General features: G+C 40.2%; 1 protein-coding gene across 1 annotated transcript; it reads left to right on the forward strand.

Moving 5' to 3' along the window:
- Window positions 1-3,116: 3,116 nt before the first annotated feature.
- On the forward strand, window positions 3,117-57,167 carry KPNA1 (karyopherin subunit alpha 1). The gene is made up of 14 exons (XM_074593174.1): window positions 3,117-3,273; window positions 15,615-15,748; window positions 18,081-18,188; window positions 19,967-20,066; window positions 20,639-20,733; window positions 23,952-24,083; window positions 32,176-32,264; window positions 34,090-34,189; window positions 34,738-34,901; window positions 36,090-36,168; window positions 39,131-39,256; window positions 51,928-52,055; window positions 52,807-52,985; window positions 54,141-57,167. The coding sequence occupies exons 2-14, from the start codon at window positions 15,620-15,622 to the stop codon at window positions 54,326-54,328; spliced, it is 1,617 nt and encodes a 538-aa protein (XP_074449275.1). The 5' UTR covers window positions 3,117-3,273; window positions 15,615-15,619; the 3' UTR covers window positions 54,329-57,167.
- The last annotated feature ends 4,061 nt before the right edge of the window (window positions 57,168-61,228 follow it).

Below are 61,228 nucleotides of genomic sequence, written 5' to 3' on the forward strand. Positions count from 1 at the left end.
GTGCCAATCGTAGTTTAGTAGTGCTAAATATGGTTAGCAGTCTGGCTGCGTGGCCTTTTTTAGAAAGGGCTGTATTATTGTGATACCATTTTCTGTCATCCCATTGCACTGGGGAAAACAGGGGCCAGTGGTAACATGCCTAAACCCAAATTTCACCTGATCACAACATGATCGCTGATCTGTTTACCCCATCCACTTCCACCTCTCACCCTGCAGTTCAGTCCAATTCTGTATTACTGGTTTAGGAGTAAAATCCCTCCAGCTGAATCATCCCAGATTACTAAAATACTTAGGGATTCACAATTAGCTGTTATCAGAAATGAAGCTACCTTCTATCTTAATTTTACTGGCACCTGATCTCAGCCTGGTTTTAGATCCCCATGTTTCTGAACTCTGGTGGTGCTTTTTACTGCTTCCATGTGTTGCTTGGTGACCACGCAGACCCCAAAAGCCTGCCCTGGGCCTTCTTCACTCTGTTTGGTGTTCTGCCTCGCAGCCTCACGTAATACAAGCCGCCAGGTTTTGCAAATCCTTGTCTGCAAGTGATGGCTATACTCCTAAAAGGCATCATCTGTGGTGGCCTTTTAGGGCAGGGTATCACAAGATGTGCAGAATGGATGTAGTTCACCATCCCTGAAAATATGTACGTGGTGGAGAGAAGGGAGCAGAAGAGCAAAGGTGATGGGAAACAGGACTTCATCTTTGTACCTGCAGCACACCACTGTATTAGCTCAGCTGCATCTGAAACCAGACTCTCAGCAAAAACAGGAGAGCTTGCAGATCTCTACTGCCGCCCTTACCTGTGCTAATTTGATTCAAGGTATCTCAGGAATGCCAACCAATACTGTAACCAGACCTCCTGCTGCAGTATAGATGTGCTTAACGGCAAGGTGTAAGAAACCTCAAATCTCTGAAAGAAAAGTGTAACAGTCATGTATTTTTCAGAGAAAGCTGTTGCCTGTCTGCTTTAATCTCTCTTATCTCAATTTTGTGGGTAGAAATACTGTGCTATATAGAAGCCCTATGAAATATACCTGTCTATATGTATATGATATGTATGTTGTATATGTATACAAATATACATATCTATTGATATGGGAAAATCGGACCAGATCCGGTAGCCTGAGAGAGGCAAGGCTGCTGCAGCTCCATACCCCCGCATCCAAGCAGTAGCCAGGTTGAGCTTGTATTCCCAGCAGGCACATGAACAAACACACATATACACCCCCGAAACATATATACACAGATGGCCACACAAGTAACACAGCCAGCCACACAGACCACTCACACAAACACAGGCCGAGCCAGCAGCCTCATCCCACCCCCTTGTCTGGCAGAGCAGGATGGAGGTGCACTATTGAGCGCATATATATACACACATACACACACAATGTGGCTCCCTCCAGCAGCTGGGCTCAGGCAGTCTCCCCAGTAGCAGCACCTCAGTCCCAGTCTCTCCAGTCCCCCTGGTCCCCCAGTAGCCAGCTCCCCTGTGATGCTCTGGCACTCAAGGTCCCTCAGACTCTTCATCAGCTGCTGGGACTCCCTGGTCCCCCTGGCAGCCAGCTCCTCCCTTGCAGCACCCCTGTCCCCCAGGCCGCCTCTCCAGTGGGTCCAGCTGCACCCTCGCTGCCACTCGCCCACACCGGATGCTGCCCCATGGCTCGAGTCCCAGCCCAGCTGCTGGCACCCAAACCCCCGCACACACGTAGCAATGAGAATCTGTCACCCAGGGCAAATCGAGGAAGGAGGTTAATGAGAAGAAGGGACGGGCTGTGCTGATCAGGCGCAGGCCATGGCCAGACAAACCATCTCAAATCATTTAGACACTTACCGGCCCATTTATTTCCATAACTCTCTGTTCTCCCACAGTTGTTCCTCCATGAATCACCTAGATCCCTCCCTTTCCCACCTTTGGTTCCTCCCTGAAGCATCCCCCTGATGAGTCCTGTGCAATCCCCAAATGCTTTTCCCCTGCATCCCATTGTCCGTCCCACAGCCCTGATCATGGTGACCCCCTCAGCCCTAAAGGTGCTCTGGGGCTGAGGGTCCCCTGGGAGGGGCCTGGACAGGATGTCCCTTCCTGAGTCCTTAATTTGGGTTCCCAACTGCCACTGTGTTGCTGCTCTCCCCAAGATGGGCCTTTGGTGGGCTGATGGCTCCTGGGATGGGCCTGGGAGCAGCCCAGCAAGGTGCTGTTTGGGCTCCCCCGCCTGCTGTCCTGTCCCTGCTCTCCTTTGTGGGTGTGCAGATGAGCTTTTGTCACACAACCTAACATTATGTACACATCTCCACATATATCACTGTTGACTAGCAGCTGTTGTGGCTTTTCGTGCTCACTATGGGACCGGTGACCATCACCTGTACCTATTACTGCCACTCGTCTGCATTCAGTCTTACTACCGTACAGCCGCCTGTGAAATGGTTTCAGCTGTCACCCCTACCCTTGGCGTGCGCAGAGGACGGCAGTGCTTTGCTTGCAGTGACGTGGTTTGTGGCGACACCGAGGCCACCGCTAGGTAACCTGCAACGCGGGAAGCATTAATTACAGTGGAAATATCATCTCGTCAGGTTATCCTGGGCCCCTGGGGGTGTGCGCGTGTCCCTGTCCCTTTTACCGCTGCCTGTCACGAAGCTCCCTTGCGGCGGCCCTGACAGGAGGCACGCTACGGCCCGCGGCCTCCAGAGGCCTATCACCCCCCGGCCACCCGCGGCTGCAGCGCCCGCTACCGCCACGCTCCTCAGGGCAGCACCCGGCCGCCACAGGCCCCCTCCACCTCCGGCCCTGCCACCCGCCCGGCTGCCGCTGCCGCTGCCGCCGCTGCTGCCGCCACCGCCCCTCAGGCGGGGAGGCGGTGCCTCCTCCCCCGTCCCTCCCGCCTGCGGCCCCACCGCACTACAGCTCCCGGCATGCCCTGCGGCGCACTGCGACGGGAGCGGCGCGCCCGGCATGCCGGGAGCCGTAGTCTTCCGCGGGGGAGGCGGCCCGCCGGCGCCATCGCTGCCGTCCTGAGGAGGGCGCCGCCGCTGCGTGAGGGGTGGCCGCCGCCGCCGGTCGGGCCGGGCTTGGACAGCCGACGCCCGGCCTGGCGGAAAGGTTCTCCCTCCCAGAGTGCGCTGCGGCAAGAGCCGGAAGTTACGGAGTGCGCTGCGCGCGTGCGCACTGCCGTCGCCAGCCAGCGCTGGGCAGGCAGGGAGGGAGGGAGCGGCGCTCGCGCGCCTCGGGCCCGAGAGGAGACAGCGCCGGGCCGGGCCGGGCCGCGCCGGCAGCAGGTACGAGGCGGGGCGGGGGAGGGTTGTGTTGGGGAAACAGGGAGAGCGCCGTCCTCTGTGGCACCGGGACTGGGGGGAGCCCCGCTCTCGGGCCCGCGCCGCGCCGAGCCGGCGGAGCGGGGGATAACGGCAGCCGGGCGCGAGAGGAGGGAACGGGTCGTCGGGGGCCGCCTCAGGCCGGGCTGCGGGGGGAGGCCCCGACTTGAGGGTGCCGGCGGCGGCTGTGGCGGGAGCCCCAGGCCTGCGCGCGTGCAACAGGCGGGGGCCGCGCGGGCGGGGCGGGGCGGGGCGGGGTGGGGCCGGCGCGGCGGGAGCCGCGCGCGTGGGCCGGGGCCGGTCGCCGCCCGCCCGAGGGGAGCGGGAGGAGAGGGGGCTCCGGGCGAGCGGCCCGGCCGGGCCGGTGCTGCCCCGGCAGCCCCCCTCCAGTATGGTTGGTGGTGCGGCGGGGCTTGTGGCCGGTGGCGGGCTGGGCTCCGCGGAGGAGCCGCGCTCGGGGTTTGGAAGTCGGCGGCGCGGCAGCGGGGAGTCGGAGAGATCTGTGGCGCCAGGACGGGCTTCCCCGGTGCTGCTGGGTGCCGGCGGGACCGGCCGTGTAGGTCCTCTGGCGGGACGGGGCGTGAGGAGCGGCTCGAGGGAGAGGGAAATTTTCTCCCGGACCTTTTAAGCTTGTCCGGTTTTTTTTATCCCTTATGATCTTAGTTGATCTTAGAAAAGCTGTACCTTCTCCCTGCAAATGTCACCTCGTATCCTCACACTGTCCCAGCAACAACATTATCTCTTTGACTGCCAGTTTGTGATGAAGGGTTTGCGCTTTCTCTGCAGCCGTGGTGGCCGTGTCTCCTGAGACCTTATAACCAGCAGAAACTCGTCCCATTCATAATCTTTAAATTTGTATTGCTCACTCAAGAATACACGTAGCGATGATTTGAAGCTTTGCCTCTTGAGGGCGTTTCATGAAAACTGAAACTCCAGGCTGAAAAGATATGTCATGAGCTGTGAAAATACTGGGCTGCTGTTTCTGCAGAATTCCCAAATGGTGCTGAATGGTTGTGTTTAATAGTCCCTTTATCCTTTATTCAAGCTGCTGTTACTCTGGATTTTTTTGTTTGCTGGCATATTTTCTGCTCTGACTGCTTAATGTTAATGAAAGACTTCACAGAGTTGGGATATGTCTATGGGCTATCCAGAAATGGGATCACAACTTTATTTCTAGAAACTAGTTATTGTAAAGCTATTTTGTATATACCCATGCCAGTTAACAATTAGATTAGAATGTTTAATAGAACACTGTGTAAATTAATAATTTGGATCAGTCTAATCTTTGGTGTATCTGTCCTTGTTTTTATTGTAACTTCATTATGCCGTTCTCCCTGCAACATGACCACGTGCATGGACATGTGAACTAGCTCGTTCAAAACAAGTTTGTTTCTACTTGAACTGTGGTTGCACCTTTTAATTACCCTTTAGACATACCCGTGGGCACAGGGAAAAGGAAGAGTAGCTTGAGGCATGGTAGGATAAGATGACATTCGAGGTAGTGGTTTTTCTCAGAATGGGTTCCCTTGTCAAAATCTTTCAAACAGATGCAATGATGCTTCACTTCCAAGAAATATGGCTGTTCTGGGGGCTTGGGATTTTTCCCCCCTCTCTCTACAACTTCTGAACTGAATCTTTGTCACATCCCATTTCTCATTCCAACACCGTACTGGGATATTTACTGTTTTTCTCTCAGTGTGCAATCCATTGATTTTTTTTTTTCTGATGTTCTCTGTGTTGATGTCTTCAGTACTGGCTTGCAGATGTGGTCCTGTGTATTCAGCTGAGTGCTGGTTCCTGGAGAAGTCATAGTTTAGTCCATTTAGAAAGGGAAAGGCAGCAACAGCCCACGTCAGCAGCGCTTACCAAAGACACTATGAGAACTAAAAGTACTACAGTCAGATGTTGTAGCAGCTTCAGAAAAGTTCTTTATAGAGACTTTTAAGCATAAATGTTTATTTAAGCAGATTGTTTAATAGTCTTATTTCAACTTCAGTGTTTCAATACAGTGCTCTTCTCTGTTGAATAAGCTAAAATGAACAGAACGGTACATTTTGTTTTAGACTGTCCTGTATCTAGCAGGCTTGCTTTGATATCTTTGTTTATCTCTTTCTCCATGAGATTGTGGAGTTTTTCTTCTGAAGTGTTTTACAAGTCATGGAGGGGGCAAAATGAGGAGCTTAACTGATATCCTTAGGAACGCAAAAGGAAACTATACCTTGAAAGGCAATAGTAAAGAAGTTGCTAGGTTGGAAAACATAACTTTGTGGCAAGAGGTTAAGATGTTAATGGGTATAAAACAGTGCCCTCCAGAAAACTGGAAAACAAGTCTATTTGGAAAAGCATAAAATATAGATTAAAAAAGCGATGTGAACTAGAGTTAGGGATTTTAATGTAAATTGGAAACATAAGGGGAAATAGAAGAGCAGCAGCAAATACCTACACTTAATGGGTTCGTTTACATGCCTCTGAAAGCCAAAGGGAATAGGGGTGTGAGCGTGCCTAGTAGGCTGATGTTAAAGCCTATGTTAAAGGGATTACTCACTTGATGTTAAAGGAATTAGTCACTTGATGAAATGTTGTGAGTGGCTGAAATACCTAACCGGGAGGTTCTGGAATGATGTAATGAACAAGCAAGTTAGAAAGCCGAGATCACCTCTTTTTTCAGAGAACAAGAGTGGAAGTTGAACTGATATGAAAATTATCCGGCTTCATACTATGGGGCTAAAGCCTAATGGAAATCCTTATTTAAATAATATAATAATACTAATGAAAAAATGTTGATGTAAATTGCAGACATAAGGGGCAGCAATACGATAGCAAGTCAGGGTTTTTTCTGCTCTGAAGAAAAAAATCCATCCTTGGTCTGCTACAGTTTTTGAATTGTGTCAAGCAAGTAGTGGATTAAACTGCTTGTGTTCCAAGAACAAACGTGGGGTTTTCAAGGCACAAAATGCCAGCAGTAGGATGCAAGGCCCATAGAAATATCAGTACTTTAAAATTATTTTGAAGAAGGTAAGGAAACTCTGGAAAACCAGCAAAAATAAGTTTAAACAAAACACTCAGTAAAAACCTCTGCTAAATATAAAATCTGTAGAACAATAGGGCTGGAAATTATCTTGTGCCACCTCATGAACGTCTTGAACTGCATTAAACATTGTGCAGGCTTAATAATTCATTATGAGGATAAAAAGTAGAGGTAGTCTAAGGCAGGTGACAAGACAGTAGATTACCTTTCACCATAACTGTTTTAAGAAGGATGTTAGTAGTAGAAGCGTATTAAAAAGTGGTAGGAAGTTATGGTAGGTTGGACATTGCATTATCACTTCTGTTGATCCATTCATGTAAGACAGGAGTAAATGGAGTTTAGTGACATAGAAGAAATTTTAAGTTGGGATAAAGTGGATACTTTCTTGAAACGTAATTAGTGCTTAGTGTCATGAGGAGGCAGAAGCTAAAAAGCATTAGAATTGAAAGAAATATGACTGTGTTCCTGGATGTATATAGGGAGTAATAGACCCTGAGTTTTCAGAGTATACCGTAAGACTTAAGATTTAGCTAGTCACCAGCTGCTGAAAGCTTCCTTATGATATAATTATTTTCTCTTTTTCTATTTTTATTTGATAGTTCAGACTGCTTGCCAGGCTCAGCAGGAGGATTCATATGTTCAGTGATAAACTAACCAGTTTGACACACAGATCTTTATTTTATTTTTTTTACAGTCTGGGCATAAAGTTGAGATTATACTTAAGTGATATGCTGGTTTTAGAAATAAGTATCCTTTGGCTAAAGATCCTGAATATATTTGTCTCCAAAGAAGGTATTGTAAGCCTACCAAATCTATTGCTAAGGTTATACTTAGAAGACAATTCACTTGTTGATATATGGAAATGTAATTTTGGCAAACGAACTACCTTTTGGTGGCACACAATCTAAGTAAAGTCAGATAATAATGTTGTGATGAGTGTTAGATTGTTCTAATGTGTGTTTTGTCTGAAGCAGGATGAGACTGCCTCTTAAAAGATGCTGGACTCCTTTGTGTAGCTTCCACATGGTGACCTCTTTAACTGCCTATGTTTTCTTGTTTTACCTCTTTTTTTTTTTTCTTTTTTCTTTTGTATTGTGAAATGCTCAGAAAGGAAAAGAGTTGTTTTTGTGAATGTGCTGTGTTGGATTCCAGAGCTTTTGGTAGGAGGGGTACTAGGTGTAAATGGGGTGGGGGAGGCAGAGTGAGTGTCATCAGGCTTTAAAGTTCTTGTGGTTTTTGGCTTGATGTGGCAGATACATCAGTATTATGTGACTCTCTTGGTTGCTGATGCCTAAAGCTAGTATGAAGTCAGTTGCATTTTGACTTGCTGTTATTTTGCGCTTTTGCACACATATCTTTATAATGCTGAGTCACAGAGACCAGTAAGTTTGTTGAAGGCAAATTTGCCATCAGGGAGGCATGAGGTAGGTTTGGTTTCAGTGCCTTCTGGCATTCACAACTCCAAACAAAAGTTGCTTGAAACTACGAAGTCAACTTAATTAATATTTAGGGGTTTTTTAACCTAATTTTTTTAAAGTGTCTGGGATTTCTTATTTTCATGATATGAAATGCTGAAAGTTGCACTCTCATTCTCTTGTAAAGAATGTTTAGGGTATGTTAGGATGTTAGAAATGTTAGGATGATTTTTTTTCCCTGACAGATGATGATTGTCGAATGACAGAGAGAACTGTTGTTTTTCAAATGATCCGAATTTTAGGTATGACCTTACAAAACATACATTGTGGGCCAGGTCATTCTGTAAGCGCAGGGAAGATGTGCTGTAATCATAGTCAAAATACAAATTAATCTCTGCTTTAAAAGAAAACCAGATTACATTTTAGGTTGGCACACAGGAGTGATTGCTTCTCTTATTTTGTGTAGCTGGACGCATTAAAGTGAAGTAATTATTTTTAATGTTGGTGTAATCTTGTGTGTCTGAAAAGTTTTTAATTCCCCGTCACTAGCTGCTTTGTTTTATGACGCGTGGGAACTTTGGGTTTCAGGTTGATTGTGGACTGTGGGGTTATAGAAATCAGGGTAGTTTTGTTTTCATTTAAACAGATTTACTGCACTGCAATGACTTTGAATGCAGTAAAGGAATTTTGTGTTTGTAACTCAAATGAGAAAGGCTCAGTTAATTAATTTGTTTTCCTTTTAAGTTGACCTGGCATTGAGAGTTGGTGTTTTTTTGCACTCTTGCTCAAGTGAAAAGCTTTATGGAACTTTGAAAGATATATCTCAAGTCAAAACGGACCTTTAAAAAATGAAACTCAAAACCATCTTGGAAATACCTAGGCGATAGTGAATGTATAGTGAAGTGCTAGATATACAGTGTATGTGTATAATCTTTTATTGATTTTTATTGCCCCCCCTGCCCCCACACCGCATTTAGTAAAACTATTTTGCAATAAACCTTGTAAATGCATCGCTACTTAATCTTTTCAGTGATGTTTCTTTAAAGAAGATGAGATCACACTGTTGAAATGTGACATCCCTACAAACCTGACATGGGGTGTCCTCAGCATTATTCAGATAATGCAGTCTGTTTTCTTTTCTCCCTTTTGTTTGCTTTTAAGCAGGTCGTTTCTATTAGAAAAAACAGTCAATATTGAACTTTTTAATTAGTCTATATTTTCATGTTCCATATTGTGTAAAATTTTATATCTTTTCGGGCCTTGTATTAATTGTCGTAAGTTTTAAGATTGGCTTTGTTTTGGGCAAGTAGAAGTCCAGCTTGCCAAATGGCTAAAGAACTAGAACATACTGAATTTGCCGTAGATTAAGTGCATTAATACTTGCTTTGCTATTTCACATATTTATAAAGGTGCTAGAACAGAAACAATTGTCAACTAAGGCTTACTAATGGGCATGGAAAAAAACCTGAGACTAAGGTTAGATCCGCATAAGAAAGCGGATTTGAAAGATACAGAGATGGGCAGCAATTCCGTGAAGAAGTTCCCTTGCTACTTCCAGTTTTTGACAGAAGGTTCCTAAAAGCCTGAACCCTGCTTCAAGACTGTATGTGCTCTCTGTTTCAGCTACGAATGATATATTCCGTTTGAAGGTCCTCTAATTTGCCGGCCTTTTGGATGGCAGAAGGTGGTGGTTCTGTTTCTTCTCTGTCATTCTTGTGTGATGGTTGCCCTAGGAGCGTGGGTCCCTGCTCTTCTGCATAAATGGAAGTCTCTCATTCCTGCTGGTGAATAGCACTGGTGCCTGCTACTGCAGCTTTCACCAGCCACAGAAAATTAAATTCACACGATTGTTTTGTTTCCTTGTTAGTGCTAGGTTTTGATATATCATCAGCAAAACTTACTTTGCAGGTCTTTACAAATACTGTAACTGTTAATTTTGTAGTGCTAATGAGGCACGTTTCCCAATCTCATTTTACTGGTAGAGAAAACTAAGCAAAGGTTTTAGAAATTGGCTGTGTTGTGCTTGAACATTTTGTAGTTGAAATGGTTAAATGTCCTTTCCTCTAGATGTCCTGAGCTTTACAAGAGTCTGAAGACACTGGAAATCAGGAAGTTAACACCCTTGTCCCTCAGGTGATATGCATGTTTCTACTGATGGACATTCCCATAGGCCCCTATAATCCGGTGTGCTTTGTCAGATAATTTTGCAAATCTGATTGATCCAGTTTTTCAAACAACAGGAGGTGGCAGTGAAGTCAGTCTGCTGATTTTCTGTATTTTCTTTTTTCCTCGGATAACCCTGTCAACAGTGTAGAGATTCAGTGGATGTGTTTTCATCTCTCTAGGATGATGGCAGATGTTGCTCTAGAAGTTTTTTCCAGGGAAATAATGTTAATCCCAGGTGATATTTTTATCATTCTACATCATATATTATTCATGGTTTTATTATGAGGACCTTTCATGGTCTGTCACCTCTGAGAAAGCTGACGGTTTGTTTCTTTGCACAGGATTTAAATACTTCTGTTAGCATCCTGAACCTGTTGCCTTAAAAATGTCAAAAAGCAATTTAGGACTTTCCAAAATCTATACTTCATGGGGAAAGAACCAAACGCATTTGTGGTCAAAATGCTGGATTTGTAGGGAAGGTGTTTATGAGAGAAATGAATGACCAAGTGCTGCTTTCAGGGTAGTTTTTTAATCCTATGGGTTTTCTGGTCTCTCACTGAGTGTCAGAAGATGATGTATGTTGTAATCAGAGGTAAATGGGTTGCTCAAACATCTGCCCAGGCTGTGCGGTACATATTTGGCATGATGTCAAGAACCATGATTGTGAGGAGACTTTAATAGGAGGTCTGTAGTTCTATGACAGAGCCAACAAACAAACAAAAATCTCCTTGTAAGTAAAGGCTTTGTAGTGCAGCCGAACCATTTCTTACCTTGAATAATTCCAGCATCTCTCCCTGCTAGGAATTCTGTCTTGACAGTGCTGTTTCCGACACAAGCTGTCCTTTCAGGGCTGAAAGTGCCTCTGTTGTCTTTTCACTGTCTCTCTGGTAGCAATCTAAAGGAGACATGGCAGTTTGACAGTACAGTAGAGCTCACAAGTATTCCTCCAGTGAGTCCTTTTCCTTCTGACAACTGCCTCAGTTAGGAGATGTTGACTGGTAGTACGTCAGATCATGGATCTTCAAGCTAACTTTATCCCTTACACCATTTCTCTTCAAACTCTTTGTCCACCTTCATTTTTTAAGTCTTCCTCTTCTGATATATTTCCATTGGAAGGTAGAATTTCTTGTACAGGTCTATGCTTCTGAAAGACCATTTTTTTTTTTCTTCCTCTTCCCACCCATTCCAAAGAAGGAAACTTTGTTTCTAACAGTCTTTAGTATCATCTGTGTGTATGGTAATCTTCGTCTCAGTCATCTTGGTCATATATACCATTATGCACGTCTTGATTTGCAAGGCCTTTATTTTTACATCTGTATACCTCTGCCACGTGGAATATCCAAGAGGCTTTGTCACGTGGCATTCCTTCTAGCAAAGCCCTGAAGGCTAGTGACAGTGATATCTGATTTAAGAAGGCAGGGAGTTCATTTTTGTTCTTATCTTGATGATTGCTTGGGACAAGGTAGGTCATCACACTAAGTGACTGCGTTTCCCAGAGCCTCTGAATTTCTTTGACTTGAAGAGCAAGGAGAAATGCAGTACTTTTCCTGTCTCTTAAAATTGTCTGCTTAGAACGCATCCACGTTTGATAGGGTACCTGTCTTGATCAGCAAAAAATTTGGGGATCATCATTTCCTTAGTGAAATGCAGACATTCAGGAATAAATGATGTTTTTAATTTCACTAAAATTTGTTTTTTCATGGCAGCCCAGTTGAGGAGGAGAAAGTGTCATATGAGTTTTGAATAATGCTGCACAAAACCCCAAAGAATACACCATGAACACTCCTTACCGGGTCGCCAGAGGTTTTTATCTATGGACAGAAGCATCAAAAAATGTTGAAAATACTGTGCTATCTTTAGGAAAGAAAAGATGAGTAGAACATTTCCATGACAACCACCACAGATTTTTACCAGAAGTAGCATTAATTTTGATAGCGCAGAGAAGGTTCAGGGTTTACTATTTGCTGTGAAGAAATTACCATGGGTGAATTTAAAGGGACCATTGAAAGATTTTCAGTTAAGCCACAACAAAGCTGCTGAAGACAAGTGAGAGGCAATTTGAAGTTGTTTTGCCTCTGTTGTTTAGTCTGGGGGAAAGGCTAACATCCTGAAAAATGGAAAAGAAGATTTATAGAAAATGGTCCTTGGATGACTGTAATAACTAACGCAGGATTATTTTATTTTCAGTCTTAAAATTACTTGTGTGCTCACACTGAGTAGGTCTAAAGACGCTAGCAGTGGATGTGGGCTAGATGAAATCCTTCATGTGGTCATTGAATTTTTCACTAGTAGTTGGGGAACCACTACAAGAATGATGAAGTAAGAGTTTATTTTAGGAGATGTTGAGGATATTACAAAAGTTGCTTTTAGAAAATAACTTTGGATTTAATAGTTATGCAGATTAGATAGCCACATGTCCACTTTATATACCTGCCTATGTGTTGGGATTTTGTTTATTTACTACCAGTGAGGGACTGCTATGAAATAAATTATTGAACTCGTTACTAGTTGAATTTGGTAACTACTCAAAAGTGAAGGGAGCTTAGTTTTTTTTTCCTACATTTTATAGAAGAAACTTTGTCTTCCTAGCCATTTATTTGTTAATAGGAATTTGTAGGAAGGCTTTACTCCCTGGGTACACAATACACTATTTTGAAAAGATCTTAAGTGTACTGATACTCAGAAAATAGAAGCGGAGGGTTTGTCACCGAAGTGAGCTGTCTTGAAAGTCAGAAATGAGCATAGCCAAAGGTTACAGCTAAAGCTTGTAAAGGGTGTCATAAGTAGAAGATAGTTCTTAAGTTATAAAAATAAAGAGAATGAGAAAAATGGGAAGGGTTGAGGCAGTCAGTTAATTCAAATAAAAAAACTGGTAATTGTTTTGCCTGTATTTTCATAATGGGAGAGGGCAAATAGAGCTCTGAGAGGGAATTGAAAATCCTTTCAATTTTGCTTTTGACTTTAAGGAAACAAATTCATACGCACATTAGGAGATGAGGGGAACCTAGGTAAGTAAGTACAATAAGGAAGAATGCGCTAAGGAAACTTGCTGATGATGAAGTTGGATGGTGTCATTGATGTTTAGAAACATTGGAACATCATCATATGGAGGGGTCTACATAGTAGAAATGAGGTGAAATTGTGTAATAAGAAATAAAGATGCTCACTGTCAAGGATTTCTTTAAGAACTTGCAGGGATTGAAAGTGGAGGTGTGAAATGATCACAGGAGCTACTGAAGTCCTGCAATCCCAAATAAAAGCAAAATATAATTTTGATAAGTTAGAGAAGATATGTTCCAGATAAAAATGGAGAATTTATTAATAAGTCATGGATGGCCTAAGATCTTATCTGAGCTGTTGTGTATGCCTGTGTTTATTCATGTTCAGGGGCAGATTGATTAGAGTGGCTGCAAAGCTCTTTTCCCGTTATGTGTGTCCTTTTAGTTTGTGGTTGTCCATCTGGTGTTTGAGTTAATTTTCTTAATTCTAAAGTATATAAAATATTTTTTCAAAATGTTTTAGAAACAACAACAAAAAAAGTACTCTGAGTATTTGTTAGCCCGATCTTCTTTTTACAGTTAAAAACCAGGGCTTCCCCAAATATTTTGTATGTTTAATATACAGGTAGAATCATAGAACCATAGAATGTGTGGGGTTAGAAGGGACCTTTAAAGGTCATCTAGTCCAACCCCCCTGCAGTAAGCAGGGACATGTTTAACTAGATCAGGTTGCTCAGAGCCTCATCAAGCCTGGCCTTGAATGTCTCCAGGGATGGGGCCTCCACCACCTCTCTGGGCAACCTGTTCCAGTGTCTCACCACCCTTATTGTAAAGAACTTCTTCCTAATGTCTAATCTTAACCTACCCTGCTCTAGTTTAAAGCCATTGCCCCTCATCCTATCGCTGCTACAGGTAGCAGTCACTTAAACTGAAAGTGGGAAGAAAATGTTATTGCCAAGCATATTGCAAGAAACGTGAACACTTTAAGCTGAGACACTTAAACACAGTAGGAAAAGAGTCTCTAAGCTGTTAAGAATGATACAGGGAACTTCTGGCATTCTGAGGTTTATCTTTTTGTAGGACCTTTATTTTTAAAAAAGCCATTTTAGGAAGAGCCTTTAGAGCAGAATTAAGAGGCTGAATTACTGTATGCTCAGGTTTTTCTGTTGCATTCAGTGCAATCTGTGACTGATCTTGAATACAGTAGTTTTATATCCCTTAACAGCTTTTTAAATCTGAGTTGGCAGAATACAGTAACGCTTGAAGTGATGGCGCGAAATGTCTTCTGTGAAAGTCAGTTCTGATTATCAGAATTGGCAGCAACTTAAAAAGAGGCTCTAATAAGAAGCACATTTGGGTATCCTCTTTTTTTTTTTTAATCTCTTAAAACTCTTCGTGCTAACTGAAAGAAGAGGAGGTTATAGTAGACTCCATTATACATTTCATGTGTTTTAAATAGGAAACCTAAGCTGTGGAGACTCTGTATACACTTGTGTTGCTCCATTTTAAAGTAAAAAGTGCACAGGAGATCATTTATCGCCTGGTGATTCTGAGCTTATGGAATTTGAGGTAGGTAGCATATTTCATACAAGACATTAGGACATTTGAAAGAAATGTTTAAAAGTCCTGTAGAGTAACTTTTTGTATACCGTAGTTTCCTAAAATTTGTATTACAGAGTCGCAGGTATTTGCAACGTATTGGACATTCTGCATCTGTGTGAAGATGCATGGAAATACTGAGATGTTTAGAATTTGGTTCTCAACCTTTTTCGGATTTAAAGGGGGGATGCAAGGGAAGAAGTAGCAGCAGAATGGAGCACTAAGAGTAGAGACGTGGTCCATAGTCCACTGATTTACGGGGCAGTGTGTGTCTTTCCATACAGTTTTGTAGCTATTGGTTTATTCGAAGTAACTTCAAAGTGCAGCATTGTACATGTGAAAATCATCATGGGTAGATAAAAATGCTGATCAACTGAGTTACGTAAGACAGTACTGGGAAATCATAGACTGAAAAAAAGGCCCTCTGTATAAACAGTGGCAGGATTAGAGGCTGGGGGTGGGGAGGAGGGGAAGAGTAGCACTGCTTTCTTTGCAGGAGTGAGCATTTTTGGTGGTTAAACCATCCTCACCTAAAATTTCTCGGTCCCTTTCATTTTTCTTGTAGGTCTTGTCTGGATAGAAGGAACACAGGGTTGTGTTGAATTAACTTAAAATGTGGATTTGGAGTGCAAAAAAGTCCCTGTATTGACTTGCAAAGTGAATTAAGCTAAAAAGCAGCCTGAGACCCATTCACTCGAAAGTGAAGACAGGGAAATATAATTAGTTTTGATAATTCCCTGTGTGGAGAAATGTAAAGATTTATTAGTGCAGCTTTCTTTTTTAGCCCACCCTGTGTCCTCTGCCTTACAGATCTCAATTCTTTTTTAATAAAATATTTAACTTATTCATGCCTTGCAGTTTCAGAGAGTAAAATAAATGTTTGTTAATCTGATGCGAACAACTGTCATATTGAAGTGACAATTCTGTGAAATTTTGCTTTACACTTTCCAAATTATTGGAAGTTAGGTGATGGGATATAGGGGGACAGTGGCTGTAAGTGCATGGCTACAGAGATTAAGAGGTGGAGACAGAATATAAAATGATGTGTTGTTGAAGAATAGCTGTTTTCTGACTTCTCTTTTTAATTGCATTGTAAAGGAATCATGACGACCTCAGGAAAAGAGAATTTCCGACTGAAGAGCTACAAGAACAAATCTCTAAACCCTGATGAGATGCGTCGCAGGCGGGAGGAAGAGGGTCTTCAGCTACGGAAGCAAAAGAGAGAGGAACAGGTACTGTATACATTTGCGATAGCTGTGTTCAGTCCTGAAACAGTCTTGTCTTGCAGTATCTCTACCTCTTTGCTTCTCCCAAGCCGCTTCTTAGCTGTTCCTGCACTGCCAGATTCATACGTAGTCTGAAATCAGAGTCACTTGCAGACGTTACTGCCTCTTCTGCAAGCAGTACAAAACTTAGACTGAGTGCTCCTCATTCACTTAAGTGCAAGATTGGCCAGAGCAGCTTAAAGATGATTTGAACAAAGCTGTCTGACTTTGCACTGAAGGTGATTGATGTTTGAGGTTTTTTTTGTTGTGGTTTTTTTTTTTTTCCTGCTACCTGAGTTGTGGTGGTGCTAATTTCTGTTCAAAGAGTGGCAAGCTTGGGTGAAATGGAAGGAAACATTGCACCTAGAGTAGGGGGAAAAGAAAGTCTGACCAAGTCCTTGTAAGTTGAAGTAATGATTTTCTTGAAGGAAGAAATAATTTGTTGACTTGATTATTCTCAGTTTTCTGTCTTTAAGCTTCAATTCATTTATGAATTTGCAAAAGTTCATGCTATGTTTATGCCCATAAGGGTGGTACCTTGAGGAGTGGATTTAGTATATGTTGTAAGCGAAAGATTGAGAAAAATGCTTGGAAATGAAGCTTCTCTACCTGCTCATGTCTCCCTACTTTTACTACTTCATTCACATTGCAGAGTGACAGGTGCTCTGCAAGGTTAATCAGGAAACAGCAGCAGTGATAGGACATGATAAAAAACATCTTCAGATAAAACCAGGTAGCTCTGAGCAGTTCTTCCTTTTGTTCTTACTTGTGTTCATTGGAAGCTTTAAGGGATTGGTTCAATTTCAAAGAAAGTTATAATGAAGCCTTTTTCATCCATGTTGAGGTTTCTGGAGTTAGAATGCAGATAGTAATGTGCTTGTTTTTGGAAGTCTGTAATCTGTTCTGTTTAATATTTTTATTCACAGCATCAGTACCAGATGCTTTCAAGGAAAGTCAGGGGAGAGTTCTGAGAGGGAATTGCAATACTTCTTGTTGATTTTGCTCAGTACCTATGGGTAGCATTTCCAGACTACTGGCAGCACAGAATGTTGTTGGTCTTATTTGTAAAGCTGTTACTAAATTAGGAAAATGCTGAGTCATTTTCTGTCTTATATGTGCATCTGTCCTCCCTTCGATCTGATTACTACAGGTTGGCTAAATAAAGTGAGTGGCCGTATTTCCTTCTGTTAACGAAAATTGTTAGTCTGAACTGGACTAACAGTGAAATAAAAGTGGAACTGCAAGACAGTCTGTAGCTCTGCAATTTCAGACCTTTTGCAGGTTCTTCTCTTTTATGTATTTGGCATATTATGACATAGGTCATGGAAGTTTGTTTAAATTTCTGGGGATTTTTAGTTGGTGGGTTTTTTAAAAAAAAAAAAAAAAAACAAAGCTGAAAAACCCCATAAAATAAAAACAACCTCAAGCCTCTGAATTCACATAACTTGCCAATGTATAAATTTTGGTTTAAGATTGTATTTGAGCACGTCTGTTGAGCTTGAGTGGGCACATCATACATTAGGTTAGAAGGAATAGCATTCCGCAAGGATGCCTATCACTGATTGGTATAGACTTAGCGGTTTTGCATACTGTTTCCTCCCCATCTTCTCTGGATGGATCTTGCCTGTCTGCAGTAGTGCAAATCTGACACAGCTCAGTGCTGGAGTCTTGTTTAGAGAACTCAGCAGGCCAGGCAGCACCACCAAACCTATCTGATTATTGCTCATGTTTCTTCCAATGAGACAACTGGATTAAGGGGAGAAGCTGCAGCCTCTCCAGCTCTCCTCATGACATCTGAAACTGGGTACCTTCTCTAAGTGGTAGCAACCAAATTCTGTTCATCTCAGTATAATTTCATTAGACCAATCCCATCTGATCATCCTCCAAAGTCCTCTCTTTGCCATAGTAACTCAATTATCCTAGTCTCTGCAGGTTTCTACAAAGGTCTGTTATATACAGCAATTTTTCAGATCTTTGAGCCCCAGCATCCTCTGCTGCTCAGTTGTAAGAAAGCAACTGACTGAAAACTAGAGGTAATTCTAGATGGAGGGGGACGGTGAAGAAGAGAAGAGAATATCAGTGCGGATTTTCCAGAAATGTTGGGGACCAGTATTCTGGCTTGTTGCTGTTTTCGTTTACTCCATGACTAAACTTCCTCCGTGTGCTTTCAGGAGGAGTTTTGTAGCCAGTATACTAGCTTCTTGCAGGTGATAGCATATGCCATTTTTATTGCAGCCTAACATGACATGCTGTGTATATATTGGCTACATAACATATATTAAATACTTTCTTTCTTTAGTTGTTTAAACGCCGAAATGTTGCAACGGCTGAGGAAGAAGCGGAGGAGGAAGTGATGTCAGATGGTGGCTTCCATGAGGCTCAGATGAACAACATGGAGATGACTTCTGTAAGTGATGAGAAAGGAATACAGTGTTTGTTGAAACTGAGCAGGCCTGTCATACAGTGACTTGAGGAGAGTGGAATTCCAGAAAAATGTGAAAAAAGGCATTCGAAGAACTTATGGACAGCTCTTAAATACCTGTCTCAGTGAGCTGCCCTGAAACAGAGTACTTGAGAGAGAAATGTTATGGATTGAGTGAGTGGTTGCTCGATGGATATGCTTTCAAGAAAATTAAATAAAATATTATTCTTCCAGGCAGGCTGATTACTTCCTGGTTTTGATGTTCACCATAATGGGTGATTTTTATCAACTGTTGCTCAAAGTTGTTGGGCTTTTTTTAATCTGAAATTCATAATGCTTGAAACATGAAAATACAAACCAGGCAATGTGCTATTGCAATTTACAAAGTAAAAAAGGGACTGGGTGGAAATCTCTGTTAGCAGACTTCCAAGTGATACAATTTTTAGCCAGGGTGTTGGAAACACAGCTAGATCTAGCTAATCTAACTGCACGTGTCCTTGAACTCCATTCCAGGCTGGAATTTCATCCTACAGAAAAACTTTTTAGTGGAAATTAGGCTTTTCCATTTTTCTCCCTGTTTCTTTACCACAGTTCTCTCCCTGGAAAGAAAACGCAGTCCTCACTTAAAGTCTGACCACTGATCTTCACACTTGTGCCTGTATTTCAAAGTACACAAATGATGTTCTCATAGAAATCAGGCTGGGTTTGGTCTCTGTTGGTGGTTGTACCTTCCTTGAAATAACTGAGAAATGCCTATAAACAGTGTGGTAGATCAATAATAGAATATATTGTTTTACTCTTTAAGATAGTTTTTTAACAGCAGACAAGTCCTAAATCCCATTTAGTCTTTTGTGTGAAAGCTTATATGAAATGAATAGATGGTTAAAAAGTAAGGCAAGGAGCCTATCTAATTTAGATAGGTACTACCACTATACAGTGTACTATTTTAGATACCATTAATTTCAGGGTCTTAAAAGTTGGAGCTGTTAGACAGCTGTTACAGACAAAGCTTAAGTACTTTCAGCACTGTCATCCATCTCCCTATCTATCTAAGGGTTTGGATCAGATCTATCTAATGATTTAGAGCAGAAGTAGAAGGAAGAAAATTTGACTTTTCTTATGCATCTTTACATGAATTTACATGTGTGATGAACAGAATGTCAGATTTTGCCTGGCATAAGAAAAGTCGCTGATTTAATTTAGGTGTATTAGTGGAAACCGTCAGTCTTATGGAAATTTAGTACTCTATTTGATTATGATGACAAGCATTAGGTTTGTCAACTCTTCTGAAAATGTCAGGTCCTGTACATTTTGGTGTAAGAGAATGGCTCAAAATGTACATGTTGTAGAAATCTAAACAATAGCATAATCAAAGTGGTGTTCTTGCATAACAGTAATTGGTATTCCAATTTAAACTACCTTTTGTTGAAGCTGACAATTTTACCTTTATTTTAAAGGAGAGAAGAGAGGGGGGGGAAAAAAGGGGAGAGAATACCACTGAGAAGTTCTGAAGAGTAATTTTCTTGCCATAGTTTAAGCAAAATTTGATTTTTGGCTTCCAGAGAAGAATGATGGTGCTTAGGTAGATGTACATGTATGATGACTCATTTGTTGTCCATACTGGTCTTATCCACGTGTTTAGTCAATAAGAGATAAATTTAATAACAGTTCAGCAAATGTATCCTTTTTGCCACTAATCCCAGACTTTCTTTTTCCTCTTGCTTTCTGTTACTCTCATTCTGTCTCCTCCACTTGAATCCTAGAGTGCAGTCATCACCTCCGATATGATTGAGATGATTTTCTCCAATAGTCCAGAACAGCAGCTTTCAGCCACCCAGAAATTCCGAAAGCTTCTTTCTAAAGGTAAGGAGCTGAAATTACTTGGAGAAAAATGTAGAAGTGTCCCTGGCATATGTTTTTTCTTTGACAGCAATAAAGATTGAGTTTCCTACAGAAATTTCTGGATGAAGCTCTGTTTTGCAAAACGTCAGCTAGCTGTATGTAATAGTCACTTCCATTCTTGAAATCCGTAGAACTACTAAGTGATACAGCTGCAATGTCTGTTCTGTAATGTAAGTTTAAATATTGTAGGCAGTGTCTCTATGGCTCAAGTATGCTGATTTACAGAAGTTGAGCTCTGCATGTGCATACGGCGGAGTGACTTCACAGAACTGCTGCTGTGAAATCGTTCTGTCTAAATTACTGGGTGCATTTGTGTTTTGAATCATGTTACCTCAAAATTCAAGCGGGAGTCGTCTTATGGTGACAGATATGAATCCATTGCCTTTAGTAAAGGTAAATCAGTGTTGTAGAAAAAGAACACACTCTCAGGAAAGAGGAGTTGGTATGTCATTGGATGTTATTTTGGTGCAGTAATTTGAGAATTTCCCTACAAAGAAATTAATGTATCTAACTTTGCTTTTTATTTTAAATAGAACCAAATCCCCCAATAGATGAAGTCATAAGCACACCAGGAGTGGTGGCCAGGTTTGTGGAGTTCCTCAAACGAAAAGAAAACTGTACATTACAGGTATACAAATATAAATATATTTATCTTCCTATATTATGAAGGCATTTGGTGATGCAAATTAGGTAGAAAAAAAATCAGTGGCTTGCTTCATTAGTTGTACTTCTCTCTTTTCCTTTGCTAGGATAAAAAAGCTATTTTACCTTCAGGGTTTGTAGCAAGACCTCTGATGGAGACAGGAGAGGGAGACCTCTGAGTTGTACTGTGTGACAGCTAGAATGGGGTCTTTACACTGACTTTCTCATGTAACAAAAACGGAGTTTGAAATGTGGACCTTAACAGATGAAAAGCTATTCAACAAAACTTTAGGGGTTTTTGTACTAATTGGAGACAGTTTTAAGTCTTTAGAATTATGACTTAGATTTTTTGTTAAATTAAAAAAAAAAGTTTAGAATTATAGTTCACAGTGATAAAGATAGAAACCTTGGAACTTAGATGCTTTGGTTTGAAAAACTAAATTGTCTGCTACAATGTGGGTTCATTTGTCTTGAATTTCCTTGTTGGAGCTTTGTCTGGTTTCCAGCTGTCCTTTTTTCTGGTCAGAGTTCTTTCTTCTGGGCTAGTAGAAAATGAAAGGAAATTAATTGTCTAGTAAAAGAAAAAAAATTGCTAACAAGGAACCATTAAATACAATATATAGGTTAGAATCAATGTTCTTTCCAAATACATAAAGCAACAAGTTTGTTAATGCCATGTGAAATCCAGATGTTGGTGAGTGGAGGTATGCAAAAAATTGATTCTTTCTTACATATTAGGGAAAAGGTATCATTTATAGGAATTAGTGTTCAAATTGATATCTGCAGAATTCCAAAGGTCTGTTAGCTACTTTTGAGGAATCTGTGGACAGTAACTAAGAGTATGTATCACATTTAAGCCAGTTTATTGGTTTGCAACTCCAGTGGAAAGTTTGTAAGGAATCTGATATAAAAAAAAAAAAAGAACACCTTTTATTACTTGTAGGGCCTCTAGCATGGAAGCCTAAGACAGGCAGATAAAGGGAAACAAGCTCCTAATATTTCAAGTACATATTTGAACAGGAAGGGAAAATAAGGGTATAAGATACTTCATCAAATGCAGATACATCTCTAGTTTAAAATACTTCAAAAGCTATTATAGACTGAGTCAAGTTCCCATGGCCTTACTGGTCGTGTAATAACGTACACGTATTGATTTTTACATGAAAAGAGCAAAAAACAGTTGAAACTTCCAAGCTTGTCCTAAAGAGTGTGTATGCTCTGTGGTGTTCTGTGTTGTCAATGGAATATCCAGTAAAAACTGGACTCCTAGTATCAGTGTTAGGAAGGCGTAATTTGTCTGGAATTCCTCTGTCTGTTTTTTCCTCAAGTGATTTCAAGATTTAAAAAAAAAAAAAAACTCCCCTCTTCTCCATGATCACTTAAATCATACGTGGACAAGTAAATTTGTCTCATGTGCAAAATCTGTGATGGAGAGAGAAATCTTAAAAAAGAACAATACCAACAGACACCATCTTTGGATGAGGTTTTCTTCCTGTTAATTAAGTATCATTTAAGTATTTTGCTTTTCTGTCCTTTGCCATTTGCATGTGACTGTTCCTTAGTTTACACATCCTGGAGCATCAGATGTCCAAGGTGGAGAGGGAGGAGAGAAACTGCCACTCAGCTAACCTTTCTGTAACTTATACCATCTGAAATGTTAAGGGCTGCTCACACAAGGCCATCATCTAATTTGTCCTTGATTCTAGTTAGATGTTGGGAAGAGCTCTGTTTATCAGTACTTTGTTCTGCAAAAAATGGGGAGGTCTTATAATCTTATGATTAAGCTCTGGCCGGAACATTTTTTTTCTAGTTCATTAATGATGTGTCTTGCAGTTTTGACATTGTGTGTTTATGCTTTATTGCTGGCCATACTTTTTATGTACAATGTATTTTGGAATCATTTATTCTGATCACAATTTACCAGAAAATAATTTCTCCTTTAGTCAGGAGGCAGGATTAATTGTATTTTTAGAACTGATGTCTTAATAATTATTAGCACTTAAAAATTAAAAGCCTTACAAATCTAGGCTTAATTGTTGAGTTCTTGTTTCAGGATTCTGTGCGCCTGCTTAGCAGAAGTTGCTTTTATGATAAAATCCTAAATATAATTCCGTGCTGCTCGTCAGAGATAGATGTACTTGGAAAGTATATCGCGATTTTCACAGGAATACTGCTGGATCAGCATCAGTGTAATACAGTTCATTAGTAATGTCAAAATTGGTCATTTAGAGCATACAACTTTCCATTTTTATTGCTCGTTGATTTTTGCCTTTTCATTCAACTTCTAGCACTCTTCGTTCTCTAGATTCTGGATTTACTTCATAGGATTTAAATTTGCTAATATAGTGTAATAATTTTTGGACTGAAAAGCATTCAGAAATGTACCAAAGTCTAGATTTCTAGATTCTGTATTTTCTGAGGTTAAATGTTAAGTGTTAAAATTTGCATTTCAGCTTAGAAAGTTAATGCTTTCGCACATTGAGCTTAAAAGAAAATAAATAACAAAAGCAGTTAACTCCAAAAGATGTGAAGTGTTGATTCAGGAGCTCAGTTTTGTTTCAAGGCTTGAATAAAAACATCATACGCTAATAATTCTTGGCAGCAATACTGATCACCAGAGTTGGAGAGACATACTTTGCTGTAGTTGCAGAATTCTACCAGATTGTGATCGCAAAGGTGTTTTGTTTTGTTTTTAATCTCCTTTCCTTTTTTTTTTATTTTATTTTGGAGTGAATTGTGGTTTTTTTTTTTTTCATGGCTTTTATTTGCTTTATATCCATCAAGTTTTGTCAAAGAATGTTTCTTCATGTGTCTTCAGGAATATCATTGCTGATTTGGTGAATGCAGGTATCAGATGTCTTGTGGGAAGATTCGTTGTTTCTGTATAGGTTCTCAGCCAGTAAGGAAAGGCAGTAGAACAGACCAAAGGTAATATAATTGCATAGGAAAAAATAATACTTGAAAAGCCACAGCAAACCTGATCTTGTTCTCATAAGGAACTTCTGCAAATTTTGATTTTGAGTGATATTGATAACTCTTAACAGTATTATTCTGATTCTTACTTTGCAAATTGTCTATGTTAATTAGTAATATCTCATGCTTTCCCTATGCAAACTTTATCTGTATTTAAAAGACACTTAGTCTTCATTTTTGCTGTGGCACAGAAGGCTCCTAGTAAACTTTCTTTTGTATTTGGTTTTCCAGTTTGAAGCTGCGTGGGTGCTGACAAATATTGCCTCGGGAAATTCCCTTCAGACTCGAATAGTGATCCAAGCAGGAGCCGTCCCCATCTTCATAGAGCTGCTTAGTTCAGAGTTTGAAGATGTACAGGAACAGGTAAAGATTAAGAACAGTGCTGGGGTTTTGTTTTTGTGTGAATGTGTGGTGGTTTGTGGGGTTGAGGTTTTTGGGTTTTTTTATTTGCTTTGGTTGTTTTGGTTTGGGGTTGTTTTTTGGCTTTGTTTTTTTTTTTCTTTTCCCAGAGAGGAACAAGGCTATCTTGTAAGAAAGCCTTTAGAGGAAATGTAGTGTTTGGCAGTTTTGCACAACAGTCCGTTTCTACCTAGTATGTGTTAAGATGTCTAAGCAAGTATTGTATTTTTTTTTTTCTGGAAATGATGTCTTTGACCACAGCCAATGGGGTAATGCATTTTGCTCTCTAATGGGTTAATATTTTTTTCTGTGTATTGAGGAATTCAAGAAGCCTTGTTTAAAAAATTGCTTTAGAGACGGAAGGTTCATGCTTGTTTCTCCTGCAGGTAAAGCATGAGTGGAAATGATAGTTTGTTCTCTGCTTTCCTTACAGAGTAGATGAATATTCTTTAAGGCCCAAAGGGATCAGTGTAAAGCAAACATTTGAGTGATTTCTGCATGAGTTCTGTAACTTGTATTTGAACAAGGATGTATTTCAGATATATAATCTTGCTTTGAAGATTTAGGATGATGAAATATTAATTATGTTAACTAATAGATTTTTCAGTTAATCTTAATCCTAACTTGAAAGTGTGTATGTTTACTGTACAGATTTGACTAGCTTTGCCTCCTGGTATTTGATTTGGTTTCATTGTCTACTCAATTAGTAAGCACTCTGTTTTTTCCTGTAGCTATTTACAGACCATAGCTTAAGCTTTTCTTGAGCAAATGAAATTAAACTCTGAATTCTCATTACGAGGGTATTTCTGTGGTTGTTGGTTTGTTTTTTGGTGACCATTCTCTGAACATTTCTTTGTTTTAATATCTTTTTGTGGCAGTGAAATTACAAGCACTGGATATTCCAGTAGCGCTGTTCCAGCAATCCTTTTTGCAGAGGCAGTACCTCATTTTCATTTCTACTTGATACTTTGGAGTGTAGATATCCAAGATGTCTTTGTGGACTCTTTGCCACAGAAGCTGGCTCCAAGCTCAGGTTAAGCTGATTATCCAATATGATCCATTGTTCTTTTCAGAGTCACTGACTTCCAGGGTTCAGTTCTCCATCCTGTAAGTGTGACCTCTATTCTCTGTTCCTAGATGTCTGACCTTGCATTTGGCTGTATTGAGATGCATGATTGGAGGAGTCCCGACGCATAAGCATTGGATTGCTTTGTGTAACTTGCCTTTCTCTCTTATAGCTGGCCCAGAATGTACCACCTATACTTAAGGTTGCCTAACATTTTCCACAAGACAAACAGATTTTTTTTTTCAGTTGCTTATAGTTTTCTAGTTCTTCCACTCTGCAGCCTCCCATTTTCAATGGCCTGTCTCAGGCTGAATTATTTTGGAAAAGTTTGTGTTTTTTTAAAGAGACATTTAATTCAGGTGCTTGAGAAAATTGTATTAGAGGAAATAAGGTTTGGGTTTGGTTATTTGGTATTTTTTTTTTTTGTCCATTTTTGTAGCTTTCTGTGAGGAAATTAATCTTTGTTATTGTAGAAACTAGAAATGTGATAGGGAGCTTGCCAAATTGGCAGATAGATGCCATGTTCTACCCATGTGAAGATCCATCCAGACTTAGCTATATAATGCTTTTTAGAGTTTGGGTTTTTTGGGGATTGAGACTGGTGGCATTACTTTCCAAATTCAGCCATCACTTATACAGTGCCGTTGCTGCAGTATGATTGGTGCATTGAGTGTGGTAAGGGCTACTTCGTTTTTTTTTTCATTTTGCTCTTGATCATCTGTGCAAGAGCTAACTTGTTTTTTTTGTTAGGCTGTTATCATCCCTGCTGATGTTCAGAGAGCAGGTGAGAAGAGCAACTTGTTTAGAATGAGTTGTGCAGCCTTCAGCCTTAAGATGTGTGAATTAACAGAAGAGTTTAGGGGCCACAGTTAAGTAGTTTATCTGGCGTATTCCCCCTCTGCCTCCTAATAAACTGCTGACATATTAAAATTAAAATTGCAGGCAGAGTGGGTTATAATCACTGGAAAATATATTTTTTTAAGCAATTGAGGTGCTGAATCCATGATCCCTTTGTTACCAGTAAATCTCTAAATAACAGTTACAAATTGCTCTGTAGTAAAGAAGGAAAATATACCACTGCAAAGAGTTACCTGCACCTTTTTCATGGTGGGTTTCTGTGCTGCAGGTCTGGTGGTTGCAGCCCTGCTCACAGCTGACGTTGAGTTTAATGCAGGCCAGCATGAAAGAAATCCTGTTTTTTCTGACAGCTTTGAAAAAACCCAAACACTTCACCATACTATCTACTAAAACAAAAATTAAAAGCATTAAGCACTTAAATATTAGCTCTTGTACTTCTGCATAGCATCAGTACACAATTGCATAGTATTTTCCAGATGACTCTCGTCTCATTTAGTGTATGTCCCGATTGTTGCCCTGGTAACAAATCCTCAGGTAGTAAAGGAGGCTATTATTTGTCACACTGTGGCCCTGGTTGTTGAAGTGTGAACACATTGTAGTGAATGAAGGAGAGAAAAGGGAAGAGATTCTTACGATTAAGGCAATTGCAGGTTTCAGAGATAAATGTATCTACTGCTTACTGTCTGATGCTGGACAGTTTGCTTGTATCAGTTTTCAGTAAGTAGATACTAGTTCTGTGGGTTTTGAGTGCTCAACGCAAAATATTTGCATTTTGTTTTGTAGTTGGGGGCAACTCGGCACTTTTGCAAGTAACTTTTATAGTTAGGTCTGTGTTTTGAGCAGATCTGGGCTTCTCAGGCTGGATTTCTGAAACGGGAAGATACTTGGCCTTAATTTTCAGCTCTGTAAAATGGTGGTTCTTATATTCACTCACAGCAGTACTATGAAGATTATTATTTGCAAGCAACTCCTGCTACATTTGTAACAAATTACAAAAATGCAGGAAAATACAGAAAGTAGAACTATATGTTCAGGACAGATGGTCCAGAAGCTATCCCTACAACCATATAGTAATGGATGAAGAGAAAAAGAAATATTGAAGGCTGGGTTTAGTAAGCCATTCTTTGTGCTAAGTGAGATAGTAATTCTGTAGAAGGAAATGCAAGTGCCAATGTAATTTTGAATATGTATCATAGCATAAACTTAAAAAATAATATTTTAATTTGACTTAATGGCTAATCATTATCCACTGGTTTTGTCTTACAGTAAGACTTACAGAATTACACTATTGAATTTGTCATTTATTTCAAACTTCCCTAGCAGTGACACAGGAACAGATACCAGTGTACTTTATCTGATCATAATTTTCCCAACAGTTATTCTTCATATTTATAAGACAGTTTTAACCTAATGTGTTGCACTGTTTCTTTTGCATATGCCAGTTTCTGAGTCTAGTGTGATTCTAAATCAATGGTTTTATAGAATTCTGCGTGAGAGAATCTTTATAACTATGTTTATTAAACAACATGTATTTTAATGAAATTATATCTTGTGTCTTTTTACAAGATCTGTTTCCCATTAAGCTATGCAGGCTGATATTTAATGCCCTGCCATCCTTTAACTCTTCTCTTTCATTATTTGCATTGTGTATCAGTCTTTCTCATTCTCTCGATACTCCCTGTGATCAGTGGCCAAACCATTTGGCATCCATTTTCCCCCCAAAGAAACTGGGTTTATGACAGAAGCTACATCTCTATTATTTATGCAAAACTGTTTGGGTACATCTGTTTTGTTTGTTTCTGGTTTTGGTGTACTGTTTTTTATATTTAGTCAGTGGCATATGTCATAGTCGTCTTACATTTATCGCAATTTTTTCTTCCAAAAGACATATCGAAATTTAGAAATGCTGGCCTGAAATTATTTATATTGAAGGACTTCATCAAAGCCCTTTAGACATGCTTAAGGTTGATGTAGCTTCAGCAGTGTTCTAGTCACAGTTCTGTCTTGCATGCCCTTGCTGAGGTATTTAAAACTCAGATGTCAACTTGGGTTTCCTTGATGAATGTTGAATTTCCTTCAAAAACCACACAAGGCATTACACTCCCCAAGACAGCTGAGATCGTCTCACAGTAACATACATGTCATTGTGCTCTGCTGGACAGCCGGTGGCAGAAGCATCCCCAGCTGCCCTGTTCTCCTTTGGGAATGTTTGTGTTTTCATCTAAAGCAACCAAGGTGTTTTTCCCTCAGTATTTTTCCATTTCTAGTTGTATTGCGATTCCTTTTGGTAACCATCATTTATTTGGCAGAGGTGACCTGTGAGCCTGGCGTCCAAGTTCTGCTTGGCTTTCACATCAGCAGTCCTGCTAATTAGGTCATAGTAATCAAAATCAGGAGAAGCAGTTGGGGCATGAGTATGAGCTACTTTCTCTGTTTGTGTGGATGAGATGTGAGAATGGAACTATGGTCACCCCACCACTGAAAGAAAGGTGTTTTCTGTGTTGGGGCATAGTAGAAGTCATCTCCTAAGGATTTGCCCTTCTTGTATCCTTCCTTGTGTCCACTAATCCAATCACACTTGTATGCAAGCTAATCTTCAGTCTTTATCCCAGCATTAGATCCACTTCCAAAGTCTGCGGCCAAAAATAGAGAAAGTGTTGATTCTTACTTCATAGTATTTCTTCTGTACCAAGAGATACAGACTTTATGCACTGTTGGTGGTTGGTTTAGCACTTGCTTTAAGTGTCCAAAGGCCTAATGAAATAATGGCTGAGCACCTTCAGAATCCAGGGGAGAGTGGAGGGTTCTCAGAAAGCACATGGATTATTTACAGAAGGCACCGTATGGCTCAGCAGCGCTTTGGAAAACTTGCACTTTATTGTTACTGACTACTGAAGTCGTCCAGCATGGCAGGAAAAAACACTGGAGTTTAATAATGAGTATAATAAACTGGAGACCTGCAACAATCCCTGCTCCACTATTAGCAATAAATAGAAATTTATACAGGTGTATAAAAATAGACACTTTCAGTTGACAAGTCAGCATTTGCATTTTCAGTTTACACACAACTTTGCTACCCCTAAGGTGTTGGTTAAAAAGTTAGACAACAAATCTTAAATTAGAGGGTCTTTTCATCTTCAGGTCTGGATGTGGATATTGGAAAGTACTGAAATTGATTTATTTTTTTTTAAAGTAATTTTTTTTTTTACTTAATAAAGTGAAATTGACTGTAATTAAATATCCTTTTACCTCTGCAACTATCCAGAAAAGAAGATAAAAATATTTGGGATGTGTAGAACGAAGCCAAAATGTTATGGCAAGCCAGCCATTTGCATCTTGAGGTATGCACAAAAGGAGCAATAGAAACCATCGTGCATTATTCAGACAAGCTCTGAAGACAGTTGTCATTGTTCACGTCTTCTGTGGGAGCCATGATGAAGCTTTGTATTTATAACAGTATCTGATAAGAAGAGTTTAAATGAGCTTTGTCTTACGTTCCTCGCTTATCTGAAGAGCTGAAATAATTCCTTAAGGAGAGACATCTTCCTTATTGAGTGAAACTGTGCATATTTTTCAAAGATATTTCAATTTCTCTGCATTTTGTGTACTAGCAGTCATTAGCATCATAAGGATTTCTTGCAATATCCTCGCTTACCAGGTCCTGTGATACCAGACTACTCAGCCAGGCTTTTCTTGCTGTAAAAAGTCAAGAGTGGGAAAGCAGTGGAGATGCTATTTGACTTCTCTGGTCAGACTTTTTGATATGAGATTTGCTGTTGCAAAGCCAGTCTGTCATTCAGGGTCAGAATGGATTCCTGGATTAAGTGATTATCACTGTTGTCAACCCTAAAAATAGATATTACTATAATAGCAGAAACAAAGTCCACAGACAAGAGGAACACAGCTTCCAGGGGTGTTTTAACATGTGGAAGGGTGTCCAGGCAAGCAGTCTGTATCTTCATACAAAGTTACCTACGTGTTCAATAAAAGGAAATTATTACAAATTATAACTTTTTCCCCCCAAATGTTTTTAAAAGATCCACCAGGTTATTTAGAACTGGATGAAATCTTTGATTCTTTCCTCGTGCTTTTCATTGCTGCAGAAATACAAGCATTGCAGCGAGCAATGAGCATGGCTTCTTACAGTTCTGCAAAATGTCATTTTTATTGGGAGTTGTCATATGTTCTCTCCAGTAGCCACCTTTTCCGTCTTGAGTCCGTGAGGCTGCCAGACCCAAGGTTATACTTTTATTTCAGGCAAACTGTTGTCACAACAGTTGTAAAATAATAAGAATGGATAATGAAAACTAAGTTTCCTTATGTAGATCAATTTAAGGGCGACACCACAGAATAGTAATTGCTGTGCTCTTTCACAGCAAAGATCAGTATAGTCTGGGCCCTCTCTCTATGGCAGACAGCAGGAGCCCAGAAAACAGTAGCAGAACAAAACAAGCTAATCCTTCCCCAGAATAGTCTCCCAGTCTCTTAACAACTTGTAGTTTAGGGACTTTTGATCTATTGATCGATCTATTTATGGTATTGTTTGTAATATTGGTACAGGGGATGAGACTTTTTCTTTCATGTCTGGCAAGCTGACCTCTGTATCTATGTTTTGTATGTATATTTTGTTATCTGGTTTTAACTGTATTCATTTTGCAGATATTTGCTGCAGTTTTGGGCCCTCTAGAGTGCTTGGAGGAGATTTTTAAAGGGTATTTTCTAAAGTAGCATTTTTTTGCCACCTTTTAAAAAATCAAGGTAGAAATCTAATGTAACAAATCAATTGACTTCCTATTGATAATGAATAAAAAACCCCTTATTTCAGATTATCTGAGAATTTCCTTTAGGTAACAAATAGGGCTTATTCTGTAACTTTTTTAGAGGAGTAATTTATTTCAAGTAGAGAAACAGAGAAAAATGTGGGTTTTTTATGTGGGAAACGGCTGTTTTCAGTTGGAGAAATAGTTATGCACTGTTATGCATTTTATTGCAAATAAATACATAGTCTTCAACTGAGGAGAGATTTAGGGAGGACATTTAGCTGCTGTCCATGATAAATCGAATTGCTTTTGTCCTCTATGTGCAGTACTGGAAGTATTTCCAGTGTTGTGTAGACATTGTATAGGTCTTACCAAGTAGGCAGATACATATATCTATTTGATGTGACATTTAGCCCTCTGCTAACTTAAAAGCAAATGTTGCATACAGTTTTTTTGTGTGACAAAATAATTGTCTGTAAATCACATGGAATTCATAAAATGACTTTGTATAGACTGACTTTGAATTTTTTTCGGTTATAGCTCTCATACTAGTGGATAGTAGTATCAAAAACACCACTTGACCCAAACATATAAGTCAAAACCAATCAAATCATTCATTCACATCGTATTATGGAAGATGAATTTCATGCTTCTTTAATTATCTTCTAATATTTTAGATCTTTTATTCTCAAAATTAAGGGTTACAGTAATACTGATGTGCAAGGGAGAAAATACGTGTCTTTGCATTTTGTCATGCATATGTCCAGTATGCAATACTGGTTCTGTCTATATAGTTTTCTCTTAAAGAATATGTGCTGATCCCCATCTGAACTCTTTGATTATGAATATTGGTTTATCTTGCATTTAGAGTCTCATTTTCATCTATCTTGGTGTCAGCATTCTTAATGTGACTGCATAAACAACGCATGCTTTTATGACTTCTTAGGAAATACTAATATGGGCTGTTCTACAGAAACTTTTTTGTGTAGATAGACTTGCTTGATCTGTGGTATGGACCATCTGGACTTGAACCAACTCTGAACCAGGAGGAGTGTAGAATTAGTGTGTTACTAAGTCTGAGAAGATAAGCTCATTTCTTCTGTTGTGGACAGGACAAGGTTATGTGTGCCTGCAAAGTCTTTGGAGACATACGTGTTGGCTGTTTGGTATTCCTTTTAGATCTGTGTAAATATTCCTGAATCATATAATGAGCTTGGGTGTGTATGTATGTAGTACTCAAACCAGAATGCATTCCCCTTTTGTATATTGTCCAGGATCTAACAGTGAGAACAGAGTATCCGACTCTAATACATAAACTGAAATGGTTGAATTATGAGAATGAAAGCAATTACTATTCTGTTTTTCATTGCAGGCAGTATGGGCTCTTGGCAACATAGCTGGAGACAGCACTATGTGCAGAGACTATGTATTGGACTGTAATATCCTGCCCCCTTTATTGCAGTAAGTCGGTTTTAATATGTTTTCCAGAATTTTGTTTGAGTATCTGATAAGACTGAAGTTTGTTTTTGGCCTTGAATATTAATAACTATTTTTTAATTGTGGACTAATCAGACTTTTTAATGGGGATTCCTGAAATACATTTTGTAATGGAGCTAAAATGAAAACATGTTTAGGAGCAGCTAAGCTGGAACTATTTTATTCTACAGAGTGGGTGGATATCTGGGCTTATAGAGTCATAGAATAATTTAAGTTGAAAGGCACCTCTAGAGGTCATCTAGTCAAAAGCTCTCTTCATAGCAAGTGAGATCAGATTAGATTGCTTAATTACTTAACCAGTCAAATTTGGAACATCGAAAGTAGATTCCATAACCACCTGGGGCAACCTGTTGCAGTATTTGACCATGGCATGGTGAAAAACAATATTCTGATACCTAATCAGAATTTTCTATATTCTACCTTGTGACAGATGCCATTTGTCCTGTTACTTATGCATCTTTGAGAAGGATCTGGCTTCCTCTTTTCTGTATCCACCTGCTAAACTTGTAGGCAACAGTTAGCTCTCCCCTTACACAGTCTCTTTCTAAGGCTGAACATACCCAGGACTACAACCCCACCATTGTGTGCCATTTCTCTAGTCCGCTAATTATCTTGATTGTCCTCAGCTAAAGGACCATAATTATTGCTGAAACAAACTAGGATTACTCAGTCTCTGTCCTTTGCAAACTGTTTGCAGCAGTGGAGTTTTCCAGTGCTTTCATAAAGACAGTGTGGGATGGCTACAAGAAAAGGAAACTGAGTTGTTATAGTTGCGGAAAAACTAGGTCTTGCTTTACTGCATTCCTCTTAGGCCAAAGAGCAACTATTGCTAGTCATTTCTACGCTGCCAGGAAAATGCCTTGTTTAGGGGCATCACACTGTGTTTGACTTAACCGACTCCACAGACATCTTTGTCGGTGCTAGGATTGATCTCGCATAAGGGGACCCGTGGTGTACCAGTGACTGACACAGCTTTGGTCTGTGTGATAGTCCTAATCTGAGAGGGCAGTTTTGGTATGCAGATTTCATGAAGCTGTCAGTATTGCGGTTCATCACATCGTTGGGCTTCCTGTGTCTTACTGAGCAGAAGCTGAACCCTGCAGCTGGTGTGTGGATGCCACTCCTTAACAACTGCAGGAAGAAACTGCTTTGGGGTGGTCTGCAGAATCATGTTCTAACAAGAACCCAGTGGGCAAGGCTCTTGTATGCCGGGACTGGAGTCAGTGTGCACAGAAAGTCTGTAAATGGTGCTTGCTGTGAGATAAGTGACTGCCTTGAATGTTTGGGAAACCCTAAACCTGGCTATACGCGTTTTCTGAGGAAAGTTTTGTTCTCCTTCAGTAGTTAACATACAGAAGTGTAAAAGTGGGGCTGATAGTCTGAGACTGACATAAAAACGCAGTTCAGTGAAGAGAGTACTCTCCAAAACTACCTGCACATGCTTCTACTTAGAGTAGTTTTGTTGCAGTTCCTGTGGCTTTTGACTTAATCTGCCACATCAGTAACTAAGCAATTAAATTAACATACTCTCAGTGTAATGGTTATTGTTCTTGTCAGGATACTAGCATTCATGTGTCTAGTATCTGTGTTAGTATCCAGCCATGAAGCACGATTTTCCTCAGGATGTATTTTTATAGAAAAAAAAAAAAAGTAGCATATTTTGCCCTGTTGTACGGTAATACATAGGCCTGAGTTAATATTTTAATGATTCATGCAGTTGACCCTACACGGTCGCCTGGCTTTGATTTTTAAAAAACAAAGGTTGGATTTTTTTATTGGTTTGTTTTAGATTGCTTTCAAAACAGAACCGTCTCACTATGACCCGAAATGCTGTATGGGCTCTATCCAACCTCTGCAGAGGGAAAAATCCGCCTCCAGATTTCGCCAAGGTAAGAGATGCTTGAAAGGAAATGTGTTGTGAGGTGATGGTATCCAAATAAGCAATAAGGGTGGTGAAACTTAAAATAAATATCAGAAATCATATGGGCTTCTTATAGATTAAGTTTTTGAATGTATTTAGTCCTTTGGATAGATGTTCATGATGACTGTTCTTAATATTGTTGCTTCCTAACTTTTTGTTACTGTTCCTGTACTGGAGACGACCATTCCACAGCAGAATAAAACCCTGTACATCGTGGCTGCTGTAGTTCAAAGTATGACACATCTTAGCAGACGAGTATGAGTTTAAGTTGCCAGACATTGTACTGTAGAAGCTGAAGAATTCTCATAGTACTTTTCTGCTGATTTGCTTCTCTGTACTTCTGTAGCTGCAGCCCTGCACATAAGTGCTACCTAGGTCTGAAATTTTCTGAGTATTGAACCTGGAGATGCCAGTGTCTAGTCCTGTAATGTCAAATGGAAAATGAACTGACATGTAAATAGATCTTCTGGCCCTTTTAATTGCACAATGTATGTATCTCTTCTTAATGTCTTACAGGTTTCACCGTGTCTTAGTGTGCTTTCCTGGCTGCTCTTTGTCAATGATACAGATGTATTAGCAGATGCCTGCTGGGCTTTGTCCTATTTGTCTGATGGTCCCAATGATAAAATCCAGGCTGTGATTGATGCAGGAGTCTGCAGAAGACTTGTGGAATTGCTGATGTAAGAAATTTGTTCTGAGCAAATGTGCTATCTGCTCTTTTCCCTAAAATCAAGGTTGCAGCAATAGGAAGTTTAATTAATTATGCCTTGAAATGTAATAATTTCCAAAAAGCAAGTTTTGAGTTTTAATTTTACCTGTGTTCAGCCTTCTCTATTTATCATGTATAACAGAAACAATGGAACTTTTCTTTACTATTTTTGCTATCTCTTGAGAGATTTTTTTTTTTCCTGCACCTAACAGCTGCATTTTTGCGAAATCGATAATATATACTGAAATTTTTTCTGTGCCATTGAGGTCCATGTTATAATTACCAGCCAGATAAATTGCCAAGGGATATCAAGGGCAGAAGTGTAAGAAATAGTAAAACTTGGTAGAATTGACAGCAACAGGGACTTGAAATGTAAGTAATTTCCTAAACCCTTACTGTAGAAGTGCATACGCACACTTTGGTCAGTAAAGTGTAGCTGTGGGAGTTGGGGTCAGGGAGGCTTGCTTCGTTCAGAGCCATTTTTTCAGATCTAAGGGAAGGATATGGAACACTCAGACTCAGTTATCTAAGAACAAGAAATAATGTTTTTCAGTGATGTAAATAAAAAAAGACTACTAAGGCTTTTAAGATTAAAGCAAATCTGATGCTGGATTAATGAATAGAATGTATTACTTAAGTGTTTTCAATTGAGAAAAAAATTCCGTACTTCACTGTTTCTATTCTATTACAGTCCTGATTTAACAATGATGATGGGGGGGCTGCAGTATAAGGGTGGGATGCATATGATGACAGAAAATGATCAAACAGCTGTATGGAGACATGGCTGAGTTAAACACACAGCTTCTATCAGTGTTCTGTGTCATTCACTGCCTTTGTGCATGCTACATTAAGTGTGTTTCATAGCTAAAGCTGGTTACTTTTTCCCTCCCAAGGATGCCTATATTCTGAAGTACTTGTATTCTTTTAATCTCATATTTTATTTTTATGCTGCTGAATGATATCTAAAGGCCTAAATATTTAGAAACCCTAGAAAGATTTACCATCAGTTTAAAATCAAAGAGTGTTTTGATTCAGATAGAGTTAAGTCTGGTTTAGCAGGGAAGTTTTCCCATTGCTGATGGATATTCCTTCCTTGAGGATGTAAAGATGGAGATGCTTCAGGGTGGTTAACATTTAGATCTTTCCTTGGTAATTTTAGGCACAACGATTACAAAGTTGTATCTCCTGCCTTGCGAGCTGTTGGGAACATCGTCACAGGAGATGATATCCAGACCCAGGTATGGATTCACTTTCTCTTACGTTGTACTGCAGTTCATCTTTCTGTTAGTTGTGGTAACGTATTCGCAAACACCTTCCCTTTTTTCTTTTGAGGTTTGAAAGTGAAGGATTGATGACACTAGTTGCCTCAAAACATGTGGTGGTTTTCATAGTTTTTCTGTTCAGTCGGGAACTGCTGGTGATTCTTATGGAGCTATGCCTGGGATTTGTATATAGCTGTGCAATACCCTTTGAGTTTTTCTTTTCTGGTTTGTTGAAAGCAAATCTGCCTCTTAGGCTGAATTTTATGCTGAATGATGTGTCATGGTAGGGCCATTGAAAGGGCCTGTCACATTTGATGCTGTTGACAGTCTATGGTGAATATACTGAAAAAGAGAGTCTGGTCACATTTTGGATGGTATGTAACTGTGTCAGGACCCATGCTCGGAGAAGCATTGGTAGGAGGCAGTGACTTTCACCACTTTATTGGAATTAAACTGGGAGCCAGGAAACCTTATGCGTCAGAGGCACTAAGTGGTCATCCTGCTTCTTGGTAGGTTTTGCAATGGGCAGCAGCTCCCATCAGGTTTTAAAATCTGTGGGAGCAGACGGTCTGTGCGTGTGTTACCTGTGATCTACTGGCTGGTGGCAATTTATTTTTACGTGTAGAGCAGATGCTCCAGTTAGGGGCTTTTGTGATTGTACTTTGTGTTGATTATTTTCCCTCTCCTTTGTGCATTCTGACACCCTATTGTGAGGCTCAATTGGTAATATGCAGAAGGAAGGTACAGAGTTGGCTATTGCTTTTGAAACTTTGCTGATTCTTGGCCTCCATCTCTAGTTTACAAACTAAAAAGCATGCCTGCGTGTTGCAGAGCTGTCTGATATGCAGAACCAAATTGGATTGAAGTCACACGCTCAAAGAGGCTTGCTGTGGCTGTTGACTCTACTAAAGCTGATGTCAGAAATAGGATGAAAAAGTGGTAGTAGCTGTGAATGGGGAGGTGTGTGCAGTGGAGGCAGTGGGATGGACATCCAGGAAGCAGTTAGAGGTGTGAGATCATGTGAAGAGTTTGGAAAAAGACACTTTCAGTGATGTGTAGATGCACAAAGCTTGTGATTCCCCATTCAAAGCATTAAATTACTTCCTCTATGTAAACTATGCCAAAGTTAAAATCCAGGTTCCTAACCTTGAGGCTTCTTTCAGTGCTTATTTTTTGGTTTGTATAAATGTAGTTCTGTAGCAATGAGATTAGAGACAAAGATGAGTTAGTAGCAGCAGGACACTGAATATCTTACCAGTTAGTGCTGGAGGAGGTTAACATGGGTGGGTTTTTTTATTGTTGCACTATGTTTTCTGTAACTGAATTGCATAGGCTTTCTTGTATTTTCTCAGTGGCTTGTTTTGCCGATCAGTCATAAGAATGAGGTGCATTTTGTGATTTCATAGTTTCATTAAAAATAAAAACACAAGAGATCACTAAATTGCATGTAATGCAGGTCATTAAATACTGCATAAATCTTAGATTTCAATTTGAGAGCGTTTTTAAACATTTTTGTTGCACGCATTTTTTTTCAGAGGAGCATACCGTAAGTATTCCTAAAATTCTAGAGAACTGCTTAAGTAAGATACTTTGATAGTCCTGCCTGCAGATTGTGCTGTATGCTAAAGCGGGGTCCGGAAAGCATATAAAAATCCTTAATCAGGTGTGCAAGGGAAAAGAAAGAGCTCGGCTTTGACAGTCGATATGTTTCTGAACATGTGAGCAGCATACAAGACAGTTGCCTGAAAACTTCTCTGTACAGCCTCAGAACACAAACCTGCTTTTGCTTTATATCTTATTTCCAACAGTTAACAATTGCCAGTGCTTGGAGATGGCCAAAACCATAAACAGTATGTGTGAGGAAAAAATAAATCTTTCTTGTCCCGGTAGATATCTGATAAAATCCTGAACCATAACTTTTGCTTTTCTTAATCTTAATTTGGAATGGAAAGGTTTAGGAGTATGTGTGGAGTCAGAGTGATATGAGCAAGGGAATTCAGATTCCAAGATCAGAAGTCATCACCATGATTCAGTTTGACTCTCTCATCCTTTTGACCTCTGTAAGCAGACTAAAAAATTTCTCATAAAATTCTGTACCACGCTGTCTTTCTAAGCTGCCCACTTTTGCCATACAAGGCAAAACTACCAAGCTTTTTAGTAGGCTCTTAAAATTTTTTATTTACTTGTAGGAAGTTGCAATTTGATAGTAAAAACAAAACAAAATCTTCTAATTTTTCAGTCGTTGAATCTTGTTATGGCCTTTCAGAGGGTCAGAAAGCTCTTTGCTATCAAACGTTGCATAATGAAGTATTCTGTCGTGTAACATACCTGTTCTGGGGCCTTTTATCTTTTACTTTAGACACTTAAAGTCTTCATTTTGGAAATACAGATTTCCCTGCAACTTTTTTGCCTCTACGGTTGCAGTTTTAAACAATTTTTAATAACAATTACCCATTCATAATGTCATTGGACACAACACTGGCAACAGTCCCCCCTGCTGTGCCAGTTTATGTAGAAAGCAGAAGTAGTTGGAGCTTCCAAGTATACAAAAATATAGAAAACAAGAATACAGGAAAATACTGTCATCTTATTTTTGTTTGGTTATAAAGGGCTTAGTATCTTTTTGTGTTCAGGTCACGCTGAAATCATGATGAAGGCATGATCTGTTACCTGCATTACTCAGTTGTCTTGCTCATTAGCTTTCCTGAGTATACAATACAAACATTTATTGATTATTTCTTGCTCTGTTTTTTTTTTGTTTTGTTTGGGGTTTTTGTTGTTTAAGTGGGTTTTTTTTCCATAACTTTTTGGGATCATCTGATCGGAGATGCTTTATAGATTTTGAAGACATTGTATTCCTTGTTACTGTGATACTTTATCCTGAATTTCCCCTGAGTTGTGGTTTGTTTATTTCTGTTTTGATTTCTTTTGTATGCAGGTAATTCTGAATTGTTCAGCCCTGCAAAGCTTACTACACTTGCTAAGCAGCCCAAAAGAATCTATCAAAAAGGAAGCATGCTGGACAATATCTAATATAACAGCTGGAAACAGAGCCCAGATCCAGGTAACCTTTTCAACTATGATCAATAATCTTTGTCTTGCAGGCTAGAAGAAACACACATCAGATGATGCACTCTTTGTGTATAAAGGGCATATTTGTATGTATGTATATCACAGATATATAATTACATATAAGCAGAAGTATATTATAGGCTCTGTGGATAATTAGAATATTTCAATGGCCCAGACATCTCTCAAATTCAAATGAAAATAGTTTAATTTTATAATCATCTACAGATCATAAGGGGTGAAGAGATGATCATACTAGAGAATGACTAAATGAGGCTAAGCTCAAGAAAACCTTTTAAATAGTTTGCTTCATGCCTTTGACAATCACTAAGATGCAGAAATTCTTAAGTAAGAAAGGAGTAAGCTACAAACTTTGAGAATCAAATAACTTTACAAATTTCTTAATTTCACCACTAGATATGGATACCTGCATTGTGAAATACTTTCTTTATTCCTGTTTATATTTTCTTAGAATTCCTGATATAGGCAGTTGTGCTTAGCCAAATCTAGGATCACTTTTTATTAAACTGAACAATAATGGAGGATATCTTAATGTACTGTGTTGGCATTTGTTCTTCCTGTTTGTACCAAATTTTGTAACCCTTTCATGCTAAGCGATAGCACACAGAAGCAAATGAAAAGTCTCACTCCCTTGTGTCAGTCTTTACACTTAGGCCTCCAAAAGACCACATCTTGTTCTGAGTCTGGACTTAGTATCAGCCATCAGGAAGAAGTCCCAGGACTTGTGTCCAGGTGGTATAAATGAGAGACTGACCATCTCTTCCTCAAAGAAAATTTTTTCTTTGACTAGATAAAAGAGAAACTGCTAAATTTTCCCCAGCTGCCCCCTCAATTTTTAAGAACAGCTATACTAGGGAATTTTTTTGCTTAGCTTTCTAGGTCAATTCCTCCTTCTTTCTCTTTATGAGAAGTGATGGAAAAACAGATTATAGTGAAACCAGGCTTCACCTGATAAATATGCAAGGTTCCTATCAGGGCAGTTAAATGAAAGTCTCCTCATATAAATCAAATGTAATTCTTCTGAAGTTACGTTTCTCAGTGCTCTTCTCCCTCACCAGATACAGAGAGTATTTTCAGAGATTGCAGAGGATGCATGGAAGTCCAGTTGGAGATATCTGTTCTATGAGGAACAGAAATAAATAGAAACATTAGGCATTAGAAATATTTGTCTAGCTCATTAGTAACCAGGCAGAAACAATGTACGTTTGCACAGAAAGTAAACGAAATCCCATAATACATTGGCAAAAGTGGCCAAGGAGTACTACTTTTCTTCCATATCCTTTTCCTTGGAAGGCAGCCTCACACTTGCTAGTCTTATATCTGATGGCTCTGGATTATTCTTTGTGTGTGATCAGAATGAGCGTCAAGTGGTTAACCCTCTTCACCCAAGGCGTGGAATTACTTCTCTTTTTGCAGAAGACTTGCAGAAGATTGTAGAAAGGCTGCATGAGGAAAAGCAGATGGCACTTGCAATCTTTTGGTTATACATTCTCCCTTAGAAAGAACATTCAGCTGCTGAAGGGGCAGCGTAAAGTCTTAATACCTTGAATGAGGTCTTCATCTTCATCTTGGAAAGCATGGGAAATAATACTGTTGTGGAAGATAACTCAATCTCTGCTAAGCTTCCTGGAATTACGAGCGAGTGCTCATGTAACTTCAGAGATACTTATGTTAGGACGTGAGTAGGCAAGAAAACCAAACTTACAAAGGCGGAAAGCTGTGTAGGTCCTTCTTATCTGATGTAAGGATGTGACTAAGATGGCAGTGGAACTGCGAGCTAAGAAATCTCCCACAGTTGTATTTGCTCCGTCTATCAAGATTTTACTTTTACCACCGAAGATAGTGGTTTTTTGTCAGAGAGAGAATGATATGGTAACTTAATCTAACCCTGGTAGAGGTCCCAGAATTTTGATTCCGTCTTTATTGTGGCTTGTGTGTTAATCTGTGGATTAGTTGAATTTCTAACAGAGAGTACTGTGTAAAATCAGCAACTGTACCACAGTTTTTTTCCTGTGTCAGCAATTGTAATTGCTGTGCAATTAGCAGTGCAGAAAAAGCAGTTTCTGCTGCTTGTACTAAGGTAAAAATGTTTTTGCCTTTGCTTTTCTTGCAGTGAAGAATCTTTTGGCTGCTTTATCCCTGCTGGTATCACCTTTGAAACAGGGAGGGGCAGTATTTTCTCTCTAGAAGGCCACTTCTGCTTTTCCTGGGAAGTCTAAGAGTATTTTCTGGGGAACAATCCAGCCCAATATATTTTCTTAACTTTGTGGTTTCTCCCAAGTCTGTCGGACAGTTGCTTCAGGATGCACAATCATATAGGAATGTTGCAGACTTAAGAAAAAGAAGAGCTTGAGAAAATCAGATATCCATACAAGTCATTCCATAAAGAAATAAGTAGCGTAAGTGTCAATAGAAAGTAAAGCTTGTTATCAGAGTATTTTTTTCAAAACTTCAGGATCTCTATTTTCATATTCCCTATCTGCTGAAGAGACAGTTGCGAAGAGTCCTAGAGGTAACTAAAATTCTAGTGCACCAGAAACTATTTCAATAGTGTATTCACTTCTGTGACTTCTACATAAGTATTCACTGTACTATGTCATCCTGTTCAAATGAAGGAGTAAGTAAGTGCCTGTCCTTGTTGGCACAGTGTTCTTACGTCTGGTATCCACTACTTGGACATGTAAAAGTAGGGCTTTAGGTGGAGAGTCTTAGCTATACCCTTGGTAATCCTCTGTCTTCTAAACTGTTGGCACATCTTTATTTGAAAACAAGTAAGGATAAAATAGTCTCTCCTCTGTTAAAACAAAATTTGTCTAATCCAGCTAAAGAAATTTGCTAGGTACATCTCTGTGTGTATGTGTTTAGTAGTTTTTAATGGTTTTGGGGTGTCTTATCACCAGTTTAGATCAGCCCCCTTTCTACTGAGAAGAGACTAGAATTGCTTTGTGACTTGGAAAGGTGAGGCAGGAAGGCAGGGAGAGGGAAACTATTGCACCTTCCTTTCTAGCAGGTGATTCTTTAGAACTACAACAAAAATCCCTTAACTCTGCATAGAGAAATAGTTGTTGTGGTTGTGTGGGTAGAAGCTTGCTTTCTTAGAATTTTTGCATCAGGAAGAAAACACAGTGTCAACCAAATCACCAAAATACACGTGGACTTAAAAGAAACCAGCTTAAAGCAGCTGCCTTATGTCACAGACAAGGTTGGAAGCAGAGAAAAAATGTGAGAAGCAGCTTCTCAAAAGTGAAAGCTATAGTTCATGTAAGAATCCCTCAGGCCCCCATTAAGAGTAACTGAGCTGCCTTCAAACTCTGAGCACACATAGAGTTGAATGCTGAGTGCCCTAAGTGCACACCCAATTTAACCTATACCGGCAGTTATAAAAATGAGATTAAAAAAATAGTGTTTCTGATTCTGAGCAGGAGGTAACTGTCCTGGTAGTTGTGACATTGCAAATGATGCCCATTGTGAGGTTTAGATTTTTGGAACCGCAGAAGGAGGCCTGTTAGAGGAAAGTTGTGAAGTAAAGGACATTGGAGAATGTTAACAACATGCTTGATTAGAGATCTTGAGGCCACTGTTTCTTGGAAGTAAAATTGGCAATTGCAGGTGTAATTACAATTATTACCTTGTGTTGAAAGGAAAGTCTCATCACAGATGTGTAACAAATTCCAGAAAGGCTCTAATTCTTTAGTTTCTAGTCTCAACCTGGAGAATATCATGTGAGATACAAGGTGTGATGAAACCTCCTTTCAGCTCCAGAGCTGATGTGTCTGCTTTTGTCAGAAGACCTCTTCTCTGAGGTATTACTTCAGACAACTCCTACTCAGTGTAAAAATCACTGTAAACATTCCAGCTGAAAAACACTTTGAAATAATTAACGATGTTGGAAGATGATCATATGCTAAAACGGAGACTAAAAGCCTAGTCTTTTTTCAATAGCTGTGAGGACAATAGGATAATGCCCATCTGGGAAGAATATCTGATTTAACTAAGTTCATGGATGAACCTATTTCATCTGTGAGTTGAGGTTTTATTTCTTTCTCTAAATTAATTTCACATTGCGATTAATTAAAACGTTACTTCTAGAGAATTGGTCTTCCTTACAGAAGGAATTCTAAAATACTAGATGCAGCTCTAAACTAAATAATTTATTTTCCTTTCTTCCCAGTCCCTCCAAGTTGCTTGGTAGTTCCTACTAGAGGTCATATACTGTATCCAGGTCTGTTCCAGGCTCTGTGATACTAATTGGATTTTGAACATGCACAATCTTTAACCAGATGTCAGATAAGAATAATTTCAGCATGTGGTACTTTTTTTTTTTCCCCTGAAAGTTAAATGTCTGCCGGGCATAGTAAACCATATTATTACAAATTGCCAGCTGATCTAACTAGTGTGTTGTTGCTCCAGAGCAGTTGGGTTATTAGAATATTATGGAAACTTTGGGTAATGCTCAAGTCATAATCTAGCAATCCCTTCTGCATACCAAGAAGAAAATGAAATATTTTGGTAAATCTAATAGGTGTTTTACCTAACCAATATTAACAGACAGAGCTATATTTAGTGTTGTTTAAGATTGCATTGGGTTACGCTCCCTCCATCCACCCACTCTAAAGTATAGAAATATAAAGTTAGAGGGAAGGACTTCTATATTCATTTCCACTTTCATACTGCCTACACTGCTGTTTGGTAGCACACTCCAAAGGCTTTCACTGCCATTTCTAAAAGATAAGAGAGCAGTCTATCACCATTTGAGATGCACTCAAACACAATCAAGTTAACAAATCTAGTGTTAAGGTAATACAAGTTAACATGCATGAAATGTGTGAAAGTAAGTGCTGAACTTTCTTTTGTAGCTAATGTTAAAGCATAGGAGGTTTGGGTTTTTTCCCCACCAAAGGTGGAAGTGAAAGCCTTTCAGAGTGTGTTATCAACAGTACCTAGGCAACAGAAAAGCATGGTGGAATACAGCAGTCTTTCCCCTCTTTATTTCTGTGCTTTTAAGGTATGGGTTGGATGTGTGTATCCTGATGCAGTCGTGATTGTCACTAAGTATAGTTTTTGTTTGTTAATTTCCTAGTTTGTATACAGCTTTGCTGTACTTCAGTGGATAGCTTCCCCAGTCAGGGAGAAGGGGAACTACATCTTCCTGGGAGTCAGAAGGAGAACTGCACAACTGAAGCTAAATCCTGACTGTCGACCCTTCTGAAGGGTATGAAAGGCTATCACATACCTCAGGAAATGTTCTGTGTCTAACTTCGCAACCTGTTGAAAAGCCATGAAAGGCAGTACATCAGACACAATCTTCCATATCTGACAGTGAAGACATCATAGGAGTTCTCTCCTCTTGACAGGTTAAGAAACTTATCACTTCTTTTCTAATATACCTTAAATTCTCACAAGAACATCTGGAAACCTGAGTCTGGGTAAGCACAGTAGCAACAGGACCTGTGCCATATTTTTCCTCCTTTAGGGTTTCCTTTCCTTGCTGAAATGTGACAAGGGCAAGTGTAGCAAATGATACGTTGCCTGTCAGTTTTAAAAACTCCGGAATGAAATACATTTTTTACAGATTAGGGTAAAGATAAAAGCTAAGAATTGTCAGAGGCTCGTCTCCAAAAAGACCACAGTAACGCTGGGGACATGGAAAACAAATGACATGATTCACACAGAGTCGGGGTTTACACAGGCAAACTGTGTATCAGATTACTTAAATATAAAGTGTTTGGCTTATGCCATAGTTTGCACAAGTGTGCATTATACTGCAGGTTCTTCTCGACAGCATTAGCAACCTTCTGTAAACTGGCTAGAGGTTTGCTTTATACACAGTTTGGAGTACATAGGCGTAGATGTCTGTGTCAACAACGTTAAAAGTCCATTAGAACTGAGATCTGAAGTGCTTCCTTCCTGACTCTCAGATGGCAGTGGTTTTGTACTCATGGTATCATGTTAAGTAGCTTGGTCTTACAAATAATTTGCTATGTTATTTAAAAAGCAGTTGTAAATTGAACCAATAAACAAGGTAACTGGAACAACTGGAAATTGAGAAGCCTCTATGAACTGAAATTTCCAGCCAGGAGGAAATCATAGCAGTAGGGCTATATTCCCAGCTGCCAGCTAGGGTGGTGACTGTAATCTTGATTTGTTAAAGGTGATTAGAGAGTTTGTAGGAATAGGAAAACAGTCATGCTATAAGACTTGGTTGTTTTCACATTTCTGTAATCAATCATATGTAGATAAATGATGCCAACACTTGCATGCTAAGTGTATATGTGTATTTTTTGCATACTGTAAGTGATTTATTTGCGGGAACCCAAAGGAGGAGAAGAGAATTCAGTTGGTATCGACCAGCTCAAAATACTAAATTAATATACTACTGCTGAAGACCTGCTCCCTAACAGTGACTACAGTGTGTTTAGATTCAACATCCATGCAGATGTAATAACACTCCGAAAAATCACTTTTATCTAGCTTCACCCTTTAAAAATCAAATACTATAAAGTGAAAAAGATTGATTAAAATAAATAACAAGAACAGAACGTTTGTAAGAGACAGGCAACCCTCTTGGAGAGCCACAGCACAGTGATACCATCTATTTAAAAAAATAAAATAAAAACCAAAACACAAAAAAGTTGACACTTCAAAAGTAAGGGCCAGATTTCCTGAAGGACTAAGTATTACAACATAGTTCAATTTCAAATTAAATTTGAAAACTCAGATTTCAATTAAAAATCAATTTCAGTTTTCTGAAAGACTTGTAATTACAAGTCAAGATGGAGTTCTGTTCCAGCAAATACAAATGGATACAGTTGGGCAAAAATTTCAGTGTTAGTTTAATGTATTAAAGGATGGGCTTTGGATTACCTATTATGCAAAAAAGAGATTTCTAATGTATTTTGAAGACACCACCTCAGTGCCTTGTAGTAGCAGCCTAAAACGAATGTGAATATTAGAAATCATCAGGAAAGGGACCAAAAAAAAAACCAAACCAAAAGAGGAATCCTTATTCGTGTTCTAGTATAAATATTCAATGTTGCCCTCTATGTAGGTCTGTCTTCAGAGGATATGGTAGGAGTGGGAGGTAAGGACATAAAATGTCAACTGGATCCCATATGAGGAACAACTACATAGACTATGAGACAAGTGAAGGGAGATTTGGCTATAGAAACATGGGTGGCGTCTGAGAAGATGAACAAGGAATGATTCTTCTTTGTTTTTTGAGCAAGATACTTGAAGGAAGAGGCGTCAGAGAAATGAGTGGGTGCTGCGTTTAGGACAAAAAGGCACGTATCTTTTCCTACAGGTGTAGCCAAACTGGAACTCATTGCTGCAACTGAATACTTAAAAGGGAGAAAAATAAAAATAAACCTGACTAGGATTTGCACTTTCCTGTGCATCTGCTGCTGGTTGCTGTTGGGAGCAGGATGTTAGTATGTTTTGTTCTGTTCTCACATGCAAGCACAACAGTAATTTGGATTGAAAAAACTCCGCACAAAACTGGTAAAAATGATACAGGTTTTGGAGTGTTTCTTTACGTTTTGGTTACCTTGTTGCCCTGCTGTTACACTCCTTGAAAAATTCTGTTTACATGTAAAGGGCACAGATAAACCCAAGTGTTACAATGCATCAGCAGCTCAGAAAGAATGTTTAAGCATCCTTTACTTTATGGCACCTATGAGGCTGTTGCCCAGTATTTTCAGAATGGCCAAGGCACTTTTAATTTTTCAAGCAACAGTGGAACATTTGAACAGGTGACAAAGTGATATCTGCACTAGTTTGTACATCAGTCCTTAATGTACAACTTGATTTTCATTTCCTTTTTCTTTCACAAAGTTCTTGTTGAACTGAAATCCTTTAAGTGTGTTCATTTTGTTTGAAAGCTATGCTTACCATGAGCATTTTTATATGCACTATGTTACTTTAGTCTTCAACACACTTCCATTTGTCAGGCACGCACAGTATAGTAATGCTAAAAAACTAAAGTAATTTGAATTAACACTTTCTAAGTCCTCAGAAATTTTAGGTACCTAATTCTGCCACAGCCCTTTAGGGTTTTGCTCTGCTTGAGGTTTGCTTTTCTTCAGGAAAAAAGCAAAACCAAATTCTATTCCAGTAGTTTACTATTTTATCACTTGGAAGGAATTTAACTGAAAGGGAGACATGGCCTGTTGCCACAATCGCTGTTGTTCTGATGTAAAATGTCATAGAGCTAGGAATCCTTAGACAGTCTAGTTTGCTTTCAAGAGTAACTGCTGTAGGCGAGGCTGCAAGATGTGAGGAGTCAATAATAGGTGCTGCTAGCACTTTCTCTCTATTAATGCTTTTTTGTCTCCACCCTTGTTGAGCTTAACTGGACTTTTAAAATCTAGTGAAGATATTAAAGTTAAAGGAAACTGTTTTCTAACCCAGTTAATGTATTTTTTTAAAAACAACTAAGCTCTGAGAGTTTCAGCTGTCCACAGACTGCTAGTTGAAAAACTTTGCTGTACTACGGAGGACGGTTAAGTACCTTTAACTGGGACTCATGTTAGGGTGAGGTGGTGACAACACTTACATTGCATGTCGAGCAGTAGGAAAAAAAAAAATACAATGACTGATAATCTGCTTCTCTCTTGAGCCAGCCTCTTTCAGTGAAGTACCTTATGAGAGGCTGCAGTTCATCGTGGTGTTTTGGGTAAAGATAGCCAACTTCACTGTAGAGCAGATAGTAAACAAACAGGGCCCATAGCCTTTCATACAATACAATAAGAAATAAAAATAAGTAGAATTAGAAATAAGAGGACTCACCCAAGACATGTGAGATCTGAATGCAGTTGCTTCTGAAAAGGTTCAAATGCACGTTTGTCCACTCTGCGAAGAGTAATTTTACCCACTAGTCTTTGCACTGAAACAAAGAGTTCACAATTGAGTGAGCCAAAAGGAAAACAATAACAATTTTTAGTGATTCTCCCATTTGCTGCCCTCCTGTTGCTAGTTCCCTTTGTTCCCTACTATTTTGCAAGTTTAAATTGAAACGTTTTATGGTAACTTTTTTTTTTTGCATTAAAAAGGGTCAAAGTATGTTCTGCCTGTCAGCTAAGATGTGTTGACTTAGCTGCATACTATCGTGTGACGCTGATTTTAGTACTTACTAATGAAGTTGGTTTTAAAAAGACACTCTCTAAGGAAATAAATCTCATGTAAAAGACTTCTTTTGGGGAGAGGATTTAATAAGCAGTAATGAGATTTTTGACTTATTTGCTGTAATTGTAAAATACTAATGCCCTCACCTATCGTATCTTAGATATATATCAAGCTCTTTTGGTAGAAATAATGAATATCCTTTAACACACTGTTCTTATATGGGCTTCCACTTCAACAACACCGTTGTATAGCACTACCTGGACTCACATAAAATGTAAGTGTAGGCTGCCAAGTCCCCTTTCTCCTCTCCACCTGATGAGGACTGAAGTTCACGAGTGAAAACATGCATGCCCTCACTCTCTACATCCACACGCACATCCACGGATCTCTAGAATATCAGTGTGGGCTCTGTGCCCATCTGCTGTCCATGGCTGGAGCCTGAACTCTCTTAAGTCGCTGTACTTGGCTCCTGCACACTGGCTAGTTCAGCTTCATTCTCACTAGCAAACAGACGCATACATTCGTCTCAAGCATCCCCACGCTTGCAGACCCCTTGAGCACAGGCCCTCTCTCCATGCCTGCATCCTGGGCCTCCTACTTGCCACCTACTCCACCTTGCTAGCTAATTATGTACACTGCGATCCTCCACTCCCACCACCACATTTGGGGATAACGTAATTCCCCCCGCCACCACATTTGGGGATAACGTAATTCCCCCCGTCACATGGAGCTAGTGCCCAGGTATGTGTCCTGTGGCCTGCAGTCCTACTCCAAATGAGGTTCCAAGACCCTCACTCAACTTCACCCCAGTCCCGCTAGTAGCTGGCATCCAGGCACACAGGCCCTATGAACTGTAATCCTGCCTCAGTGGCTGATCCTGGGACCCTCACCTGCTCCAATTGCAGGGGCCCCTTCACCCAAAGTCTGACACCAGTTGCTGGCCCTGAATTCAAGTTTTCTGGGCACCCCAGAAACATGCTCTGTAGTCCATGTCTCCTCCACCTACTGATGCTGAGACCCCCAACCACTCCAGTAGCTGGCCTCACTAGACACAGGGATTTCTCCTGGTGTCTGATCCAGTTCCTGGCCCAAATCCAGTCATCCCAATCTCCATTCACAGAATCATAGAATGTGTTGGGTTAGAAGGAACCTTTAAAGGTCATCTAGTCCAAACCCCCCCTGCAGTAAGCAGGGACATGTTTAACTAGATCAGATTGCTCAGAGCCTCATCAAGCCTGGCCTTGAATGTCTCCAGGGGCCTCCACCACCTCTCTGGGCAACCTGTTCCAGTGTCTCACCACCCTTATTGTAAAGAACTTCTTCCTAATGTCTAATCTTAACCTACCCTGCTCTAGTTTAAAACCATTGCCCCTCGTCTTATCGCTACATGCCCTTGCAAACAGCCCCTCCCCAGCTTTCTTATAGGCACAGAATCACAGGATGGTAGGGGTTGGAAGAGACCTCTGGAGATCATCTAGTCCAACCCCCCTGTCAGAGCAGGGTCACCCAGAGCAGGTTGCACAGGAACGCGTCCAGGCAGGTTTTGAATGTCTCCAGAGATGGAGACTCCACCACCTCCATGGGCAGCCTGTTCCAGTGCTCTGCCACCCTCAAAGCAATGAAGTTCCTCCTCATGTTTAGGTAGAACTTCCTGTGTTCCAGTTTGTGCCCATTATCTCTTGTCCTGTCGCTGGGCACCACTGAAAAGAGCCTGGCCCCATCCTCCTGACACTTGCCTTTTAGGTATTTATAAGCATTTATAAGATCCCCCTTCAGTCGTCTTTTTTCCAGACTGAAGAGACCCAAATCCCTCAGCCTTTCTTCATAAGACAGGTGTTCCAGTCCCCTAATCATCTTGGTAACCCTTTGCTGTACCCTCTTCAGTTGCTAGCACCTAATCCTTACAGCACTCACGCGGTCTAGAGAGGGAGGTTGCATGGTTAAGATAGTTAAGAAAAGATTCGTTATTTAATGTTGCACGCTCCGGCTTGTTTCCATCTTACCAGTTACAAAGTCCAGGCTGGCTCTCTGCAAAGCTGTGCCTGTGGTTTTTTAATGGCCCATTAATTATTGACTGGACCCTTTCCTTCTTTGTGATTGTCTCTCTTATCACTTGTCTATCAGGTTCATGTCACCGTGTTTTATTTATTATTTTCCTGTTATTTATATCTCCCTTTGAGCTGAAAAGGTCCTTGATCTGATAAGTGTAACGAAGCAGATGCTCTTGTGTTCCACGGACCCTTACAGTGTGTTGCTTTTGTATGTTTTTAAAAATTCAGTGTTTTTTCACAGTAAAATACGTCAGGGAGGGAAATGGATTCTGTTTTTTGAAAATACTTTCTTTTATCTTTTGTGGGTTTTTTTAAATCACTGGCTCCTGTTTGTGATCTACCACTACCAGCGTTCGTGTTCAGAAATTTCAGTTAAGGACTTTTTGCCAAATTCTCTTTGCAAGGTACAAATCTAGTGTAACACGGCATGATGGAAGTGTATGTGGTTTTCCTTGAGGGCCCCATATTGCTGTACTAGAAGTGCAGATTCTGTGGTAAAGGAGACAGTGTTCATGGGGCTGTTGATCCAACTGATACGTGGTATGGATTTACAGAGTAGATGCAGTGTGGATGCCCAAACAGGAAAGGTAAAAGAAATATCAAGCACTTGGGTTTTTTCACTGATGTACCATCCACACTGTGAATTGACTGTATCTTTTGGCTATATGTAACCTGTTAGTTTTCTTCTATGGAGCTCCTTGAAAGAGATCTCTTTGGCTTTCTTTGAATTTGCCTTTATCCGTTCTGTGATGACTTAGGTTTGTAAAATGGTAGTTCTAAAATGTAATCCTAAATTCTTGTTCTTTGAATGGTCCTTATGAAAGTGTTTCAGATTCTTGTTATATGCGTGTAACTAAAATGGTTTAATTTGTGTCTTATTGCAAAAGGCTCTTTCCAGAGGAAGTTACTAGAAACTGAGTTACCGACTAAATGCTCATTTGACTTATATCACTTTGGTGAGCTAAGCAGTTAACCATACTATCAAACCATCTGTTGCTTTGTCTTTTCACCAGGAAAGAATATATTGGTGCTTGCTTGTTTTGAGTTGTTCTTACAATTCATTCTTTCTTTCCTCTGTTGTCTCACCTAGTGGAAATGTACAGGCTTATGAAGTTTTTTTCCTCTCTTTAGGGAATCTTAATGACTTCGTGGTTTACTGGCTTAATAGCTGAGTGTTTCACTACCTGGAAAAATAAAGGAAGCATGGCATTCATTTGCTGTCAAAGTATGATTAAGTAACACATTAGATGTGGCAGTCACTTCAGTCTGTGTTTTGAACTCTTCTGGGATAAGCTCAGACCCATGCAATAACTAGGTTTTTGAATGTAAAGCTGAAAACTGATTTTTGCCCCTTGATAAGTAACATTTAATTGTTTAATGTGTTGTGCTGAGCATAGACATTAACTAGCTCAGGACAAGGAATTTACTTCTAATTTTCATTATAACCCTGACATGTCATTTGTTTTTGCAGACAGTCATAGATGCGCATATCTTTCCAGCTCTTATAAATATTTTGCAAACAGCTGAGTTTCGGACAAGGAAGGAAGCTGCTTGGGCAATCACGAATGCAACATCTGGAGGCTCTGCTGAACAAATCAAGTATGAAATAGTTCAAATATTTCAATGCAATTGAGTGAATTAGTGTTTGTGCAAGAAATCAAACTAATAACCTAGCAACTGGAAAACCTTTCTGTATGCTCCCAGTGTTGTTTCCAGAGAGACCACGTCTTTGTATTGAGTTGTGAATGAGCCATTCATTCCTTTAAGGAGAAATCACATAAGTATTTCAGCTGTAATACTTATTTAATTAATTGAACTGATTCTCTTACGTGAAAAAACGTAAATGCAACTTTTAAACTAATTTCTTCGTGGTCATTGTAGAGTGTAAAAAAATGCATTAGCAGTCTGGAGAGGAATAGCTCAGACCCTCAGACAAGGGCATTGTGTGCATTGTTTTTCCTGTTTAACTTACACCAGTACATTATGCTTACATGCAATTTTGTATAAAATAAAACCCTAAAATTATAAATAAATTAATATAGTTGATATTAATAGAAAAATCTTTATAAATTATAGTTATAGAATTATAAATTTAAGTTACAAAAATAAATTATTATTTCATATCTACATAGAAAGAGAGAGGCAGAGAAGGTATTTTAAAGTTACTTTCATTGTTTCAGCAGAATTGACTAGATAGAAATAGATGTCTACAATTTCTCCAGTTTCTCCGGTCGAGTTGATATTTTATCTGATTGTTTTGGTTCTTAAGACCTTCATGCTAAGTGCTTAAATGGCTACACCATTTATAATTTTGCAGGCAATTTACTGGGTTCCGTGTGGTGTTTTTCAGGTATTTAGTAGAACTGGGATGCATCAAACCGCTCTGCGACCTCCTGACAGTAATGGACTCAAAGATTGTGCAAGTAGCACTGAATGGGCTGGAGAATATCCTGAGGCTTGGAGAGCAGGAATCCAAACGCAGCGGCACTGGCATCAATCCCTACTGCGCTCTTATTGAAGAAGCGTATGGTATGAGCAAAACATCTGTGGAAGTCAGGGGTTAAAGCAATGATCACGAACCCATCAGAGTTTCAGTAGACCTGGTTCTATTAATTTCCTAATCACTATTTGAAAATTAACTGTTCTTTGACAAGTCTCCATTTACCAATGTACTCCATCTTTTACATTATCTGCATGTAGATTGGAGACAGTGTGTGCAGATCTTCTTTTCTTAATTTCTTTTGATCCTGAGGGAGCCTCCTGGGTGTCATTCAGCCTCAATATCTTCCCTCCACAGCAGATTAAAGTTCAGGCACACTGCTCTGTTGCTCAGGTTTCAATCCTTTGCCTTCCCTCTCTGCTGCCCTGTAGAATTATGGCAGCAGCAGCAACTTCCTTGTTTTCCTTTGTAGAATTATTTCCTCTAGTCTTCATGCGTAGTAAAAGGAGCAGACAAGAAATTCCCAATATTAGAGTTTTACTAGAGTGACTAAGACTTGGTTTTCATTGTAGCGTCGTTCCTAGGCATGAAAATTAGTTTAGCTTGCTGTATTATTTTCATTTGTTTCTGATTACAAGGGGCTGAGTTTGCCCATCTGCTTAATGTCTACCCAAAAATTGGTTGCATGAGTTTAACTGCATTGTATATACACGTGATGCAGATTATGTAATGGAGTCTCCATCGCTGCAGGTTTTGAAGATTTGGCTAGACACAGCTGACCTAATCTGGTGTTGGTAGTAGTGCTGGGCTGGGCTGCAGGTTGGACTAGATAATTACCAGAAGTCTCTTCCAACTTGCAGTTGTGTGATTCTGTAGTCATTGTCCTTGTAAACAAAGCACTGTGAACACACTTTCATGAAATGTGGTCCTAGAAGTCTCTTCTGAAAAAGTCTTTGAGGCCTTGTTCTTTACACATTCAAGCTTGTTTTAATTTTTTGAGCGAAAGGGTAGAGGCAGACAGAAAGTATGAAACACGTCACACAGTTATGGGGAACTCTGTAGTTCAACTTATTTTTCCTTGTTTGTGGAGAGTACAAGCTGGGTAAGGGTCTCCATAGAGGGGACGGTTCTTTCTGAAGGTGGGATAGAATTGTCATGGAACTCCGTGTTCACAACAGACTTAAATTATCACGGGCACATGCTTTCGCTGAGCTGTAACTTTTATGTACTTCTTTTCTCTGTAGGCCTGGACAAGATTGAATTCCTGCAGAGCCATGAGAATCAAGAGATTTATCAGAAGGCCTTTGATCTGATTGAGCACTACTTTGGAACAGAGGATGAAGACAGCAGCATTGCCCCACAGGTGGATCTCAACCAGCAACAGTACATCTTCCAGCAGTGTGAGGCTCCCATGGAAGGCTTCCAGCTCTGAGGTGCCCCTGTGCTGTGTGCTCCTCTACCTAGCCAATCCTGTTGTCGAGCCACAAGCCACCCGTGGAGTGATTCTCTCAATGTTTTCCATAACCCTGTTTGCGCTCATTCGCTTGCCTTGTGCACATGCTCTTACATACGTCTGGAAAACTTTTGGCTCTCCGTGGCAGGATGCCCTCTCCTTGGCAAGGGGTCGCCAGAATCACCCTTCTCTTCTAGATTCTGAACCTCTCCACTGTCATCTTCGTGGAGTTGAGGCACCTTTCTATACTTTGAGAAATTCCCTGCTCCTATTACAGGAAAATAATCCCTCCTCCGTAGCCCCCACACTCCTGGCATCCAAGATAAGGCTGCTTTTCTCTTGTATTTGCTGCAGTGTGTGCCTGCAGTCCAGGGAGACATTCGGACTTTCCAAGAACGTAGCTGAATTCATTCCCCGTATCATCCCCTGGATGCCTCTTTGGATGGCTATGTGAGATGCGTTGAATTTTCACATGCGATGTATCTACTTTGCTGTATGTGCCAGCTGGGGTTATTGGCATACAGAACATGTTACAAAGAATGGAATAAGTTCTCTATCCCCTGCAACAACAGGCTGCAAAGAACGTGTTTTCTGGTTCTTAAGAATACCGAACACATCTGGCCCCATCCCTTCTGAACACTGAGCTCCCATGCCGGATTGCAGACCACTGTGGAGATTTGTATACCTTCCCAGTCTTTCCTCTCCATCCACAAAAAGAGAGCCTGAGAACAGGTCACTCTTACCACCTGCCCAGAAATGACTTTCCAAACCAGTCTCTAGAATGGAGAAACTACCCACACTTCTGCTTGCCAGCACAGTACGATCCACCCGGGCTTCCTTAAAAATCAAGCCCTTTCTGACTTCATGCTCCAGAGTCTGGTCCTTGGTATTATAGCTATGGCTGAAAAATTCCTGTCTGCCTCTTCACATTTTTACACAGCGTGACTTGAACAGATTTATCTTCTGAAAAATTACCTTCTGAATATGGAAATCTTAATTTCTAAAACTTAGCACAAGGAGCGTTAGATCTCCTTTTCATTTTCACGAGACAAGAGCTTCCTCTCCAGCTCACCTGATAAACGGAGTCCTCCTGGTCAGGCCCCTTATTTAACAACTAAAATGACACTACAGTCAAAGGATAGTAATATTACCCACGGATCCGCCTGACCTTTTCATTTCATTTTTCCCTTTTGCTGTTTACGGGACTTCAGGTGAATTAGCATGGAACGCATGGTTCCTACAGGTGACATCTATAAGACATCGCTGACTGCATGACAGCTGTCATCTGCAGCTGCAGACTGCCCTTCTGCTAGCAGCATGTTCTTGGCTCCGCAACCTGCTTGGATCACAGACGTCTGATGCAAAGGCCAGCCACTCCTCACTGAGTTCAGCTGACATTGGCACCAAACCCTTCACACAACTGGGGAGATGCCACCTGATTGAAAGTGGCAGTTCCATTTCTGTAAACGCAATGGATTCTCCAGGCCGTCCGCTCCCCCCTGCATCGGGCTGTGTTCTTTCAAGCCGTTTTGCACGCTTGGAACACACACTTGTCCAGTGTAAACATTTCAAAATTGCCACTGGCAACTGCAGCGTCATGTACCTGTGGTGAATGTTAGTGGCAGAACTGTCTGCAAGATCCTCCTTATGACTCCTCTCAGTGACAAGCCACTGCAAAAACAAAACCAGCCCATTGGATACAGAATAATAAACATATATAAATCACTTGTCAAACTGCTGAAAGAAGCTAGGCAAAGGCCTGAACATCAGCTCTGTGTGACCATTATTTAAATACAGTCTTCAGTTCTGTCTCTGCTTCAGGATGGAGACTCAGACCTGTGTGGCCACTGCAGAGGCCACCTGCTGCCTCCCTAGCTAAGCCAGTTGGCCTCCACCTTCCCTCTCCCAGTTATTTTCTCTAGTGCTGCTTTGTGCTGAAGGAACATTTAGTTTACTGCACTTGATCTGTAAATGGACTTTGATTCTTTGTAATTTTAGGGGGTTAAATTTGGTGGTTAATTTAAAAAAAGAAAAAAACCCCTCAATGTTGCCTTTACATCACATATAAATAACTGTGTTTCTCTTTTCTTGAAGGGTGATAGAAGCACTGATTAGTAGCAAAATCTTGTTTTAGCTTTTGGATTTTTTTGTGCTGGATTTTTTTACGTGTAAATTTCCAATAACATGTCATTTCTATAAGATTTGTTTAAAATCATGTACCTCTTATTGGATGGTATAAAAATGCTACATATTTTGTAAACAAATCTGAGCAAAGTGTGTGTGCATATATTCTGTATATTCATATATGTATATTCTGTGTATATATACACTAGTGTGTATATATACATATATACACACACACGTATATATATACACACATGCGTATGTGTGTATGTATATACATATCTATATAACTATATATCTATATATATATAAGTGTTTTCTCTTCCAGGCTAGTGAAAACAATGTGGTGCATTGGCGTTTCCTTCCCCCACCCCCCAAGAAAATAATGACAATTGCCTCTAAATGAGTGAATTAAAAAATAGTCCATTTAAGCTGAATGGTGTGCCTTCCTCTGTAAGGAGCCTGGCCAGTGTTTGTTACTTTTGCAGTGGATATGTGAATTCAGACCAGATAAGTATAAATCTTTAAACTTGGTATGTTTGTTTGAAGTGACAGGCTTGGTTGACACAGGTAATATTGTTGTCATATATACTTAGACTGTGTAAGGCATTTGACTGGTACTGCATAACATTTTGACTGAAAACTAAAACAATACAAAAATCAACATGGCACACATTAAATGGATTAAAACGTGGCTAACTCACAGGTCTCAATTTAATTTTAAATGGTGCTCAATTGAGTGTATTTCCATCAGGATCTTCCAGCAATCAGTTCTTGGCCTTGCATTACTTAGCCTTATTGATGGGTTGGTAAGAAACAAAATCTACTTCAAACAAAGGCTGCAAACTCCGTGAGTACGGAAGCGAGATCAGACCTGTGAATTATGAAAGGAACAGCTCACTGATACAGACTGATCAGAATTACTTGGTAAACCAGGGGCAAGTAAACTGTTTGCATTTTAATAGACCCAAATGTGTAGTGTTATGTTACCCACCTAATAAATAACATTCAGGCCACAGGTGAAGGACTCCGTTTTGGAGGAAAAGCGCCTCTGAAAGAGTATGAGGATCATTATACGTTATCACTCAAACACTATTTCCTAACACGATTCTGTGGCTAGTTTAATGCTTATAGATACAAAAGGAAATCTTTAGTAGAAATGGGAAATTTATTTTAACTTTATATTTTACATTGGTGCAACTTTTTTACAGGAACGCTCTCAGTGTTGCTATCAGCAGCTAAAAAGGGTTGCTAAAAATTTGGAACAGCAACAGCTTCTAAAAAGGTGTAAGTTCCATTCAGATGAGAAATGGTTCTCATCTCATGCTTCCATTCAGATGAGAAATTTTTTAGACTGACATGAGAGTAACAAGGGTTATGTGCCCTGCTAGGAATATTGAAACCAGTATTCTTCGCTTTCCTGAAGGACGCACTGCTGCTCAAACAGGAACTAACTTAGAAAATGCTGCTAGTTTCCACTTTTGTGAAGGTGACACTGTTTTAAATGATCTGTTCTTGTTTTGTGTGTAGGTAGGAAACAGCATGGTCTTATGTGTAGGGGACAGGCCAGGAAGCTGTTGAGGTTCTTGGTTTTTTCTCTGTGTGTAGTGCCAGAAGAGTGATCTCACGTATTTTCTTCTGCCCTTATCCTCAACACGAAAGTTAATGCATTTGTTTTTGTCTGCTTGTGGAGATCCAACCTAAGCACCTTCCGAAAGCCCCACAAGCTGGTAAGGTGAAAGATTGATGAGAACAAGAATCTCTGAGTTGTTCTTGCAGCGTCAGTTAAACTGGGCATTAGAGAAAGGAAAATGCAGGACTACCTGGAATTGTTATCTAGCCATCCTGTCCGCACACCTGTAATGCCTTTGAAGTGTTGTGTATTTGTTGGGGCAGCAAACAGGAGCTGTAATTTTTTCTGTTGGTAAACTCCCAGTGGGACGTGGCAGGCAGGATCACTCTTTTGGATTCAGGAGGATGCAACAGACAATGGAGCAGAAGATTATTGAAAGCTCAGTAACTAAGCCAGGACCGGTGCTTGGGGATCCTGGGAAGACACCATGCACACAAACAATCCTTTGAGGGAACTGCTGCCTAGAGACTTTGGCCAGGTCTTTCATTCCTGTATTAGTTCCTTGATGCCAACCAGCTACTGGTGGTAAAGTCCCTTTGCTTAGTCTTAAGGGAAGGGAGGAAGGCACCGGCCCTGGAAAACTTATATGTTCTTGAACCTGCATTTGTATAACTACCATAATCGAGACTGTTACGATCCAAGTCCCACCACCCAGTCCTAAATGTGACATTGCTTCTGGTGATACACCTCCATGCTTCCCTGAGGATTTCCAGAACAGCTGTTGTACCTCTGTGCCAGGTTTAAGTAATTCCCGCATCTTCCAGTATGGTTTCTTTGCTTCTGGGATTGGCACAACACATCAGTAGTACCTTCCCATGCCAGTCTTAGCCAGTAGACTTGAAGGTCTTTCTTTAGATGCCCAAGTCTTAGTAGGAAAATTAACAGGAGGTTTTTGTGTACTTCTCTGGCCATGCTCATAGGGTTCCTGCGTGCTCTTCTAAGGTGTCATTCAAGTTGTCAATTCAATCATGGCACTGGGAAATTTCAGTTGCCTCTGAAACAGGTACAGCAATATGGCATATGGTATAGGATTGATAATTTGACTTTTTTGGATAAATGTGAATGGTGTTGCAGACCAAGCCAAAGGGGAGAAAGAAAAGGAAATGCTGTTTAAGGGCTTAGTATGTTCCTCTCCATCAGGCATTGTTAAAAGGCTGTAGGCTAAATCTATGAGCTAATCAGGTGATCCGAGGTCTATTAAGAAGTTCTCCAGTCAGTTAGACTGGCTGCCTAGGCCAGAAATACGTGTTGTTTTTAAGCCGTTTTCTGTGTTTAGAAGTGCTTTCTTAGAAGCCATCACACTAGGAAAGAGGCGATTTCTTTCGTTGCCCCTCTGAGAAAGATACATGTAATTTTTCTAATGCCCAACTGCTTGCAAAGGAAATTTGCAAAGGTTGTGAGCGAGCTGGAGACAGCACAAAGCCCAGTGGCTCAGGCTTTTATTTGCGACTCTAGAGACCATGTGGAAGCTGAAAGAAAAACCAAAGGTATGCAGTGATGCGCAGGTTTTACAGTAGATACTGAAATGGTGAAGATACCAGAGGTAGAAGGAAAGGCTGTATGACTTCTACATGGACCTTCTGTCAAACCACTGGACCAGGGGTCAGTTTTCGAGTAGACAGCATAAAGCTTATAGAAAGTTAAGTAAAATGAAAAACTAGTGACCACTGCTGCTCTGGGGGGTTGCTTTCTAGGTGGTATTTGATATGGTTTTATTTGAAACACTTTACCAGCTGGATGAGTCCAAATAGTTTTATTTCCAAAACTAGATGAGGTACCCGCCAGTTCTGTTCACAAGAGTGCACTCAGAGGTGCTTATTGAAAGGGGGATACTTCTGAGAGATGCATGGTTTTAAGCTCTGCCATCATCAAGCATAAATGAAATCACAAGTTTCTCTTCATGGTAACCTGAACAGGTAAGCAGACTTTCTAGTAACTTACAATCATTTCGATGATGTTAATCCAGGTGATACAATTATTCCTGACTCAAGGACTCCCCTAATAATTGTTCTCTCTTACGCAAAGAGGAACATGTGGAATACTTTAGGCAGGCTGTAACAATAGAGAATACATACAGCACCATACTTCCTGAATGGACCTGAAATAGTCAGTAATAGTGGACGACTGTCCAGCCAAAGTATTTGGAAATCTAATGGGCTGTCCTTTTGTGTCCGTTAGCTTTTCTTAAGTGGTAACTGGCTGGATGGCTGGGCCCAGAGAGTGGTGGTGAATGGAGTTAAATCCAGTTAGCGGCCAGTCCCAAGTGGTGTTCCCCAGGGCTCAGTACTGGGGCCGGTTCTGCTTAATATCTTTTATCAGCAATATAGATGAGAGGATTGACTGCACCCTCAGTAGGTTTGTAGACACCAAGTTAGGTGGGATCGTCGACCTGCTTAAGGGGAGGAAGGCTCTACAGAGGGATCTGGACAAGCTGGATTGATGGGCCGAGGCCAGTGGTATGGGGTTCAAAAAGACCAAGTGCCGGGTCCTGCACTTGGGTCACAACAACCCCTTGCAGCCCTACAGGCTTGGGGAAGAGTGGCTGGAGAGCTGCCTGGCAGAAATGGACCTGGGGGTGTTGGTCGACAGCCGGCTGAACATGAGCCAGCAGTGTGCCCAGGCAGCCAAGACGGCCAATAGCATCCTGGCTTGTATCAGCAATAGTGTGGCCAGTAGGACTACGGAAGTGATTGTCCCCCAGTAGTCAGCACTGGTGAGGTCCCACCTGGAGTACTGTGTCCAGTTCTGGTGCCCTCACTACAAGAAAGGCATTGAGGTGCTGGAGTGGGTCCAGAGAAGAGCAAAGCTGGTGAAGGGTCTGGAGCACAAGTCTTAGGAGGAACGGCTGAGGGACCTGGGATTGTTCAGCCTGGAAAAAAGGAGGCTGAGGGGAGACCTTATCACTATTACTACCTGAAAGGACGTTGTAGCAAAGTGCGGGTGGGTCATCTTTTCTCCCAAGTAATAGCATGAGAGGAAACAGGCTCTCCCGCCTCCAAACAGACTGGATATCATGAAAAATTTCTTCACAGAAAGGGCTAACAAGCATTGGAACAGGCTGCCCAGGGAAGTGGTTGAGTCACCATCCCTGGAGGTATTTAAAAGATGTGTAGACATGGTGC

This window comes from Larus michahellis, chromosome 1 (genome assembly GCF_964199755.1).
Source record: "Larus michahellis chromosome 1, bLarMic1.1, whole genome shotgun sequence".
Lineage (NCBI taxonomy): Eukaryota > Metazoa > Chordata > Aves > Charadriiformes > Laridae > Larus > Larus michahellis.

Bases quoted from the DNA above. Each gene is read 5' to 3' on its own strand.
- KPNA1 (XM_074593174.1), top strand. From the start codon at position 15,620: ATGACGACCTCAGGAAAAGAGAATTTCCGACTGAAGAGCTACAAGAAC. The intron at 20,734-23,951 runs GTATACAAATAT...TTGGTTTTCCAG, and splicing joins AAGAAAACTGTACATTACAG to TTTGAAGCTGCGTGGGTGCT. The intron at 52,056-52,806 runs GTATGAAATAGT...GGTGTTTTTCAG, and splicing joins GGCTCTGCTGAACAAATCAA to GTATTTAGTAGAACTGGGAT.